This window comes from Quercus suber, unplaced genomic scaffold (assembly GCF_002906115.3).
Source record: "Quercus suber isolate HL8 unplaced genomic scaffold, Cork oak 2.0 scaffold_213, whole genome shotgun sequence".
Classification (NCBI taxonomy): domain Eukaryota; kingdom Viridiplantae; phylum Streptophyta; class Magnoliopsida; order Fagales; family Fagaceae; genus Quercus; species Quercus suber.
The window spans coordinates 392,182-464,270 of NW_027069671.1; the positions used below are offsets into that span (position 1 = coordinate 392,182).

General features: G+C 35.3%; 4 protein-coding genes, 2 long non-coding RNA genes and 2 pseudogenes across 7 annotated transcripts; 2 read left to right on the forward strand and 6 right to left on the reverse strand.

Moving 5' to 3' along the window:
• The first annotated feature begins 5,299 nt into the window (after nucleotides 1-5,299).
• On the forward strand, nucleotides 5,300-10,237 carry LOC112024994 (alpha-L-fucosidase 1). Of its 2 annotated transcripts, XR_010631380.1 has the most exons (4): nucleotides 5,300-5,928; nucleotides 6,030-6,269; nucleotides 7,103-7,839; nucleotides 10,009-10,237. XR_010631380.1 is itself a non-coding variant. In XM_024057643.2 (3 exons), exons 1-3 carry the CDS (start codon nucleotides 5,384-5,386, stop codon nucleotides 7,779-7,781), a joined length of 1,464 nt encoding a protein of 487 aa, XP_023913411.1. In that variant the 5' UTR covers nucleotides 5,300-5,383; the 3' UTR covers nucleotides 7,782-8,028. The 2 variants fall into 2 exon arrangements, 1 of the variants encoding a protein (XP_023913411.1); XM_024057643.2 differs by lacking the exon at nucleotides 10,009-10,237 and having other exon boundaries at nucleotides 7,103-8,028.
• An 8,057-nt stretch (nucleotides 10,238-18,294) lies between these two features.
• LOC112031916 (receptor-like protein 9DC3) lies at nucleotides 18,295-19,011 on the reverse strand. The gene has a single exon (XM_024064621.1). The coding sequence runs from the start codon at nucleotides 19,009-19,011 to the stop codon at nucleotides 18,295-18,297; it is 717 nt and encodes a 238-aa protein (XP_023920389.1).
• A 5,742-nt stretch (nucleotides 19,012-24,753) lies between these two features.
• On the reverse strand, nucleotides 24,754-25,970 carry LOC136070139 (uncharacterized). The gene is made up of 2 exons (XR_010631381.1): nucleotides 25,448-25,970; nucleotides 24,754-25,009 (listed from the first exon to the last, which is right to left on the reverse strand). It is a non-coding gene; the product is annotated as an uncharacterized LOC136070139 (long non-coding RNA).
• A 7-nt stretch (nucleotides 25,971-25,977) lies between these two features.
• On the reverse strand, nucleotides 25,978-28,702 carry LOC112031915 (receptor-like protein kinase 7; annotated as a pseudogene).
• Nucleotides 28,703-49,429: 20,727 nt separating this feature from the next.
• On the reverse strand, nucleotides 49,430-52,349 carry LOC112010529 (receptor-like protein kinase 7). The gene is made up of 4 exons (XM_065779557.1): nucleotides 52,295-52,349; nucleotides 50,687-52,121; nucleotides 50,541-50,620; nucleotides 49,430-49,970 (listed from the first exon to the last, which is right to left on the reverse strand). The coding sequence occupies exons 1-4, from the start codon at nucleotides 52,347-52,349 to the stop codon at nucleotides 49,708-49,710; spliced, it is 1,833 nt and encodes a 610-aa protein (XP_065635629.1). The 3' UTR covers nucleotides 49,430-49,707.
• A 403-nt stretch (nucleotides 52,350-52,752) lies between these two features.
• On the forward strand, nucleotides 52,753-53,823 carry LOC136070131 (uncharacterized). Its single transcript, XR_010631365.1, has 2 exons — nucleotides 52,753-53,233; nucleotides 53,557-53,823. It is a non-coding gene; the product is annotated as an uncharacterized LOC136070131 (long non-coding RNA).
• Nucleotides 53,824-57,425: 3,602 nt separating this feature from the next.
• Nucleotides 57,426-59,429, reverse strand: LOC112010532 (two-pore potassium channel 1). Its single transcript, XM_024042874.2, has 3 exons — nucleotides 59,352-59,429; nucleotides 58,023-58,898; nucleotides 57,426-57,888 (listed from the first exon to the last, which is right to left on the reverse strand). The coding sequence occupies exons 2-3, from the start codon at nucleotides 58,868-58,870 to the stop codon at nucleotides 57,732-57,734; spliced, it is 1,005 nt and encodes a 334-aa protein (XP_023898642.1). The 5' UTR covers nucleotides 58,871-58,898; nucleotides 59,352-59,429; the 3' UTR covers nucleotides 57,426-57,731.
• An 8,262-nt stretch (nucleotides 59,430-67,691) lies between these two features.
• Nucleotides 67,692-68,227, reverse strand: LOC136070125 (ATP-dependent Clp protease ATP-binding subunit CLPT1, chloroplastic-like; annotated as a pseudogene).
• Between the last annotated feature and the right edge of the window lie 3,862 nt (nucleotides 68,228-72,089).

A 72,089-nucleotide genomic window follows, 5' to 3' on the forward strand; every position in this document is an offset into this window, starting at 1 on the left:
TTGATACTTGAAATTTTAATATCCTTCTTTGATTACGAATTTTCAACTATTACTTAATTAGTTTTGTGCACTATATATATATATATATATATATTTATTTAATTAAAATTTAAAGTATCGTACTTGATTTATTTGATTACGAATTTTCAACTATTACTTAATTAGTTTTGTGCACTATATATATATATATATATATATTTATTTAATTAAAATTTAAAGTATCGTACTTGATTTAACTACTTATACTTAATGCATTGTCTAATATTGGAAAGACTCAAGAGATAAGAAGATGCTTTAGCACTAATTAAAACTACTAGATAAGAAAATTCCTTGACAATATAAGAATGTTTAACCGACTTTCTAGCAAAAAGAGTGGTGTCAAACTTTATTTTCAATATATTATACTAACAACTAACAACTTCCGATAAAGCGATGAATGCAATTGTTATTTTGGGTAAAATGTTGCTACTTGCTAAGACGTACATTGTTCAATTCATTAAAGCGAATAATCATTAAATTAAATCCATGCATGCCTCAAATCAACTGATTCGACTCAAAGCTTAAAACAGAACCTGATCCTCTCCCCTCAAAGCAAGTGACTATTGTACACACAATATCATTGATACAAAAATATAAAAATATCTTATCACGCATTTAGAGAGTTTAGATTTGCTTTAAATTCTAATTAATAGGTACCATTGCTATAATACTAAGATATTGTTACAATATCCATCTAGACAAGTATATAAAAAGGCAAAATGAAAAGATTTAATACCCAATTTCGAAGCAATATTATAAAAGCTAAGTTGTAATTTGAGCAATGGTTAATATAATAGGTGGGACTATAAGCATGACAAAGTTGTAATTTGTTTACTTGATTTTGGAGATTTAAGCATTTGATAATGAAATTTTGTTGGATCTCAAGTTCAAAAGCTTAACCTAAGCTCGAGTTTGTGCTAGGAGTGTGGTGTGTGTGGTGCTGCATGTGTATGGTGCTGATGATGAGTGCATGTGGTGCCGATGAGGCATTCGTGTGGTGTTGCATGTGTGTGTTGCTGATGGGGCGTGCATGAGTTGCTGATAAAAGCAACTAAAAGCTACAACTTGAGCTAAAAGCAACTAAGGCTGTGTTTGTTTCGTGTAAAATGTTTTCCGAAAAATACATATTTTCCGGAAATGCTATTTTCCGGAAAAGGAAAATATTTTTAAGTGTTTGGTTGAATTATGAAAATTATTGTGGAAAATATTTTCATGTGTTTGGTTCTATTAGGAAAATGCTATTTTCCGGCAGCAAATTCTGGCAACAACACAACAACAACAGCAAATTCCGGTAGCAACAACAACAACACCAATCGGTTCATCAAAAAAAAAAAAAAAACAACAACAATCAAATTTTTTTTTTTTTTTTTTTTCAACAACAATCAAATTAAAAAAAAAAAAAACTGGGAGATCGAGGAAGAGAGAGCTCGAGGTGCGATGGCGCGATCGAGGTGCGACGGCGATGGTACGATGGCGCGATCGAGGTGCGACGGCTATGGCGCGATCGAGGTGCGATGGCGATGGTGCAATGGCGCGATCGGCGCGGTGCGATGGTGAGGTGCTGCGATCGGCGCGAGACCGGTGCGATGGCGCGGTTCGTGAGTTCGTGGCGCCGGCGAAGTCGAAGGCTTGTGAACGCCGGCAAAGTCGAAGTCGAAGGCTCATTCTCTCTCTCGCTCTCGCTCTCTCTCTCGCTCGGTTTGGTTCGGCTCTGGCTCTCTCTTTTCCGGAAATCATTTGAAGGTAAAATAAGGGCTTCAAATGATTTCCGGGTCAAGGGTGAAAATTTGGTCAAACTTTAAGCATATTTTCCGGAAAATGAATTTTCCTTTGCCAGCCAAACACATGGGTCAGGTGGTAAATGATTTCCTGAAATCATTTACCACCGATTCAAACGCAGCCTAAAAGTCAAGAATTGATACCTGAAACAGAATCCAATGGTAATGAAGAGAGGTCCGAGTGAGATTGAGAGAGAGGCCCTTTTGTTCCCGAAAGAAAAAAACAAATTATAAAAACCCCATGAAGCAAATCCATAAAAAAAAAAATCCAATTAAACCCAAAATTGAAACCCTAAACCAAAAATCAAAACAAAAAAATTTAAAAAAACTTACTGTTAGGAGGCATGGGCTTCATCTGCAGCAGCATGGTCAGGAGGATCAAAAATATCTCTTCGAGATGGGGATCGGCCGGTAAGGGTTTGGGAGTCAAAAGGAGAGAGTGAGAGAGAAGGTGAACGGAGATGAAGAAGAGTGCTCATGTACCGGTGAGGAGTTCGGTGGTAGAGAAGGTTGGGTTGAAGGTGAGGGTTTAGGAGTCAAAGGGAGAGAGTGAGAGAGAAAGTGAGAGTGTCTTGAGTGAGATTGAGAGTTAGAGAGAGAGAGGGAGAGACCCAAGGCAGCACCGGCGATGGAGGACTGGACTTTGTCGGCGCTGGTGAGTAGGATCAGTGGTAGAAAGGGCATGAATAGCTTGGAGTCGCAGATTGGGTCTAACCACGGCTTAGGGAGTTCAATGGGCTTAGACAGAGAGTGGCTTAGGGTGTTCGAAGAACTTAGGGGTTTTTTTTTTTTTCATTTATACTTGGTCCTATAGCCGCGTTTGACTTTAAAACGCAGTTTTAGGACAGACATATAGCCGTGTTATGTAAACGTGGCTTTAGGACATATTTAAAAAAAAAAAATTATATATATATATATATATTCAGATGGGCCTATTGCCACGTCTTTAAAATGTAGCTTAAGCCCAACCCAACAAAGCGCAGTTGAAACATCAAGAAATGTGGCTACAGAGCTGATCTTTGGGCTGTGTTCGGTAAACGCGGCTGGTATAGCTGCGTTTTTACCAAATGCGACTCAAAGCCATTCTATAGGCCCGTTTTTGTAAACGCCGTTTAAAAAAACGTAACTAAAACTTGCATTTTTTGTAGTGAGATGGTAGAATAGACAAATTGGTGTAAGTGTGTAAAATATAAAAAGTATGTTTTTTTGCACAAAATAGATAAAAATTTTACACATATTGATGCGGATGCTCTAAGTCCACAGCCCATCATCTGGCTGAGGGGTTTTTCATTTGTGTGGATTCCAAAGTAGAAGAGAAGTGTGAGGCACAAGCCGCACAACACAACACATGATGGTGCTCTTTCAAATTTGTGTATTTTCTAAGTTGGTACTGTAGCGTCGTGTGGATGCTCTTACCCTTTTTTTTTTTTTTTTTTTTTGGGAGAAACGGATGCTCTTACTTAGATACCCATTTCTCATCCAAGATCAAGGAAGAAGACCCCTAAAATCTATTGACTTTTGTGGCATCGCCATTCACCAACATCAACGATATCCAAGATATTTCTTGGGAAATCTCTAACTTTCTTCGACATGACAACTGGCGGTCTTTCATAGCATCCTTAGACATACCTATGAAGCTAAACCTAGAAATGGTTCGGTTTGTTCTACACCAAAATTAGGTGTGTGACCCCAAACGCCTCTTAGATTTCTTCAACCGGTCCAAATCCCAAATGGGTATTCCTCCAAATTTAGATTTTTCTTTTTCTTTATTCTTGCTGTTTTCCCCAAATTTGATTCCACATGTGCAAATTTTAATTAATTATTTTTAATTTGACGTAGTGGTACAATTGGAAGTTGATGTGGTATGAAAAATAATTTTTTATTATTTCATTTGACATATCAACTTTTTTTCATCTAAAAAATAACAATATAGACTAACTTGACTTGACATTAAAAAAGTTAGAAACCAATTTGATACAATTGAAAAATTAGAAACTAAATTACAGTTTAATGTAAAGAATAAAGGTTAACTTTGTAATTTTCCCAATTATTAATTAATTGATATCACAAATAATATACAAACATTTCTTGCCCCATTTCTCCAACCAACCAACATACAACCAACATAGCGTTAGACTTCCATCTAACATAGCGTTAGACTTCCAACTTATCAAAACTTTACATTTATGTTAAGGTATTTATTACTTGACATGCGTTAGTCTTCCATCAAAAGAAATAAATATGATTATTTTATAAAATTAAAATAAGAAAGTTGATTTTGAGTTTAAAGCCTACCTGTTCCTAAAAAAAAAAAAGTTTAAAGCCTACCTAATTTTTTATAGATAGTTGCGCTTAATTAATTTTCAAAGAGATGTCCAATAAAAAATAAAAAAATTCAAAGAGATACAGCTTGAGTCATGATAGTTGCAATTTTGTCAATATTTAAGTCGTAATGCAAGTCTCATGTTTAATATCTTGCGGTCAATTTCACTAGAAACAAATCATTTAATATATGTTCAGAGTGAAATTCAATCGCCTACTTTCTGGTTCTTTACAAAGGATAAAGTTAATTACAGTACAAACTAAGGTAAGTCCTATTGTTTGTATTGTAAAACTCATATGAAGATAATTTTTAGTGCTTTCTTATGTTTGATAGTATTAGAGAAAATAGGTTAATAGTTAAAGGTTTTGTAACTGAATTGGCACTTTTCCATGCATAAATTGTTTGGAGGTCTATGGAGGAAAAGATCAAGTTGTAGGGTTAGCCGCTTGTTATAATTATTTCTCAAAAAAAAAAAGGTCAATAAAAAATTATATGTGGTCAACATGAAATACTATTAAAAGTATGAGTTATTTTTAAGAGGTTGTTTTTCGCTAAAATTTATTATAAAACAAGTCTATCTCATAACAAATTAAATAAGGAAAATTAAGAAATAGTATTCCAACTCACTTTTAATGTCACTATTAAATATAGAAAAAATAAGATAATTTTTTACTTTTTCAAATAATACTTTTTGAAAAAGTGGCTCATTTTTTAGAAAACAATAACATCAAAACAAATGAAACGTAAATCTTGAATTTACTTTATTGATAAACACATTTAAAGAGAGAGGTCATTTTTATGATGAGATTTATAAAATTTAAAAAGAGGTCAACTATCAATTTATCACGTAAATATTTGATTTTGAATCTCATATTAATATTATTAATTACACCAGTCATTTACTCTAAATAATTAATTTCTTGATTTTTGTCTTCAATTCAATTTTGGAAAACAAAACATAGGAGTGATTTCCAAAGGAGTCACGCGACAGCAAACAAACCCGTGAATGAACTGCTAACGTGAATAACAATCACAAGGGACTGTAACTTCATGACGGTAAAAAGAACCAAAAAAAGTTCCAAATAAAGGTTCCCATTATCATTATAAAGAATCTTGACCTGTTGCTTGGTCCCCCGGCTTTGTCCTTATTCTCCTCCCTTTAAGTCTCAACCTTTTCATTATTACCACCTTATATATTAGAGGGAAAAACAAAAGGTATAGAAGAAAAATAGTCACCAGAATTATGTTTAAGCTATGGTGCACTTTGTGCACAAGCACACTTTTTCTACTATTCAATTTTGCAATTTCTAGTCTTGCAATTGTGCCAACAACACCACCATTGCCAATTCTTCCCCTTCCAGCATTTTCTCAATTGAAATGGCAACAAAGGGAAATCATAATGTTCTTCCACTTTGGAGTTAACACATTCTCTGACTCTGAATGGGGCACAGGCAAAGAAAACCCAGCCATATTCAACCCAGTTGGGCTTGACGCAAATCAATGGGTGAACACAGCTGTGGAGGCAGGAGTTTCTCTTATGATCCTAACTGCAAAACACCATGATGGGTTTTGCTTGTGGCCTTCAAAGTACACTGATCATTCTGTGAGAAAGAGTCCTTGGAAAAATGGGAAAGGTGATGTCGTTCAAGAGTTTGTCAATGCGGCTAAGGCCCGTGGCGTTGATGTGGGGATATACTTATCACCATGGGATCGACATGATAAAAGATATGGGAATGATTTACAATACAATGAATACTACCTAGCCCAACTACAAGAGCTTCTCAATAAGTAAGTTACATTTTATATTTGATGACAAATTTTATCCACATTAAGGTGCAATTTGAGTTTTTTTAACAATGTCAAATTTTTTTTTTTTTTTTTTGGTTTAGCTATGGTAGTGTTAGAGAAATTTGGTTTGATGGAGCAAAGGGCACCAATGCACCAAACATCTCATATTACTTCTCAGATTGGTTCTATATGGTGAAGGAGTTGCAAAGTTCTATCAACATATTTTCCGACGCAGGCCCGGACGTTAGGTGGGTCGGAAATGAGAAAGGGTTCGCCGGGAGCACATGCTGGTCTACCGTCAATCGGACTTCACTATCAATTGGAAATGCAAGCATTGAAAAGTAAGTATACCATTCAAGCCAAGCGAACAATCACGTTTTGTTCATTTTCTTCTTTGCACTATACAATTGAGTCGTTGCGTGCAAGCCAAAGTAAACTTGCATCATGTGTTTTCTAGTTTACTACAAGTACAAACATTATATGAAAGTAAACTTAGGATTATGCTTAATAGGTTTTTCCACTTCTCTTCTTCTTTAAATTACTTATCATCAAAAAATTCATGTTCAATATGTACTTAAGAAAAAAAAATAGAGTAACTTTGTGTATGATTAGGCATTTAAGAATTTTACATATGAATTATAAACAGTTTGATTATTCCGCGTAGATTGAAGAAACTACTTATTTTTTAGAATAAACTCTTCTTCATGATATATTTATTATTTTTCATTCTAATTAATATTATCCATCTTCCCATCAAAATAAGTAAATAAACCACTACATTATTAAATAGTGAATAATTATTACGAAACTATTGGTCAGAGGTACGGTATAAACAATCTGAACAGATATAACTAATTCATGCCAATTTTAGAGGTGAAAACGATTTGTTAGGCCAAAAGATTTGATTAGGCACTGAATTTAATTTCACCAGACCAAAACTCGTGTTTTTCAACCGTTGTTGAAAAGCAAGGAATATGTTCGTGTCATAACTCATATAGTCATAAGTGTGTGGCTACCAAATTCCTGTTGAATTATATATTGGACTAAAGCTGTAGCCCACACAGCCCACGATTGCTTTTTCAACGAAACGTAGAAAATGACTTGTACTCTAGTGGTAACAGTATCTAAGTGTGACTTCTGAACAAGGACACTGAACTCTCTTTTAACAATGCAGCTTACTTAACACTGGCGATCCACGAGGGACCGATTGGGTGCCACCAGAATGTGACGTTTCTATCAGACCCGGATGGTTTTGGCATAAATCAGAATCACCAAAAAAATTAAGCCAGTTACTAGAGATTTACTATAATTCAGTGGGACGAAACTGTTTGCTACTTCTAAATGTGCCGCCTAATACAACTGGGCTTATATCTGATACTGATGTTCATAGATTGAAGGAGTTTAGGAGTGCTATTGACACAATTTTTTCAACCAATTTGGCTGAGAAGGGCATTGTCAAAGCTAGCAGCCAAAGAGGAGGCAAAGTGGGAGGTTTTGGACCTGAAAATGTGCTAGATAGTGACCATATATGGACCTATTGGGCACCAAGGGATGTCGATGTAAAGGACCCTTGGATTGAAATTAGAGGGACAAGTGAAAGGCTTAGATTTAATGTGGTAAGGATTCAAGAAGCTATAGGGCTTGGTCAGAGGATCAAACGGCATGAAATTTATGTGGATGGTAAGATGGTAGCAAATGGAACCACTGTGGGGTACAAGAGGCTTCACAGGCTTGATGAGGGGATAGTCCATGGCCAAGTTGTGAGGATAAGAATTAGAGAATCCAAGGGTTTGCCTTTGATTTCTTCAATTGGTCTACACCTTGACCCCTTTTGGCTCCCAAATGTGCAGTGATCTAAGTGAAAATTAAGTGCATGAAGTTTCAAAGTATCCATAAAGAAATAAATAAAAGGTACTTTTGCTGAATTTCTTACTTAAAGTTCACCTCTTTTTTTATGCTCACTTTGTGTTGTATGAGGCAATGAGCAATATTGTCATATGCTGAAAAGACACAAGGCATAAAGGTAACTGCAATTCCCAATAGTATGACACCATGTGTGGCTCATTATTATTATTTATATTTGTTCATGTTTATTCCAAAGTTGGATTTTATTTTATTTTGTTTGTTCTTAGGCACCAAGCACCTTATTCCAGGCTTTCCAACCCATTAATGACCATATTTTATTTTGAAAGCCATTGTGGCGTCGTACAGTGCAGATACTATTGTATAATTGATCTATGATTAGTGATTATTTTAAAATAATAAAGATTGTGAGATCTATAATTCCCTAAATAATTAATAATTAATAATTAATGTGAGTTTTAGTGGGGGCATTGCTTGTTCTTGACTATAGTTGGTCATTGCTTTTTAATTATTCTTTTGATACGTACAGTCTGAAATTATTTGCTTATTACTATATTAAAATTCTTTTGGTATGATTTGCTTGATATGAAGCCTTGACGTGCATTTGCAACTCCCACCTTTAATTGCTGCATATTTCAACTTCAAAATTGAACTGGTGATTGAATTTTTTTTCGTAAATGTTTATTCGCATAATTTTGAGATATCAACTGATCAAGTCGGACGCTCCATGATGGTTAAAGATAGTGTTCTTCTCTACCTTATTTGTAAGATATATGATTTGCAATTGAATGAAGTTGCTTATGAATTTCAAAATATTATACTGTGATGATTTATATATGCACAATAGCACCATTACATTACATAGTTATCATTTATCAGCAAAACAAACAAACAAAAAATTGAAAGATAATTACTGACCATCTCTTTATTTTTTGGTTCTTTTTCTTCTCCTTTCCTTTTGGGACAAGTTGTCAGTATGGAGGCTATCACATGCTTCATGCTTTATATCCTAACATGATTGCAAATCTCATCACGAGACTCCCTTATACTGGCATGCTGCCCCAATTCCACCCACCAACATAAGGCATTGTAAATATTCTCTTAAAAGTTTTAAAGAATTAGGGTACGTTTGGTACACTGAATGTAGATTATATTAGGAATAATAATCTTTATTACTGGAAATAAAAAACATTGTAATGGAATAATTATTACTATTCATAAGTTTAGTTGTTACATATGGAAAACTTGTAAAATAATATGTATAAGGAAACTTTACATTTTTAGAAATATATTAATTTTAAAACCTATTATATACACTAAGAAATAGCTATTACATCTATTTTAAAGAGGAATAGCTATTCTTCAATTTAAAGGAGTCCAAATCTTCTGTCTCATCAATTGTGCTCCACTTCATACGCCACCAATAAAATTTAGACAACTAGCCTCTCTCATTAAATAAAATATCTTATTAAATGAGACAACTAGCCTCTCTCATTAAAGTCAGAGTTATCTTATTTAATGAGAGAGGCTAGCTGTCCAAATTTTATTGGTGGAGCATAAAGTGGAGTACAATTGATGAGACAGAAGATTTGGACTCAATTTAAAGAATAGTTATTCCAATGTAATAATTAATCCATGTAATAAAGATGCAACCAAATGACCGAATTGATATTACACATGAATAACTATTCCATTACAGGAGCTATTACAGCGTACCAAACGTACCCTTAGTGTGATGGTTTTTAAGATGTCACGAAATGAGGGTTTGAGTTCGAAATCTCTAAATAATATCTCGAGGTCACCTTTGAAAATTTCTTACTGTAATATTTGGTGTATATAAAATTGGAGGAACTATGCACACACGAAAAATAGTTCGGTGTTCAAAGAGTTATGGACTCCATTATTATAAGCCAAAAGAGAAGAAGAGAGAGAGTCATGGCCAACCTTGGTCCCTAGTTGTCTTTGACTTGACACGTTGAGCTAAACTTTAATAGAAATGAGGGTGTGGTCAATGGTTTGGAGTTAAAAATTTTGATAGACTGTGGAATAAGAGTGTACCCGTCATGGATTGGTGTTATATGTGTAAAGGAAGTGGGAAGTCGGTAAACCATCTCTTTCTTCATTGTCTCATTGCTTTCGGGCTATGGTCTTTGAAGCCTTTTTGGTGTGATTTGGGTGATGCCTCAAAGTGTTACATATTTATTTGCATCTTGGCAGAGTCCATTTGGTAGACAGTGCAATATAGACCTATGGCGGGCTGTACCACATTGTGTGTTATGGTGTCTTTGGCGGAAAAGGAACAGTAGATGTTTTGAGGGGACAAAACAGTACTCTTTACTTGCTTGGTGTTCTGTTTTCACTTCTTTTTCTTGCTCTAATATTTTTGTTATGCTTGATCATTATAATTCATTATAATTTATGATCTTGATGTAATCCTTTCCATGTACACTCCCGGTGTACTTGGGGCTTTAATTTATGAAATATCGTTATTTATCAAAAAGAAAAAAAGAAAAAAGAAAAAAGGAAATAAGGGTGCCATAAGTAACGCAAGGACTTGAATTTTAAAAACACCATGAAGATTTTGTGTGTGAGGATGCTTAATAATATTTTGATCACCGAGTGACATGTGTCATGTTATTTTATTTAGAGAAATAATCCATTTTACTTAACCATTGCCTATAAAATAAGCCATTCATTGACTCACCAAGCAAGTGGAATCAAGTGGCACAACGTGGGATATGAGACTAACCACACAACTCCTTATGCGTCATCGTTTGATCATTATATTTTAATCACCAAGGCAGTGTCACACCTTCAATGCATTTGGACTGAGCCTCCTTTATATTAGATTAACTTATTTGCCTAAGTTCTTGACCCCGCATGAACAAACATTCAATTATTTAAAGACACTATATGTTTTTTCCAAGATCTATGATGGACAAATACGTGTTAGGTTTTTTCTCCTGCTACCATTTCTTCTTCTTCTTTTTTGGGTAATAATAGTGCAGATATTTTGTTGTGAAAACATCAAAATATCATAAGAATCCATTGTCAATAATATGAATTAGAAGTACTCACAGGTAATTACACTTTAGACACTAGATAAAGCTACACTCACAAGAATCCATTAAAATATCACAAGAATCCATTGTCAATAATATGAATTAAAAGTACTCTCACAAGTAATTACACTTTAGACACTAGATAAAGCTACACTCACAAGAATCCATTGTCAATAACATGAATTAAAAGCTACACTCTACCAATATAAAGGACTTTGACACCATTCTCATTATAGGGGACTCTATGCCAATAGCTATAATACAATTCAAATGATAGGGACTATGACACCTTCCTAATAACTCATATCAAAAGCTACACTCTACCAATACATAGGACTAAAATAAGAATTGTGCATCTTCAAGTAGTTCTTCTAGTCAATGGGCAATTCTAAATCCAAGAAATCTCTAAAATTTATCCTTTGGGGCTGGACTCAACCCATTTAAATTCCCCATTGTACTATCTTGTTTACTTGTGTGGTATTGCTTTTTCTTTCTGGATCTATTCGGTTGGCATTTTCTATTCAGCTTTAAGATTGGTGGGCCTATTTTTCTTTATTGATTTTGTGGGTTGCTCGTTTTTTCTTTTTTGCATGTGGCATGTTCTGATTTTTGTAGGAGCACGACCCCTAGGCAACAGGCTAAAAGAGGCTCCCATATGTAATTATGGTTTTATATGATACATTGTCACTTGAATTTTTCGGTGAGCTCATAGATGCTATTAACCCGCACAATGGAGTATGGCACTACTTGGTCTTATTACCATAATTTTTGCATTTTAAGAAATACGTCATTACTTATGTGTTATGTCACATAACTTATGTGTCTACTTTATGATAATTACTATTTATTATCAAATTAAAGTTTTTAATAATAATAATAATAATATTAAGCTCATTGCCTACCTTTTAAGTGCTAAAAAAAGGAACATATTCTAACGAAAAGGAAAATAAGAAAAAAAGAAAGAAATAAACCTAGGAAAGAGGTTCAAGACGAACCAGAGAATCACGAGATATATAATAACTTATTTTGGAATTGAAAAACTGAAATTTTATTTTATTTTATTGAATCTAACTACCGAAAGGTGAGACTACTCATTACTATCGTAGTACCTCTCATAGCTTGCAATATTGGTTTTAAGGTGTAAGGAATTAACCTGAAATTTTCAACCTGTGAGAAACAAAAAATAGAAAAAACACACATCAAAGAATGACAAAGTGCTTACGTTCACGGAGTTGCAAGGATTTCATTATTATTAGGAAAAAATACAAAGTGCGGTTATAATGTTTTTCAGTCTCTCAAGAACGACAACAACCACCAAAAAACCATAATCACCAAAACTGTGTTTTCTACATCATGCGCACAAGATACACAATAGGCTACAATACAGGCCAAAAAAATTTTCCGGAGTTGTTGCCCCCAAACCCCTAAGAGACTTAATCCATGGAGTAAAGGCTTGGGCCGCGCAACTTTATTTCGGGTTGGGTCGGGTCGTCAACCAAATCAAACACAACTAGGCTCCACAAAGCCCAACATAAGAATGTGTACAAGAGACACTTTTGAATAGGCTAACTTTGATTGCCAGGTCGGTCATGTAGTGGTGGTCGTGGTGCAGCCTATGCAAGCTGACCAGTTGGTGCAAAATGTTATATTTTTTATATTTCCAGGTGAAATAAAATTTAATCATTGTAAAGAATTGAGAGAATTCTAAATAAAACTGAGAGAATTTCATTGATTGAAGAAGAGGAGAGATTACAAGAAAAATGGAAGAAGTGAATAATAAAATACACTATGCTCTGTTTATATACACATTGATCATAACAAACTATTAGAATTTGGCGCCAAAAGCAGTTATTCAAATCACCAGACTTTCTCCACGTGTCTAACAAACTTCTCCACGTGTCTAACTGCTTCCTAAATTCTCGGAGCCTAAGTCTTCAACGATCTTGGATGAAGAATTCATGGTATGGCAATGCCTCAATAGCTTCCAAGACTTCTGAGCTAATCAGTTCTGGTGTTGATGCACGTGCACTCTGTGTGGCTTGACCACTGCGTTGCCCATCAGCAAATGCTGCACTCCCTACTTCCTGGTGGCTTTGCTAGTGCACTTTACCTTAGCAATAGTTGCATTACTTGCCATACTTGTTGTTTGACTTATGCCATTTTGCCCTGCAGCATACCCTGCAGTTTTAACACTCCCCCTCAAGAGCATAGCTCTTGCCTTTTGACATTGCTTAGGTGGAGAAGGATATTCTACTATATGAGCAAAAATATTAATGACTCCCAATCTAGTGATCAACCTTAAATGATTTTCAACCCCTAATGCTTTTGTAAATACGTCTGCCAATTGATTCTTGGTAGAGACATAGAAGGTTTTAAGTGTTCCATCAATGATTCTATTCCTCACAACATGACAATCAGCTTCTATGTGCTTGGACCTCTCATGAAACACTGGGTTTGCTGCAGATAACAGGGGTTTTACATGCAAAGTGGGGCTAGGCAATTGAATCAAGCCAATTTACATCCAGCCAGGCATGAATATTAATTTAAGTCCAATTGGAGTAAGGAATCAAAGGAAATTTGCACCAAATCCAAGTCCAATTCGGATTAGGATTTCAGCCTGCACATCAGTTAGTATTTTCAGTATAACTTTCGGCTCAAATGTCCAATCGATATGATTCAAGTTGGGCTGGAAAGTTAACTTAAAGGGCTACAACTTTGTAGTTTACCAGAAGCCCTAATTCTGACGTTAAGTGGGCCTAAATAGTCAGTTAAGTAAAGCCTAAAAGTCTGGGATTTTCTCCAAACGTGAATTCAACTTGTAATAGGATTCCTTGACCTATTTAAAGGCTTTTTAGGGCAAAATTCAGAGAGGCTACTGCTAGGGCTGAGATGCAAAACAGAAAATTGGAGCAAGAGGCAGTGCCGCATGTGGCTTCTCTGTAGCTTTTCTCCATGATAGCATTGTGACTATTTCTTTCTCTATTTTATTTGTCTAGTTTAATGTTTAGTATTTTATTCTTTTGTTTTATTTCAATTACCATGAGTAGCTAAATTTATAATTAGGGTTGAGGATGAAACCTTGTTAAGTATTATTAGTAATATTTATGTGATTTGATTTTTCCCACAATAGTTGTTCTTTAATGATTTAAATTGTTCTTGCTTCATATCAATTGACTAAGATGGGATTCTAGATATGAGTTTAATCATGTTTTTCTCATGATTTAGGATTTGTCTTAATTAATTGAATGCTTGATTTATTAATTCTTGATTATAAAATTGGATATTGTTTGTGATTTGTCTGTCAATGGATACAAAATATGATTTGATTTTTAGAATTGGATATATTTTGTGATTTGTTTGACTACGGATACAATTGATGATTTGGTTTTATACTTAAGAAGCGAAGAAGAACATGCTTTTGATTTTTAAAATAAGGATTTTAACAAGATATTTTTCCATGATAGCAAGATTGATTTCTAGATTATCATGTAGTGAGGTGGGAAAAATTAATGATCATAAATATATGCTAGTATGACTTACAAGGTGGATTCCAAAATCTTAATTCATTTCCCTTGATTGTTTACATCTTTTTATTGCTTTATATCTTTTGCTTAGTTTAACTATTTGCTTAATTTTATTATTTGCTTAGTTTATTTAATTTCAAAACAACCAATTTTTAATTAAACTAGATTAGGATTAATTTGGTTAAGATTTGATTTAATTTTCCTACGTTCATTCAAGTCCCTGTGGGTTCGACCTCGTTCTTGTCAAACTATACTTCGGTACGGTTCGTACACTTGCGAGTATTTTAAAATTTCACAACACTCATCACAAATAAGAGCCACAAAACTCACTTGCTTAGTTGTACATAGAGATGCTCATCTAAGCTACAAGAGATACAAAATTTAGAAACTTTGTTTCAATGGCCATCCAAGGTACATAAGTACCAAAGTACACAAAACACACACTGTTTTTGTATTTTTCAATTTTTCATTTTTTTTTTATCAAAAACAAAATAAACAAAACTGAAAATAAACACACAAAAACATGTTAAACAAACATGAAAACATGAAAGAAAGATGCTTATGCATGAAGACATGATAGAAAGATGCAGATGCATGAAAGCATGATTCCAAAAGTAAATAAGAAGTTAAGCAAAGAGAGTCCTACTTTAGATAGAAAGAATTAAAGCAGAGGACAAACAGAAAAGACAATTAAGTCTTAGGATCCTTTATCACCCACACAGCACAAATCTTTGGCCATGAAGATGAAAAGGCACGTGTCCTAGTATGATTACTAAAGGACATAGAGGAATTAGAATTCCCCTGAAATTGAGTCAAAAAGCTCAAAGTTTTTAATAACTCACCAAGAATAGGTACAGAGCCTTTAGACAAAGGATGAGACCTATTGGACACTCGCTTATGAGGAAACAACTTGAAACAATTAGGGCGAGTGTGACCAAAATCACCACAATGCTGACAAACATGAGTAGTTTTAGAGCTACTTGGCTTCCTAAAAGGATGTCTAACCTTAGAGGTTGACAACTTAGGACAATTTGGCCTAATATGACCAACAATATGACAATGATGACAAGTGGGGACAAATTCAGAATTTTTATTCAACCTAGGAGGAGTTTTAGACATAGGTTTAGAAACTTTAGCGTTAACATCAGAATTTTTATCTTTGTTTGTCCTAGCAATGTTAGCCTTCAACTCTTCATTATTCCTTTTAATTGGGGGAATATAAAGATCTTTTTCTTTTGAGTTAGGCTCAACAACAAGTTTGGCACTAGTTAATTTTTCAACTTCAGTTTTAAATTCAACTAGATGCTCTTCCAAACTTTTAATTTTGTCCACCTAAGATGAAATTTGATTTTTAAAATTCTCATTCAAATTATTGGTTTCATCCAATTTTGCGTTCAAATCATCTTTTTCAAGCTTGACCTTTTTAAAATTAGCTTTTAATTTTGTAGAATATTCAAGAGATTTCATACAAAAATTATAAAGCTTGCAATAGGCATCTTGAATATCATCATCATCATTCAACATAAGATCATGCAAATCAAAACAATCAAGAGTTTCCATGACAACAGGGGTCAATGGATCAACACAGCAAAGATTAAACCTAATTAGAGTGTGCCCGCTCTGATACCACTTGATAGGCCACAATCTGAATGACCCATTGTAATTAAACCTAATTAATTAATTAGCCAAGTTGTTAATTAATCAATTAATCATGCAATTGCGTGGAAGCACAAAAAAATCACCAAAAACTAAATATGCAGCGAAAATTAAATAACACGATGATTTGTTTACGAATGGGGAAAACCCTAACGGCAAAAACCCCACTGGGTGATTTTCAAGTCACCACTCCCGAAACTCCACTATTATCAAATCAAGCGGTTACAAGTAAAGGAATTCCAAATACCTTACCAACCTACAGTTGAAACCTTATCCCAATACCCAATTGGACTTGATCTGTAGCGACAGTTCCCACCTTTGATGCACGGCTCCCAAGTACGTAACTAACCAGTTTGATGCACGGATCCCAGTACGTGGCTTACTCCTTTACACGAATCCCAATATGTAACTAACTCCACAGCAACGCTTTGATTGTTGTAGTTGATCTGCAGCAGCTTCACAGAGAAACACCAATAAGATCTTCAATGTTAGTGCAAGAGACTTTACTTGGTCACAAAACCCAAAGGCGTACAAGAAACACAGCAAGAACTCTTTCTTCTATAGGAGGAGGCTAGGGTTTCAAAAAGAAAATCTTATGAAACTCTTTAGGGTTAGGTTTTTCTTTTTCCCACCTCCTTTAAATAGGAGCTTAATGGGCTCTCTTATTCCAAATAGGTTTACCTTAGACTTTTCTTTGTCCAATAAGGATTATACAAACTTATAAACAAATAGCCTTTTAGAATAAAACATTGCTGGCTATAATCTGAAAACCCGTAAGCTCGATCGATCGAGACATCTATCGAGCTTTAATGAATCTCGACAAATTGAGATTCTGTCGATGAGGTATCGAGACCTGCAAATTGCACTTTTCTTAAGCAGTTCTTGAGTAGTCTTCATGTCTTCAATTTAACCACTTGTAATAATCATCTTGAAGCTACTTAGATTTACCCAAATACAAGTAAAGTGTGTTTTGTCAAAGGATATGCCAATTACATAAAAATTCTGTCTCTCTCATCTCTCTCTCTCTCTCTCTCTCTCTCTCTCTCTCTCTCTCTCTCTCTCTAAAATTCTCTTTCTCTCTGATCGATTGATCATGCTTCAGAGATTGATCTGCAATGTCCAATATCTAACATGAATCTGAAGTGCGTGGACTGCAGCAAAAGCTCCGGCGATGAAACCACCACAGCAACAAAGCATGGAAATCTCTCCGACAAAGCCTCCATTTCCAACGAGAAAGCACTCATTGAAGAACTACACCACGACGAGAGCAAGTTTAGTGGGCTCAGACTCTTAGGTCTCTTTCTGCAGTGCGCCGAGTGTGTCTCCATGGAAAATCTCGACTACGCCACCGATCTCCTCCCCGAAATCGCTTAGCTCTCCTCTCCCTACGGTTCTTCGCCGCAAAGAGTAGGCGCATTCTTCGCTCACGCGCTCCAAGCGCGCATGATCACTTCATGCTTGGGCATTTGTAATTACTAGCCATCGTTGTCCTCTATTTGGTTGACAAGAAAGTGGAGGTAATAGAAGGAAAATGATGTTTGCTTAATTTTAATGTTGGTGTTTTGCTGGCATTTGAATAATGAGAGATCTGGATTTCTCATTTTTTTTAATTTCTCTTCCCATTTTCTCTATCATTTTATCGGCAACCAAACGCGGAATAGAGTTTTTGACTTCTTTTATTTTTGTTTTCTTTTTTTCTCAGCAACCAAGCGATGGACCACTTATAGTTTCTTATCTTATTCCTCCATTTTCCTATTGTTAAGCTGTTACTATGTTTATGGGCATTTTGGTAATTTTGATAATTGGGTAATTTGGTGAGTTGAGGTTTACCCATTATAATTGAGTTGGGTTAGATTTAGATTAGAAGTAATTAGTTAAATGTGTTTTAATAGGTGAATAGATTTTATATACCCAACCCAATTATGCCCACCTTAAACCCACCCATTTGACACCCCTAGTTAGGGGTGAGATTAGACATGGCAAAACGGGCGGGTCGGGTCGGGTTCGGGTCGGGTCAATCGGGTCGCGGGTCAAAACGGGTCACGGGTCAAAACGGGTCATTTTTAAACGGGTCAAATGGGTTGCGGGTCAAACGGGTCGCGGGTCAAACGGGTTGCGGGTCAAACGGGTCGCGGGTCAAACGGGTCGGGTCAAACGGGTCTGACCCGTTTTGCCATGTCTAAAGTTTACACAAAACCATAACACATGGTATTCTAAAAAGAAGTTTGTCAAACTCACCAATTAGAGCACCATTGAATGCATTAATTTCTTCTTTTCCTAGGTCTTGGATTATTATGCCTTCTCATCTTTCCATTGCGTTCTCCTTCAACAAACCTTAGAAGCCATTGAGGTGTTCCTCTTTTAAACACAATGCATCCCATAGCCAATCCAACCAAAAATCCACATCCATAGCCCAATAACACGACTTCCCAACCAAATCCACTTGCAAATATCGAATCATTGTCTTCTTCGAATATTAATGGTAGTGGCAATGGATCACCGATGCTACATTTGATTGACAAAGGAAATCCACACAATCCCATGTTTCCATCATATGAGCTGTTTTCAAATGTACCAAATTGCATGCCATGAGGTATGGGTCCAGTAAGCTTGTTCTGTGAAAGGTTTATCTTGGCCAAAAATTTTAGACTTGTTAATTGAATAGGAATTTGTCCAGTGAGCTTATTTGAAGAAAGGTCTAAAGGTTCAAGTTGTGACAAATTTGCCAATGATGATGGGAGATGGTTGGTTAGGTTATTATGGGAAAGGTTGAGCAATCGGAGAATTACAAGCCTTTCAAGTGCTTCTGGAATCTCTCCTTTGAATTTGTTACTTGAAAAATCAATTGTTGTGAAGATAGTTAGAATTCTTTGCAGTTTAATCTCCAACCCATTCACGGTCACCACCATAGAATCATGATAATAAGAACTTTTACCCAAATACATTGGTTCATGGTTACCTTCTTCATCAATCATCATGGCATTCAAGTTTTCAAAATAATTTCTTGGTAAAAGACCATTAAACTCATTTTGCGAGAGGTCAATAATTCGTAGCTTAGGGAAAAATATCTCACTAATGTTATGATTTCCTGTAGGACCAAAAAATCTATTGGATTTCAAGACAAGAACTCGTAGAGTGGTAAGTGCTTCCAACCAATGGGGAAAAAGATCATTAATGCTATTTTCGGGAAAGGAAATGTATTCCGGCTGTTTGGTTGCCTTAGAATTCGTTTTACGGAAAATCAATTCCGATGTTTGGTTCGTTCAAACATTTTACGGAACATAATACCATCACAATCAATATTTACACCAACAAATCACATTGCATTCTATTTCTGTATAATTGTACCATCAACAAAAGTTAAAATTCTTAAATCAATAATTAAATAAAAAATGGATAATTAAAAAAAGTAAATAAATAAATAAATAAATATATATATATATATATATATATTTATATATAGATCGGATCGGACTGAGGATGGGTTGTTTATGGGTTTGAGGGTGGATTTTGGGTAGATGGGTTTGAGGGGATGTAGAGGGTGGATCGGACTGAGGTGAGGTTGTCGGGTTAAAATGGAGGGTGGATTGGACATAAAGGGTGGATCAGACTGAATGAATGGTGGATCGGAGTGAAGGAAACTCACCGTGGGTGGATCGGAGCTCGGTCTGTGGAGGCTCGGTCTGTGGTTGTCGAATTGGAGCTCGGTCTGTGGCCGTCGAACTGGAACTCGGTCTGTTCTACATGGGTTGTTTATGGGTTTGAGGGTGTATTTTGGGTAGATGGGTTTGAGGGGATGTGGAGGGTGGATCGGACTGAGGTGAGGTTGTCGGGTTAAAATGGAGGGTGGATCGAACATAAAGGGTGGATCGGAGGGTGGATCAGACTGAATGAATGGTGGATCGGAGTGAAGGAAACTCACCGTGGGTGGATCGAAGCTCGGTCTGTGAAGGCTCGGTCTATGGTCGTCGAATTGGAGCTTGGTTTGTGGTCATTGAATTGGAACTCGGTCTGTTCTTGCTCACTGTTTCTCTCGTGCGCTCTCTCTCTCTCTCTCTCTCTCTCTCTCTCTCTCTCTTTGCTCGTCTGAAGCTCGGTCCGAAAATGATTTGAAGTGAAAATAGGAATATAAAATAATTTCCGGGTCAAAGGCTTCTTTTTTATGGTCAAATGAAATGTAAATCTGGAAAATTCTATTTTCAAAACCAACCAAACACACGATTTTACGAAAAATGATTTATTGAAATGGTTTGAAGCCAAAACAAACACAGCCTTACATTACGACAATTTGGTTAGTTTCCTTTTTTTGAAAAAAAAAAAAAAAACAACTTATGGTGGGTGGTATGATCACTACATTTTTTTTTTTTTTTAAAGGTTGATACCATAGAAAAAAGTACTAAAAACCAAACAAACTTAAGGCTTTTAGTGACTGAGGATAACAATATGTTGATAAAACTCAAAATTGTTAAAAGGGGCCTTGCGATTACAAAGGGTCAAAGACTTCACACTATAACTTGCTTTATTTTATTTTGTTTTTATTTTTTTTTTCTGTATAGTGTAACTTGCTTTAGGAAAAAGGAAGAAGAAAGCGTGAAAATGGGCCATGCATTTACCAATTTTGGACTCTATTATCTTGCATTTTAAGTCACCTTTAACAAAAAGAATCAAAGAGTCCTTGTGTTTTCAAAGACTTGGTCTGACCGTGTAACTTGCATCTATACCTAAATATTTTGTGGGAAGAAATTAACAACTTAAATTTTTAGGATAATCAATAGTTTATTATGGTAGTAAAGCAAAAAATTTTAAGTTCAATCACTGTTTATACTCTATCTCCCATGTAAAATGTTAAAATTTCATGTGTTCAACTTCAATTATTGTAGGAGAGTTGAGCACATACGTGAGTGAGTGTTAAAATTATGATTAAGTGATTAAATTCACAATTTTTTAATAGTTTAAACTTTTAGGACAATCAATAATTTCTCAAAAGTTACACAAAATATTTTGGCAATTAATAAATAATAACTAGTGATGCTTAGTTGTTTGAATAAAGTAGTCCCCATTCCCTCATGAAATTCAAGTTGATAGCAATAAAATCATAAGATATGCATCCCCTGTAATGAATTAGAGAAGGTTTGTTCTTCTGATTCATTAAAATCAGTAGTGGGTATTTAGCAGTTTTGTAGTTATGAAAACATATAGTTTTAATGAAACTGAAAACATGCCTTCTATAATTCACTGTGTCAGGAAGTTTTTTAAGTTTTTACAAAAAATAATAAGTCTCTAATGATTTTTTTATATATATTAATATCAAGGTGAATTTCATGAGTGAATTGGGGCTACTTGATTTAGGCAAGACTCAAGAGCTTCAAAAACCTTTCATGCAACTTTCTTCCCAAAACAGAGAAGTCAAGTCTCTGAATTCATATGACCGATTTTCTTTATTTTGGGACCCCTAATTCTTTTAATATAGGAATAGTAGAGAGTAAAATGCAAGTTACTCATGTCAAGTCTTGCTAACTACATTCTCCTTTTCCATTTTTATAAAGAAAAGAAATCTAACAACTTGTCCAAAAGCAAGTTATCACAAATTCAAGTCTTCGTAATCACATCATGGCTCTGTTTCACCATTTTCATTGGAAAACTTACATGTTTGGCTCTTTGGACTCATGTCCCTAATAGTTTCAGAGTCACGAGACTCACGACATAACAAAATGGGACCCCAAAAATAAAATTGTGAAAAGGGGCCTTGTGATTAAAGAGAGAGAGTCTAAGACTTCACACTGCAACTTGCTTTAATTTATTTAATTTATTTTTGAATAGTTTAACTTATTTTAGGAAAACTTTATTATGTCTTTTCATTAGAAAAATGCATAGTTTTTTTTTTTTTTTTTTTTTCTTTCTCTCTCCTTACTTTGGCAGTAAGTGGGCCATGAAATTACTAGGACTTCAGTCATTTCTAGTAACTTGCATTTTAAGTTGCCTTTAACACAAAAGAACAAGGGGCCCAAAATAAAGAAAATGGGCCTTGTGATTTCAAAGACTTGACTCCAAACAGTGTAATTTGCATCTTTACCTAATTTTTTTGGAAAGAAAATTGTGAAACTTATAGTTAAGTGAAACATTTCCAAACAACTTAAAGATTTTGGGTTAATCAAAAGTTTATCATTGTATTAGAACAAGATATTTTAAGTTCATTCTTTGTCTCCAGTCTCCTCTCTACCTTCAATGTACAATCTTAAAAATTCCACATGTTGAGCCTCACTTATTAAGGAGGGTTTCGGTCCATTCGTTAACAAGAGTATTAGAATTATAATTAAGTAATTAAATTTAATATTTCCTAATAACTTAAACTTTTAAGACAATTGGTAATTTATCAAAAGTTTCACAAACTTTTTTGGCAATTAATAAAAAGGTGCAAGGCTCCAAACATCAATAAATAATCACAAGTGTGCAAGGCTCCACTAAAGTTTAATAATTATTCTCTAAAAAAACACAATAACAAATTAAAATTCCTTTGAATATTCTCAAAAAAACAAAAATTAAAAGTTTAGCATTGGCTAATCTTCAATATCAGCAACTATTGTGAAAATAAACTCATTAACGCAAAATTAAAAAAGAGAGAAGAAAAATAGACAAAGAAAATTTACATCCACATCACAACAACAACAAAAGTAAATTTCTTAGAATATCAAAACGGTTAGAAAACTTCAAATTTTAAACAATCCAATAATCACTAAACACTAGTTTCTAACACTTATTAATGCAAGCTCAAAAAAAAAAAAAAACATTTATTAATGCAAATCGTAATACTCTTCTTACACAAACCACCTCAATGTCCTCAACGATAAACCTACTACTCCTCAAAATCTAAAATAGAGAAATAAGGGATGAGCTTCCCAACTAAGCAAGAAAACCAATTTTTTTTTTTTCTTTTTTTGAGATTAAGCAGGCAACCAATCTGAACTAGCATGATCAAGCATATATACAAGTAAAATAAATAAATTATTCATAAGATAAATATCATATACATAAAATTTGTATTTCAGATTAATAAGAAAAATAAAATATAATTTGCAATAAATTCCAAATATTAAAATTTTCAGCCAACTTATGTGACTGATCGAATTAATATCAAATAATCAATTAGATTTTGAGATTCTAATAAGCTTAGATTATTTTCTAGAAAATGAAAAGAGAGCGTGTATTACTGTAAATGAAAATTGAAAATGATCAAATTCATATGAAAATGCAGAAATTGGTCGAGAATGTGAGTTTTGGTGAAAAAAAAAATGCAGGGCCAAACATATAAGTTTTCCAATGAAAACCGTAAATAGGGCCATGCAATTACGAAGATACTTGATTCTAAGAAAAAAGTAAAGATTAGGGAGACTTAAATATGTAACTTGCTGCTTTTGGACAAGTTGGTAGATTTATTTTCTTTGAAAAAGTGGAAAAGGAAAATCGAGTTACCAAGACTTGACACAAGTTACTTGCATTTTACCCTTACTCCTTTAACAAAAGAATCAATTAAGGGTCCCAGAATAAGAAAATCCACCATGTGATTTCGGAGACTTGACTTAACTTGCATCTTTTCTGGGAAAGTAATGCACAAAAGACTTGACTCTAGCAGTGTAACATGCTAATGATGTTAAAAAATCCACTATGAATTATATTTTATGCAAATTTGCCAATACTTGTTTGTTTACATTTTAAACCAGTAATAAATAAAATGTAACCAAAAAAAAAAAACTGTCAATAAAATATCACCAAAAAAAAAATCATTATAGCCATAGGTCTAAAAAAACCCTCGACTCTGACTCTAGATCATGAGAAATTTTGGTAAATTTAACTGAATTTATATTTGTGTAATGGGAAAAAGGTGTTACTTAATGTTATTATTTTAACATATTTTATACATTCTACATAACCTTCTCATATAGTAGTTTACAATATTATCCGCACATCGCGCAGGTCCTTGACTAGTTGCTATATCTAATTGTTAATCTCTCCATCAAAAGTTTGAATACTTTGTTTAGTTCAATTATTTGGATTGCATTTGATTAGGCAACATGTTCTAAATGTGGGACTTGTTCCAAACCACACTGCCCTTGCTAAATCACATAAAAAGGAACTAGTGATCCAATGATTATGTAGCTTTGTTTTCAGATTGAACTATATTCACAATTTTCTAAACTTATACTAGATTGTCTATCATGGGTTATAAGTGCTAGATTTTCTACATAGTATTTTATAATTTTATTCTTTGAAAGGTTGAGATCAGTGTTCTAAGCTGGACACATTTAAAAAAACAATTGGCTGCTTTTTGAATCTTGGAGGCTTACCTGCTCACTTGGTGTTAAAGATTTCGGCTTAAACTCCCAGTTTCAGAGAGCGTGTAAAATTCTTTAACGCATTTCCTTAAAAAATAAAAAAATAAAAAAACCTTTAAAGCAACCAAATTAAATCAATGACATGGAGATGAAGTCAATTTTAAGCTGTCCTATATCTATGTTTTTATTTATTTATTTATTTTATTTCTTCCTTATCTTCAAGCAAAGAGAATTAGAAGTATGTTAGAAAGAATTTTCACAATCTAATCCTTTTAGAGTGCAAATTACAGAATAAATTGATGAGAATGTGAGGAATATGAACATGAAGGATTTGATTTTCTTGCCATTTTAAAGTTTAGTCATCTTATAAGGAAGGTAAAAAAAAGCATATATAATAAGTTATTATTGGTAGAATATAAAATAGATCACAAAATTTAAGACGAAAAATTATTCACTCCTGCAAGAGGAGTCCATAATATCCATTATAGTCCGAAGATAAAGCAGAAAGTAAGTTCACAAAAGGACTACTAAAATATATAAAATCCAAGGCAATGCTGGTCCCTTTCTTCACTAAGGCATCAGCACACCTATTGCATTCCCTGAAACAGTGGCTCACCTTCACTTGCCGAAATGAGAGATTAGATGCCTGAATCATCAACAAGAGAAAACAAGGGATCATTAGTTGGAGTGTCATTGGACAAGATATCCACAACTAACTTAGCATCCAACTAAGTATAAGATCAACCCAACTACCATACAATCTCAAAACAGAATATCCTCAAATATACACACATATATAAAAGTTGAATGTTACTCTAGAAAGAAGAAAACGACACCATAATTCATACAAGCTAGTATACTAAACTCTGCGACATACACCATTCTAACGCTTTGCTGTAAGATAAAGGCTAATAATCTTAGTAGAGAAAAAAAAAAAAAAAAGCTGTCACTTTCTACAATACCTTGTAGGAAACATAAAGAAAAATTTTAGAATACTATATATTACAAAATACTTTTATTTCTAAGGCAAGATTATATAAAACCATGACACATATTATTCTAAAGAGAAGTTTGTCAAACTCACCAATTAGAGCACCCTTAAATGCATTAATTTCTTCTTTTCCTCGATCTTGGATTATTATGCCTTCTCATCTTTCCATTTCGATCTCCTTCAACAAACCTTAGAAGCCATTGAGGTGTTCCTCTTTTAAACACAACACATCCCATAGTCAATCCAACCAAAAATCCACATCCATAGCCCATTAACACGACTTTCCAACTAAATCCACTTGCAAATATCGAATCATTGTCTTCTTCGAACATTAATGGTTGTGGTGGTGGCAACAGATCGTTAGTGCTACATTTGATTTGCAAAGGAAGTCCACACAATCCCAAATTGTCATAATATGAGTTGTTTTCAAATGTACCAAATTGCTTGCCTTGAGGAATGGGTCCCGTAAGCTTGTTTTGTGAAAGGTTTAACTTGGCCAAAAATGTTAGACTTGTTAATTGAATAGGAATTTGTCCAGTGAGCTTATTGGAAGAAAGGTCTAAGGACTCAAGTTGTGACAAATTTTCCAATGATGATGGGATATGGTTGGTTAGGCTATTATTAGTGCTACATTTGATTTGCAAAGGAAGTCCACACAATCCCAAATTGTCATAATATGAGTTGTTTTCAAATGTACCAAATTGCTTGCCTTGAGGAATGGGTCCCGTAAGCTTGTTTTGTGAAAGGTTTAACTTGGCCAAAAATGTTAGACTTGTTAATTGAATAGGAATTTGTCCAGTGAGCTTATTGGAAGAAAGGTCTAAGGACTCAAGTTGTGACAAATTTTCCAATGATGATGGGATATGGTTGGTTAGGCTATTATGGGAAAGGTTGAGCATGCGAAGAATTATAAGCCTACCAAGTTCTTTTGGAATCTCTCCTTCAAATTTGTTACTCGAAAAATCAATTGTTGTGAAGATAGTTAAAATTCTTTCCAGTTTAATCTCCAACCCTTTCACTGTTAACACCACAGAATCTTGATAATAAGAAAGTTCATCCAAATATTGTGGTTCATGTTTACTATCTTCATTAATCATCATGGCATTCAAGTTTTCAAAATAATATCTTGGTAAAAGACCACTAAACTCATTGTGAGAGAGGTCAAGAATTCGCAGCTTAGGGAAAAATATTCCACTAGTGTTGTGATTTCCTATAGGACCATAGAATCTATTGGATTTCAAGACAAGAACATGTAGATTGGGAAGAGCTTCCAACCAAAAGGGAAAACGATCATTTATCCTGTTATTTCCAAGGTCAAGAACTTCCAAATTTTTACAGTTGACCAAAGATTTTGGTAACAACCCTTCTAATTGATTGTCATTGAAGACAAGAGTTCTTAATCGATAACAATTTACAAATGTATCAGGGATGGTGTTGTGAAAGTCATTCATTTGCAAATCCATCACCCAAAGATTATCACTGAAATTTCCCAAACATTTTGGAATCTTACCACTCAAACTATTATTAGATATATCCAAGATTTGAAGGAAACTTGCATTGCAAATCGTATCAGGGATGGTGTCGTGAAAGTAATTCATTCGCAAATCCATCACCCCAAGATTAGTGAAATTTCCCAAACATTTTGGAATCTTACCACTCAAACTATTATTAGATATATCCAAGAGTCCAAGGAAACTTACATTGCAAATCGTATGTGGGATCTCACCGGTCAGTCTATTGTTTGAGATTTGAAATGATGATAGAGAAGTTGGAAGTTGTTGTATACTACCTGAAAGCTGATTGTCACTCAGATCAATTGAAATCAAAGACGTGGCTTCAGAAATCTCAGCGGGTAATTCACCGGATAAACGATTGTTTGCCGCAAATAACTGTCCAAGAAACTTGGCATTTTTTATATCTGATGTGATTGGGCCGTTGATACGATTCGATGTGATATCAATTATGTTCACGTTAGGTAATCCCCAGATTCCAGCAGGAACAGAACCCGAAAGCGAGTTATTGTTGACTCCAAAACGAAGTAGAGTAGAACAATTAGCGTAACTTGCTGGAATTTCACCGGTGAGATTGTTTTGAAGCAAGAGAAGAAGGCGCATAGTACCTTGCTTGCACATATTCGGTGGAATTGGACCGAAAAAGAAATTCTCAGACGCGTCGATGCCGTAGAATTTTACTAAAGAGCCAAGTTCCTGAGGCAGGGCACCTGTGAAGCTGTTCCTGTATAAAGAAAGGTTCACAAGCTTCTTGAACTTGCCAAACTCAGACGGTACTTGGCCAGAGAAATTGTTATCAAATAGAGACAGAGAAGCCAGATTGTTCAAGAACCTCAACTCAGATAGATCACCTTCAAGATAGTTTCTTGAAGCATCGAACACCTCAAGCTTTGTGAGGTTTCTCAAGCTTTGTGAGGTTTCTCAAGCCGACAGGAAGTTTTCCTGTGAATGAGTTGTCATAGAGCTCAAGCTCCCTGAGGTTGACGAGGTTTCCAATCTCAATTGGGATTTTCCCTGTAATGTTATTGTCGGAAAGCTCCAAGTAGATAAGTTCTTTGAGGTTTCCAATCTCTGCTGGAATTGTTCCTTGGATACTGCAGTTATATAGGTACAGCAGAGTCAGGTTGGTAAGCTTCAACACCTCTTTTGGAAATGGAAAAGGATTAAAAAGATTGTCTCCGAGGCTTAGGTGAGCAAGACCGATCATGTTTTGGAGAGATTTATAAGGGAAAGTCCCTGAAAGTTTGCTTCCATTGAGATACAGATACTGTAATTGACTTAGAGAGGATATGTCCGGAACCGAACACCCCATAATTGGACAGTTCAAGCTGTTGAACCCGAATGAGAGCTTTTCCAATGACTGGAGGTGGCATATGGAATCAAGGGGAAGAACCCCAGTTAAACTGTGGTTTGAAAGTTTGATTTCTGTAACGAGATTGTCTGAATTACAGGTGATTCCAGTGAAATTGCACATGGAATTGCTGGATTCCCAAGAACTGAAAGCACTGGTGTTTGATGTTTGTAGAAAGGTGGATTTTAGTTTCATGAGAATTTGAAGGTCGTCTGTTTGGATCCCTGAGAGAAGGGAGAAGAAGCAAAAAAGGAGATAGAGAGGATAGAGAGGTAGCCGTGACATGTTGTAGGGTGGACGAAATGGCGTAGAACTTTGTGGGTCTGCTGATCTTCCTTATAGACTAATGAGAAGTAGGACTGAAGATAGTGCCATTTTATAAATTAGCAGGAAGTCGCACTATTAAGAGTCAGTTTAGAAAATCTAATTTAACTGAAAATGAAATCAATTTGCTAAAAGATTGTGAATAAAATTAAAAATTAATTAAAATAGTACTATGTAAACAAAATATTAAGAACTATAAATAATAATGAAAATAAATTAAATAAAAATTAAATTAAATTAAATAGTAAAAATAACACATTTTTCAGCGGTTGCTGGGCGCAAAGAAAACTTACATAAAAATATTGTTGTTGGTAATATGTTGGTTGCTAAGCACCGTGTGCGTCCAGCCCACTTGCTTGCCACATTTGTTAAAGCTCATTTATGAGCTTGTCTCCATGACAGTTAGACTTCTCTTTATGAGAAGTGATGCCAAGCGTGCCTCACACGCTGAAGGAAAGTAGAAAGAAAATGGGGCCATTCGGCCTTGGCGAGAGCTGAAGCAAAAAAATGGAGACCCATTTTTAACTACTGTGTGAGTTCCAGAGAGTGCAAAAAACACAAATAGATAGAGCTTCAGGAGAGTTGAAGTGTTCAAAAAAAAGATTTATGCTACTAGCGCAGTCAAGAGTCATGACAGCTTCCGAAAAATTAGCAATATTCATAAAAATAATAACAAATACAATTTGGGAAGTCAAAATAGTCAAAATTCACCCAGATATACCACGTGATTGGTCCTGCATGATGGTCACACTAAACATATCAAATAATAGTACATGATCTGAAACATTATTCAGTAACCACATTGTTTCTAGGAATGGATAAAAGTAGGGAATGGAAGAAAATTATATGAGCAAGAATTTAGCATTCCAAAAAATATAAATTAATGAAATTTTATATTCAAGGCATTAAAGGGAAAAAAAAAAAAAATGAAGTCCATAATGGATTTCCATGAACCAAAAAAAACAAAAACCTTTGTACTTGTTGTGCTCTAATAATTGGAAATTTGGAACTTCAACACACAAGAAGGCTACCAGTGAAGAGAGAGAGAGAGAGCAAGTGAGATGGAGTTGAGAGATTGTTCTTTATAGCAACAGAAAAAATAGTTGTTTGGAGATTCTTTAATTAACATAGAAATTTTGAAATGTCATTTGGAATATAGAAAAAAATATTACTTGTTCCTCATGTGTTCCATAGATTAGCAGCTCACAAGAAATATTCCTAAGGTCATTTCCAAAATCCATATATTTCATTGGTAAAATTTGATTGATGTATTTTATTTAAATTGTTCCCAAAAAAAAAAAAAAAAAACTAAGAAATTGTATGACCATGGGAACCACATTCCCAGATAATTTGAGAATATGATGCCCAATTTCTTGTATCAATTTTTTGTTTTTGCTTTTTTGTGTGCATGTGAACTGTGAAGATTCCTAAAAATTGTATGACCATGGGAACCACCTTCCCAGATAATTTGAGAATATGATGCCCAATTTCTTGTATCTCTTTTTTGTTTTTGCTTTTTTGTGTGCATGTGAACTGTGAAGATTCTTAAGAGGAATCTAGTTTTTTTTTTTTTACGAACTCGGAGGAATCTAGTTAAAACCTAGCTACACAAAGACTTCCCAATCCCCAAAACTGTTACACATCCCTCACCTTCCCAATAAAGCATTGTTAGATTTGCAGTTGATTTGGGTTGGGTTTGAATAACTTTTGCTAGTGTTTTTTAATATAGAGAATCTCTAAGGTAATTATACTTTACCATTCTTAAAATTTTAGGGCTTGTTTGGTGGGTTAGTTTGAGTAATGTTATTTGAGAATTTTTGATATACGTATGGGTAAAAAAATGTATAATATTATTTAAAATGTGTAGTTTTGTGTTTGAGTAGGGCTGCCAAATAGACCCTTAATTTTTCAAACGTAAATGAGTGGTTTTGATTATTTTTTTAAATATCATATCATCAATTATTCAAATAGATGTCAAAATAATGAAATAATATTTTATGTACCACTTTTTATGTTCCATTTCATGTTCTATTAATCACAAAAAGTAATACTAAGGATTTATATTCAAAATGATGATATAAATGTTTTTTTTATAGGAATATAAATGTTTCATATTTGTTTGATGTCGATGACATAGTAAAATATAAACCACTAATTTACTAATAAAAGGTCAAAATTTTAAGAATTCCACTATAAAGTTATCATAAGAGACTGAGATGAATTCTAATCCCAAAAACAAGTGTCTATACAAATAACATCCTTGAACATTAAGAGCATTCACAGCAATGTAGGTATATTGCTATATAGCAATAATTTAGCTCCTCAAACCCCCAAAATCAACACACAGCAATGGAGCTAAATCTATTTTTTTTAGCTCCACTGCTATAGTGCACATCTATCTTTGGATGTGCACTGTTCATGAGAGCAAAAAAAAAATATATATATTATTTTATTAAATTTCTCACTCCTCTTCTATTAAAAAAACATTTTCTCTTTCTTTCTTTTTCTCTCTCTCTCTCTCCGGCTTCTCTTCTTTCTTCCTTTTTCCTTCTCATTTTTTTTTTAATCTCCCTCGTCTACTCTCTGTTTTGTCGATCTTCATTGAGCTTCTCTAGCTTCTCTCTCTCGTGCCTCTCTAAGTAAATCGTTGCCGTCTTGCCGTTGATGGGTCGCCGTCACACCTAGGATCGCCATCATGCCACCACTGGATGGATCGCCGTCACACCGAGGATCGCCATCGTGCTGCTGGACAGATCGCCGTCTTGCCGCTAATGGGTCACCGTCATGCCGCGATGGATTGCGTCGTGCCACTGGATGGATTGCTGCCGTGCCGCTGGGTAGATCGCCGCCGTGCCTCCCCTCTTTGGGTGGATTGTGGTCGTGGGTTGCTAGATTTTGTGGTAAGTTCAAGTGTAGATGAGTTTGCAGTTGGCTTGTGTTGGCTTTTGACAGTTTGGATTGGTAATTAGTGGCGGTGTGCTGATTGGTGAAGAACATGGGTTTTGTGGTGTGGATCGTGGCTGGTGGCAGATCGATGGTGGGTTTTGCCATGGATTGGTTATGAGTTGGTGGCTAGGTTGGCTTGACACAGCAGTGAGTGGTGGTGATGGTGGTGGTGCCGTGAGGGTTTGTGGGTTGAAGAGAGGGAAGAGAGGGAGAAGACAGAGATAAAGATGAATAGTGTGGCTTTGTGTGTTTTTGTTTTGTTCTTCTTCACTGGTTTGGCTGTGTTGATTTTTCCGGGTTTTTGTTTTTATCTTCTTCACTGGTTTTGATGGGCATGGTGGGGTTGTGGTTGTGTAGTGATTTTTATGGGTTTGGTGGTGGTTGTGGTGGTGTGTAGGTGGTTGAATGAAATATTATTTTATTGTAGTGTTTATATTATTTTATTGTGTTAAAATGTAAAATAGCTCCACTGCTGTAGGCTGTGAGAAGGTAAAATAGATAAAGTAACTTTTTCTGTAGCTAAAAAGCTAAAAATTTAGATGCACTGCTGTGAATACACTAACAAGAGTAACGACTTAGTCCTTGAATCAACCTCTAAAATTTAAAGTTGTGACAAATTAAACCATTTATTAGTATTTTCATTTTTTTGAAATCAATATTTTCAATTAAAGATTAACGGATATATTTACTTTATGTGTATGTGGTTCTTCCACATTTAAATTCACATTCCCGTCAAAATTCAAGGGTAATACCATAATATAGTAATAATATTTTTAAAATTCCATAAAAAATAAAAAATAAAACGTTTCTGTCCCCATAATTTTTCCAAATTTAAAGTTTGAATGGTTGGGTGCCGACACCCACATGTCCAACCCACACTTTTGCTTAGCTCATTAAATAAGCTTGTTGGACAAGTGCTGAGAAGTCAGCAAAGTGAAATGTGTTTACTGGAGTAGCTTGATCGAAAGAGAAGAATTGGGTTCATCTTTTTCTCTATAATTATGTACAAAAGTTCAACAACATTTATGAAGGGATGCACAAAAGTCAAGTCACATAAATGAAGATGTGATGTTAAACCTGTGAGACACGTTGTGAAGGAAGAAAAGAAGAAAAGGATGAAGAAATATAAAGTAAGGCCATTCAGCCATTTAGGAGAAGGGTGAAGAGTGAAGTCCCATAGAAAGTGAACACTCAGGGTGTGTTTGGTTGGGTGAAAATAGAGAGGATGAAAAATAAGGAGAGAAAAATAGGATGGCAAATACTGTTTTTCACTGTTTGGTTCAGGAAAGAAAATAGGAGAGACATAAAAAAAGGAAGAAAGTTTTCCCTCCCAGACCAATTTTTTTACGGTTTTACCCTCCTAAATTGGAAGGAAAATAGGGAGAGAAAAGTGCTATGAAATACATTTTACACAAATACTCTCTTACCTACCCTTCACTTTATTCCTAACATGATGACTTTTGCCTCTTCTCATGTTGAATGGTCAACAAAAACAAGTGTAAATTTCTTCACGTTGTAAGTTTCTGACCACGTTGAAAGTTTGCCCAGTGCAAAAACGTGGTCAACAAAATCTAAATTTTATATTATTTAATGTATGATGTGGTAAATTTTATAATAATAAAAATAATTTTTATATTATAATAATAAAAATATAAATATAAATTTATATGTATGAAGTGGTAAATTTTATATTATTTAATGAGTACAAATAAATCTATTTCTTACCTATTATGTAACAAGAGTATAATAGTCAATTTATATAAATTACATTTTTCATCCTCCTTGTTTAGTTGGGGTGAAAATAGAGAGGATAGAAAATAGAGAGGATAGAAAATAGAGAGGAAAATATGATGGAAAATAGCATTTTCCACAGTTAGGTTCAGGAGAGAAAACAAGAGAGACAGAAAATAGTGAGGAAAATTTTCCCTCCAGGCCCACTTCTTTTTATCCTTCCAATTTGGCAGGAAAATGGGGAGGAAAAAGTGCTGAATGATGTACTTTAGACAAATACCCCCACTTTATTCATCTCACCTACCCCTCACTTTATTCATCTCACCTGCTGGCCACGTTTTTGCTGCCCACGTTTTTGATGCCCAATTGCCCAGTTAAATTATTAGTGCAAGATTTGATTTATACAAGTTTTAGTGCAAGTTTTGATTTATAAGTTTTGCCCAGATGAATTGCTTAGCTTATTTGTTGCCCACGTTATAGGAGTACCTTAGTTACAAAATATTTTGCCCAATTCAATTTATATGCACACTATTGTAATTTTTACATTATAATAATAAAAATAATAATATAAATTTATATGTATGATATGGTAAATTTTATATTATTTAATGAGTACAAATAAATCTATTTCTTACATATTATGTAACAAGGGTATAATAGTCAATTTACATAAACTACATTTTTTATCCTCCCACTTTTCTTTTAAATCAAATAAAAGAATTTTCCACTCTCCCACTTTTCTACCCCTCCGACCAAACACACACATGAGGGAAAACTAAATCTTTTCTATCCTTCCACTAATTTTCTATCCTCCAATTTTTCCACTCTTCCAACCAAACGGACCCTAAGTGCTGTCTTGAAGAATTGCATGAGTAAGAGAAAAATAGAGAGAGTAAGAGAAAATTGTGAGAGATACATAGTGAGAAAGAGAGCAGTGAATAAAAAGAAAAAGAGAGTTTTTTCTTTTCTCAATTTGTATCTCTAAGTGTTGTAATTTTTATTTAATAGAGTGAAAGTATTCGGAGTTTGTCCCATAGTTTTTTCCCTTCAAGGAGAAAGGGTTTCCGCACAAATCTTTGTGTTCTTGTGTGGTTGTGCTTCTGCTGTACTTGCTGAAATTTATTCACAATTATATAGAATTTTTTTCTAACAAGTGGTATCAGAGCATAGGTTTGACTAGGAGCAATGGCGGGAGAAGAATGAAAGACTTCAGGAATCGAGAAGTTTGACGATACAGACTTTGGCTATTGGAAAATGCAGATCGAAGATTATCTGTATGGGACGAAATTACATCTTCCTCTTTTGGGGAAGAAACTAGATAGTATGGAAGAAGAAGAATGGAGTCTACTTGATAGACAGGTGCTAGGAGTTATATGATTAATTCTGACAAGATCAGTTGCACACAACGTTGTGAAGGAAAAGATCACAGTGGATCTAATGAAGGCTTTGTCTAGCATGTATGAAAAGCCTTCGGCTAACAATAAGATGCATTTGATGAAAAAGTTGTTTAATTTGAAGATGGTGGAAGGTACTTCTGTGGCTCAGCATTTGAATGAGTTTAACACCATCATAAATCAATTATCCTCTATGGAGATTGATTTTGATGATGAGATCTGTGCATTAATTGTTTTGGCTTCTTTGCCAAACAGTTGGGAGGCCATGAGAATGGTAGTGAGCAATTCTGTAGGGAAGAGCAAACTCAAATATGATGATATTCGAGATTTGATTCTAAGCAAGGAGGTTCGCAGAAGAAATGCTGGTATAAACAATGCACAAGATCAAGCTTTTGTCATGGAGAACAAGGGCAGAAATAGAAGCAAAGGGCCTGATGATCGGGCTAAATTTAATGACAGGTCACAGTCAAAAGGTAGATCTCAGTTTAAAGAGATGAGAGAATGCTTCCATTGTGGGAAAAAGGATCACATAAAAAGAAACTTATGGCATTGGAATAAAGAACAAACTGAAGAGAAAGATGAAAAGAATGATAATGAGAAGAATACTACAGCAGTTGTATTTCATGAGGATGTTCTGATGCTCTCTCTTGAAAAGCAAAAATGTGAGCATGTTGCTAAGAATGATATTGAGTGGGTTGTTGATTCAGCAGCTTCCCACCATGTTATCCCCACAAAAAGGTTGTTCACCACATACAAAGCAGGTGACTTTGGTGTTGTGAAGATGGGTAACTCTAGTTATTCAAAAATTGTGGGAATTGGTGATGTGTGCATCAAGACAAATGTTGGTTGCACATTGATGTTAAAGGATGTGTGACATGTTCCAGATTTAAGGATGAATGTGTTTTCTACACTGGCTATGGATCGAGCTGGTTATTATAACCATCTTGGTAATGGAAGATGGATACTTTCTAAAGGATCATTGGTTATTGCAAGAGGACGTGTTTGTTGTGGCATGTATAGGATTCATGTGAGGGCTTGTAAGAGAAATTCCAATGCAGTCAAAGTTTTTGAGAAAACTCCACAGTTGAGAGTTGATAGTAATGGTGTTGCAGCCAAGAGAGTAAAATTCTCTCTACCTGAATGTAATTTAAATGAGGAAGTGATATTTGATGAAAAATATCATGATGCTAAGAAGAATGATGAAGTGAAAGATCATGAAAGTCTTGAGCAGGGAGAGCAATATCCTCCACTAGAGATTGTTGAACCTCTTGAAAGGAGGTGTACTGAAGAACATCAAGCAGTTAGCTTCGAGAATATTTCTGATGAGGGGGAGCCAAGAAATTGGATTAAGGATATCCAAAGTGAAATAAATTTTTTGAGAACAAAAGGTATTAATTTTGATGAAATTTTCTCAGTGTTAATGAAGATAATGAAAAAGGTTGAGCTTGATGTTAGCTTGACCGGCATAAATTCTAACTGAAAAGTTAAGTTGAATCTTCTCCCTAAGTGGGTTGGAGGGGGAGATTGTTGGTTGTCGACACCCACATGTCTAGCCCACCCTTTTGCTTAGCTCATTAAATGAGCTTGTTGGACAAGTGCTAAGAAGTCAGCAAACTGAAATGGGTTTACTGGAGTAGCTTGATCGAAAGAGAAGAATTGGGTTCATCTTTTTCTCTATAATCTATATCTATATATATCTAAAAGCTGAAGCGTAGCATTTATTGTTGCTACACTCCAGTTAAGCCACATCAACACTATGTCATCATTTATTTTATTTCTTTCTTTTTTATTTTTTGTTTTACTAATTGACATTTATTGAGTCTCTTCTTAATTTCAGGTGTTACTTTATCTCCATATCTAGCGCATGTCTCTCTATTAACCCAGACTCTTGAGATGCCGCTATTATATAGAGACTCTTGAAATGCCGCTATTATATAGAGACTCTTGAGATGCCGCTATTATATAGAATTCTTATAGTCACCGATACTTTATCTCCAAATCTGTCGTGTGTCTTTTCATTAATCTAGACTCTTGAGATACCACTATTATATGAAATTCTTATAGTCATTGAGAGATTGCAACCTCCTCACCTACTCACCTCTCATTTTTTTTTCCTATAAATTTTCAATTGTTCTTTTTTTACAAATTGATTGGTATGGCCTTCAATGCAATAGTTTCTTGAGTTTTTTTTTTTTTTTCGTTCCTTTGATCATGGCCCAAGTTTGTCTACCAAAACCCAATCAAATGAGTGCAAGAGACAGACAATGACTTTAGAGCTTGCAGACATAATTGAAGCAGATGAGAGGTGAACATTGGTAGCCCAGGTCTAAAGAGTATAAACTCAAAATGAGTTATGCTATTTGTATTATTCTTATTCTTTTTATTTATTTATTCCCATCTCATTACTAGGAAGAAAAAACATGGTTCAATTTTGGGATTTCATTATGAACGAGATTGAGTTTCCATGGTCTCAAAACTATTAAAATATATATATTTTTTCTTTTTTAAAATTGATTTGAGTTGGGCATTTGATCATGTTTGTTATAAATTGTTTTATGGTTGCCATTCTCTAGACTGTAAAAATGTTACTCTCAACATGTTTGCTACAATGTATGATAATTAATTTCAATGTGATGTTTTTATTTTGGTCTTTGTTTTATAGTAAAATTGTTATTCATTTTCATCAAAGAGAAATTGCTATTGTTCTATTTTTCCATTCATCTTATATGCTGAACTAAATTTCATTTTCATCTTTGTTTAGTTTGTCAATTCCTCGATAGATGTCAATGATCAAGACTCACAATCACTGGAGGCTTTTTAATCTACTAAAGGTCATACTAATCAATTGGTAACCATTCTTTTCTTAGAACCTTTTGAAGGAAAGAGGAATAAATTTGTTGCTTTTCTTGGGTGGTGCTTGATAATTTGCCTTTTATGGTTCAATACACATCAACTATATTAGATTTTCATTTCCTTATACTAATAGTTTGTTTTTATTGTTTAATTTGACTATTTGGTGTCCTAGAAATTGTGGAAAAATGGAAGAGAAAAGAGAGCAGAGTTTGAACCTTAATTTTATTTTGTGTATGGAACTTGGGATGTAACAGTTTAAATTTTTTTATCTTAATTTTTTAAAGAAAACTCTAATTCTTCAAAGTACATTAGCTTAAGTAGATTGTTGTGTTGTGGCTAAATTTTTTGTGTTTGGGACCTTAGTTGGCCAGTTTGGTTGACGAATAACTTTGGGGATTGTTTAGCTTGTGAGAAATTTTTTGGTATTTTAGGAGTGACGAAATTCAAAAAACTGAATTATTTTTAAATTTCATTAGTACCTAGCTTTATGCTAATTGTTGTGTGGATAGAAAAACTAATTGGTTCTTAATTTTTGAAGACCTATCTATAATACTATGTACATGAACAATAATTGGGTTTTTAGTTTTAGATTTTGAATTATGCTATTTTTTCAACAACTTGATTTTCTTTTTAGAATTTTCTCTTCTTGAATATCTAGAATACTATGTACATGAGTTTTAGACTAAAGTTAACAATATTATTTCTTTTGGATTTTACTATTTCTATATTTATTAAATACAATATGATATAGCTGATGTGTTCCAATGAAGGCAGAAGCAATTGCTATTCTTGGGGCATAGCAACTGATACAAACTAATAACTTTCCGTAGCCATTTGAAATTCATAACCTGGAATGTTAATAGACATCTTCTATGAGGTAAGAACAATTGGCCGAGTTTAGCAAGTTTGCCACCAACTTTGACCATGTTATGGCAATACAAGTGACTCACTTACTTACAATTCATACATGCACTATTTTGATTTTCTCTAGGAATTAAAAACAATGACAATTGAGTGATTTACATATGGACACATCAATAAATGTCTGTAGTGGACATGGGTGAAATCAATGGCACATTACTATTTGACAATTTGGTCTTTGATGGAAATTGATATAAGTGATGGTCTATTAAATTTGATCATTTTGCTAAAGTAAGGTTTGTTTAGTATGTATTTTATTTATTTACCTTATTGTAAATACGTTTTTGTACATGGTGATTCTAACCTATAAAACTTCACTTTAATTTAAAAAAAAAAAAAAAAAAAGTGGGCTTATTCTTTTCTGTTGACAACTAACTAGACACTACTTTTAGAAATTAAGAATTTAGCAACTGGTACGAAGGTTGCACCTCAAAATTTAGTAGAATTAAAATATGATACAATCTCATCATGGGAAGAAAAATAGGAAATCTAATGTTGTGTTGGCTTGTCCTTCCATTATTGGGTTACAAATATCATATCCAAAAAAAAAAAAAAAAAAACCAAAATAATATAATGATATATTTGTAGAGATAGAGAGTTAGAAAATAATTTTAGAAATAGTTCAATTTTTTAGGAGAAAACTATCTTCAATAAATTTTAGAAAATAATTTATGAATTGTATCATATTACAAAATAATTATATATTCTCACGCATCGCGTGGGTTTGTGACTAGTAATGTACAGAAGTCCAGCAACATTTATGAAGGGATGTACAAAAGTCAAGCCATATAAATGAAGATGTGATGTTAAACTTGTGAGACACGTTGAAGGAAGAAAAGAAGAAAATGATGAAGAAATATAAAGTAAGGCCATTCAGCCATTTGGAGAAGGGTGAAGAGTGAAGTCCCAGAGAAAGTGAGGACAAGTGCAGTCTTGAAGAATTGCGTGAGTAAGAGAAAAATAGAGAGAGTAAGAGAAAATTGTGAGAGATACACGGTGAGAAAGAGAGCAGTGAGTAAAAAGAAAAAGATAGTTTTTTCTTTACTTAAGTTATATCTCTAAGTGTTGTAATCTCTATTTAATATAGTGAAATTATTCAGAGTTTGTCCCGTGGTTTTTTCCCTTCAAGGAGAAAGGTTTTCCACATAAATCTTTGTGTTCTTGTGTGATTGTGTTTTTACTGTGTTTGCTGAAATTTATTCACAGTTAGAGCATCTCCAAGAGCATCGGTATCTAGCTTTTATTAGCTAAAATTTGGAGATTTTGTATACTGTATATGCTCTAGCAACTTTTGTATAGCTGGATTTTTTTTTTGGCTAATGAACAGTGGCCCATCAAGTCTGATGGGCTACTGTTCATTCTTCAAATACATTTTTGCTATTATAATAATTATGTGTTGAATAAAAAAATGTTGGAAGATGTGTAGTTGTTATAAAAAGAATAAACAATGAATGAAAAAAATAATATTTAAATGAGATAAAGAATCTGTTGGAATGTGTATTTGAAAAAGTAAGTAGATAAAGGTAAAAGTCACTGTTCATTTTCTAAACATTACAAAAATTTGATGAATCTACTGGAGATGCTCTTATATAGAATTTTTTTTCCCAACATGAATCTCTTTGCGTAGAATCTGTGATGTTCTCCCATGAAAATGGAGATCTAATCTAACCACAAGAATATGATTTTCCCGGAAATTCCATCCAGCATTGAAATGCTAAAATATCATTACCCTAGTTTAGTACTAGCTAGTATCTCATTCCTCGAATCGCATTCTTCAATGTGCTATCAATCAATAAAATGATGGATTTTATACTCTAGTATCCTATTCTAAAGAAATCTAAATCTAAATGTGTGATTAAATGACCCGTAAGCAATTTGTTTGCCTCTTTAAGATTAGAGTATCAATGATTAAATTTGATATGTTTGCCCAGACTAATCTAGTACTATAGATGAAAATTAAACTTTTTTCATTGCCAACAATATTTATATTTGATTTACCAGATTGAATCATATGATTTTTTTTTTTTTTTTTTTTTGAGAATGGAATCATATGAATTGATTACTTATTTGGGTCATTGTGTGCATTACTCCAGATACTAGTGATGGCCAATTGTGTTACACAAATCAGTCAACACAATAGCAAGCAATCACTCTGAAATTTTTTGCATTGAAGTACCATGGCCTTCAATCTAAGTCCTTTAAGGAAGAGACACAAAAATTTTCTGAAGACCTAGTTTACAAAATTTATAAATTACATGGGGAGAAAGGGCTCGGAGGAAGTTGTAGGGAAAAACATGACTGCGATTAATGTTAACAATTACGAGTTGCCATGCATCATGCTTTGCTTTTTTAAAAGTACATGAATAAATAAATAAGAGTCAGATTTCACAGAAGTGAAATTTTTAGCAAATTTTATAAATTAATCTCTTTTTAATACTAATTATTCAAATTAGTACTGTTTTGAAGTTATTTAGGAACCTTTTTTTTTTTTTTTTTTTTGGGTCTAAAATACCCGATTTGGTTAAGTTTAAATTGAAAACATGTTTTCAAAATGTTAGTGTATAGATTAGCCCATTGGGCTTGGGCTTAGCCTAGTATATTACTTGTACTATACTTCTATTACTTGTACTGCACACATACCTAGCCTATATAAAGACTCTCTTTTGTACATTGTTTCACACATAATATTATACTGACTATTCAGTTATTCTCTCTCACCTTATATTGTTAACATGGTATCAGAGCCATTGCTCTGACCTAGTGGTATTTTCCGGCGTTCTTCCGCTACCCTCGCCTTCACCGGTAGCCACCGTCAGAAGCGAGTTACCGCCGTCACATCCAACCACTACCTCTCGGATCTAGTCTATTTATCAATCAAATCGTCAAATCACAGATACGACGTGATAGATCAGACTTCCCCGAGCAAAACCCAGCCAGAAACTGTCCCAAAGGAGCCTCCACGCGCTCTCACGCGCCACCAAAAGTTTCTGGCAGACGAAGACGCGCTACACGCGCCCCCACGCGCCGCCGCGAAGCCTCACGCGCTCCCACGCGCTCCCACGCGCTCTCACGCGCCTTCACTTGCTCCCACGCGCCGGTCACGCGCCTGCTCCGTTCCAGCCCCTGCCACGTCAGCCCTAGTGACATAATCCTGCCACGTCAGCCCTAGGTGACGTCATCCTGCCACGTCAGCATCCTGAGCTGTTGACCACGCCGTTGACTTTGACCCCGTTGACTTTAACCGTTGACTTTGACCAAGTCAAAAAAATTTCAACAGGACCTGTCTTGCTCAGTTTTTCGCGTAGATTCCGATTTTGGGCTCCGTTTCTGCATTTGAGGTCTCTAAATCTCATTTTTTGGTCATTTTCTTCATTATGGCTCAACAAAATGAACGAGACATCATATGTCCTATCACCATTATGTTGGATGGTTCTACTAGCTATCATGCATGGTCTCAGAATATGACTGTCTTTCTCAAGGGTCGGAAACTGTGGAGATATGTGACTGGTTCAATTCCTAAGCCAGTACCAAACCCTAAGTCCAAAGTCATAGCTGCTGAAGAGTCTTGGTCATCCATCCTTATCTCGTCTTCAGTTGTTAGCTTCTCAAGGTCATTTAGGTTCAGTTCAGTTTCAAAAATTTGATTGTACTTCCTGTCATTTTGGCAAACAAACAAAATTACCCTTTAATAATAGTGACTCATTTTCTTCTGTACCTTTTGATCTTATACATTCTGATATTTGGGGTCCTGCACCTGTTCCTACTGAGGGGGATCTAGATATTTTGTCAATTTGTAGATGATTTTTCTCGTTATACTTGGATTTATCTGCTTCACCATAGGTCTGAACTTGTGTCTATTTACCAAACATTTCATAAAATGATTAAAACACAGTTCAATCGCACCGTCAAAGTTTTTCGATCAAATAATGCTCAAGAATATAATGATAAATCTTTCCTATCCTTTTTAGACAATCATGGTACAATTACTCAGCGGTCTTGTCCTTATACCTCTCAACAAAATGGTCGTGCAGAACGAAAACATCGTCACATTCTTGATGTTGTTCGCACCCTTCTCATTTCTGCCTCTCTTCCTGAGCGCTTCTGGGGTGAGGCTGCACTCACTGCTGTATACACCATTAATCATATCCTTCACCAACTACACACAATAAATCACCATTTGAGCTTCTCTATGGTCAGACCCCCGACTACTCTTCTCTTCGGGTTTTTGGTTGTGCTTGCTTTGTCTCTCTTCCTCCTCATGAACGAACAAAGCTCCAACCTCGTGCTCGTCTCTGTTGTTTCCTTGGTTATGGTGTATCTCAAAAGGGTTTCGCTGCTATGATCCCATTTCTCACGTCTTCGTGTCTCCCGTCATGTTGAGTTTTGGGAACATCGTCCTTTCACGAGTCTTCAGCAGTTTTCTACATCCTCTTCCTTTGAGTCTCCCATTTTTACTGATCTTTTCCTCCCTCTTATCCTGAACTTGTGGAGGATTCTTCAAATCAGCTGCCTCTCCAGATGACTCATCTCGGTTTGTCCCCGGCATATGACCCGCCTGTCTTGGATCCTGTGGCACCACCTCTCCTGAGTCTCCTGATGGTCCTGAACTTCGTCGTTCCACTCGGGTAAGCATTCCTCCCCTTATCTCTCTGATTATCATTGCTCTTTTGCCCTTGCCACCCTCTATGAACTCATACCTATCGTGAGGCCCATACTGACCCTCTTTGGCACAAGCTATGAATGATGAACTAGATGCCCTTCATAAAAATCACACTTGGGATATGGTTGATTTGCCTCCTGGTCAGTCTGTAGTAGGTTGTAGGTGGGTTTACAAGATCAAGACCAAGGCTATGGATCTGTTGACGATACAAGGCTCGCCTAGTTGCAAGGGCTTTACTAAGAGTATGGCATTGATTATGAGGAAACATTTGCTCCTGTTGCTCGCCTTACATCTGTCAGATGTCTCATTGCTGTGGCTGTTGTTCGCCGTTGGCCTCTTTATCAAATGGATGTGAAGAATGCTTTCCTCAATGGAGACCTTCAAGAAGAAGTGTACATGCAACCACCCCTGGCTATCCACACTCAGGCAGTCAAGTTTGTCGCCTTCGCCGTGCTCTTTATGGCCTCAAGCAGGCTCCTCGAGCTTGGTTTGAGAAGTTCAGCTCAGTTGTTGCTCAGCAGGGTTTCACTTCAAGTCCTCATGACACTACTCTCTTCGTCCAAGATCCTCTGCTGGTATCACTCTTATTCTTCTCTATGTTGATGATATGATTATTACTGGAGATATTCTGCAGGTATCCGCTCTCTTCAGCACTTCCTTAGTCAGCATTTTGAGATGAAAGATTTGGGCACTCTAGCTATTTTCTTGGGCTTGAGGTTACCTCATCCTCTGATGGATACTATCTTTCCCAAGCTAAATATGCTTCTGATCTCCTCTCCAAAGCAGGTATCACTGACAACAAGACTTTTCCACTCCTTTGGAATACAATGCAAAGCTCACACCCTTGGATGGTGAACTATCTCTGATGCTACTGCTATCGTCAGTTGGTTGGTAGTCTGATCTATCTCACTGTTACTCGTCCAGATATTTCACATGCAGTGGGTATGGTTAGTAAATTCATGGATGCCCTCGTTCTGTCCACTATGCTGCTGTTTTTCGAATTCTCCGATATGTCAAGGGTACACTTTATCATGGTCTTCACTACTCCTCTCGATCTTCTCTTGAGCTTCATGCTTATTCAGATGCGGATGGGCAGGTGATCCGACTGATCGATGCTCTATCACAGGTTTCTGTTTCCTGTTGGGTACTTCTCTTGTCTCATGGCGTAGCAAAAAGAGGATGTTATTTCCCGTTCTAGTATTGAGGCTGAGTATCGTGCCCTTGCCGACACCACCTGCGAGCTTGTCTGGCTTCGCTGGCTCTTGGCTGACATGGATGCTCCACAGCCCACTGCTACTCCTCTTTATTGTGACAATCATAGTGCTATCTACATTGCTCATAATGATGTCTTCCACGAACGCACCAAGCAATTGAGATTGACTGCCACATCACTCGCCAGCATCTCAAGAAAGGCAATCTCAAGTTGTTCTCCATCTCATCTGCTGACCAGCCTGCTGATATCTTCACCAAGTCTCACCCACCTGGTCGTCTTCGAGATCTTATATCCAAACTCCAGTTGGCTTCCTCCTTGCCACCTCGAGTTTGAGGGGGATGTTAGTGTATAGATTAGCCCATTGGGCTTGGGCTTAGCCTAGTATATTACTTGTACTATACTTCTATTACTTGTACTGCACACATACCTAGCCTATATAAAGGCTCTCTTTTGTACATTGTTTCACACATAATATTATACTGACTATTCAGTCATTATCTCTCACCTTATATTGTTAACACAAAACATGATTTCAGCTAACTTGATTTTAGAAAAAAAAATCTTAAGGCTGTGTTTGTTTCGTGGAAAACGTTTTCTGGAAAATACATATTTTCCGGAAATGTTATTTTTCGGAAAAGGAAAATATGTTTAAGTGTTTGGGTGAATTATGAAAATTGTTGTGTAAAATATTTTATGTGTTTGGATGTATTCTAAAATGCTATTTTCCGGAAAATTTTTCATATCAACACAACAACAACAACAACAACAACAACAACAATAAATTCCGGCAACAAAAACAACAACAACAACAACAACAACACCACCAAATTCCGGCAACAACAAAGCAACAACCACAACACAACAACCACAGCAACAACAATCAGTTCCTCAAAAAAAAAAAAAAAAACAACAATCAAACTTAAAAAAAAAAAAAAAAAAAAAAACCGGAGAGATCGAGGAAGACGAAGATCGACAGCGCGGCGCGGCGCGACTCGCCGGTGCGAAGAGCGCCGGGTTGAAGGAGTTCGACGATCGACGATTGACGGCGCGGTGCGATCGATTTTCCGGAACTGGATCTGCTCGTGACTGGATCGGCGCGGTGCGATGGGGACTGGGTTCGAGGGTTCATGGTCGCCGACGATNCTTCCACGACTACTGTTACAACAGATGATTATGAAGATCGCCTAGAGGAATGGGAGAGTATTCAGAGTAAGATCTTGTATTGGTTTATTAATACCTCTATTCCCTCCATTCATAATCTTCTTCCTCGTCTTGAGACTGCTGAGGCTGCTTGGAAGTTTTTGGCCGATCGCTATAATTGTACTAATGATTCAAGCTTAGAGTTCCACATTGAATCAAAACTTTATCAAATGCGATAAGAGACAGGTCAGTCCATTTCTGATTTTTATTCCCAGACTTCTACTATGTGGGAACAACTCTCTGCTGCAGATCCTCCACTAGTGTGTTCTAAGGACATTGAGCTCTTTGCCAAATATCGGGATCGCCGTAAATTTATGCACTTCATGATGGGTTTGCGTGAGGATTTTGAGCCTACTAGGGCTTCTCTACTTAGCCGGTCTCCTACTCCTTCTCTTGATGCTGCAGTGAAGGAGCTCATCTTTGAGGAAAACCGTCGGCCTGCTTATCATATGTCATCATCTGATCATGTATTGGCTACACCATCTCCACAGCCTCCCATTGCTGCATTCACTGCTCCTCCACGGATAAACTCTGGGCGTTCCACCTCTCAGTCTTCCAAAGGTATTCGCTGCGAGTTTTGCCGTGCTAAAGGCCATGACATCTCAGTTTGTTACAAACTGCAGAAATTTATGCAAGAGCAGAATAAAGCTTCTCTTCCTCGAGCAGCTGCTGTATGTCCTTCCGATCCATTGGTTCCTACAGGTCCATCTTTGGCTTCCTCACTTACTACGGCTGATATTGAGGCAGTTGTTCAACAGGTTTTATCCCGCACTTCCACTGCCCCTTCTGTCACCTCAGGTAAACAACCTTGGTTTTTTGATACTGCATGTTGTAACCATATGACTCCTGATGAATCCCAATTTTCTAATAAGACACCGTTAAAACATCCAGTCACCATTTACACTGCTGATGGAACTCCTATGCCTGTTAGTCATAAAGGAACAATCTCTTCTCCTTGTTTATCCCTTAGTGACACTTTTCATATTCCGAAGTTATCCCTCAATTTGCTTTCTGTTGGTCAACTTTGTGAATTAGGCGTTGATCTTCTATTTACTAATCATGGTGTGGATGTGCAAGATCCCCGGACGGGTCAAGTGCTTGGGACAGGCCGTAAGGTTGGTCGCATGTTTGAGGTTTATGACTTGAAGATTCCTTCACAAGTTATTTCTGCAGCTACTACCACTGCCACCTCCTCACCTGATTTATGGCATGCTCGTCTTGGTCATCCATCCTTATCTCGTCTTCAGTTGTTAGCTTCTCAAGGTCATTTAGGTTCAGTTCAGTTTCAAAAATTTGATTGTACTTCCTGTCATTTTGGCAAACAAACAAAATTACCCTTTAATAATAGTGACTCATTTTCTTCTGTACCTTTTGATCTTATACATTCTGATATTTGGGGTCCTGCACCTGTTCCTACTGAGGGGGATCTAGATATTTTGTCACATTTGTAGATGATTTTTCTCGTTATACTTGGATTTATCTGCTTCACCATAGGTCTGAACTTGTGTCTATTTACCAAACATTTCATAAAATGATTAAAACACAGTTCAATCGCACCGTCAAAGTTTTTCGATCAAATAATGCTCAAGAATATAATGATAAATCTTTCCTATCCTTTTTAGACAATCATGGTACAATTACTCAGCGGTCTTGTCCAGTTCGAGGGTTCATGGTCGCCGACGATGGTCTCTCGGCTTGGATCGGCGGTTCGTGGGTTCAAGGCCGCCGGCGATGGGCGCTGGGCGCTGGGCTTGGATCGACTCCGGCGCTGGGCTCTCTCTTTCTTTCTCCCTCTCCCTCTTCGTGCTCTCTGTTTCTTTCTCCCTCTCCCTCTGCGTGCTCTCTGCTTTTGGGTTTTCCGGAAAATGAGATTTGAAGTGAAAATAGGAACGGAAATGCATTTCCGTTGTCTAAGGGAAAATAGGAAGTGAATTTCCGGAAAATGGAATTTTCCGTAACTGCCAAATGCGCGGAAAATGTGGAAAATGATTTCCGGAAATTGATTACCACCGATTCAAACGCAGCCTAAATTTCCAAATAGTTCCAAAACAATGTCAATTTAAATTATTATTTTTAACATAATATTATTTTGCAAATTTTTACCAAAAATCACCTATTTGTCTAATTTTTTTTTTAAATTTTAAATAATGGGTAATTACACTTTTTTCCTTTGAGGTTTGAGAAAATGAAAATGTCAATTTACATATTTTTTCCTTTTATTTTATATTTAATTTGTTCACCATAAGTAAAAGATTTTTTTATTTATTCAAGAAGTATAAGATATAAAAACTTATTTTTTTTGGCATATGTTATGTGTCATACTTTAAGGCAACATATATTTTGTGCACATGACCTTGCTATCTAATTGTTAGTCTCTCTCTCAAAAGTTTGAATACTTTGTTTTGTTCAATTATTTGGGTTGCATTTGATTAGGCAACGTGTTCTAAATGTAGGAGTTGTTTCAAACCACACAGCTCTTTCTTGCTAAATCATATGAAAAGCAACTAGAGGTCCAATGATTATGTAGCTTTGTTCTTAGATGGAACTGTATTCACAATTTTCTAAACTTATACTAAATTTTCTATCATGGGTTATAAGTGCTGGATTTTCTACACAGCATTTTGTTCTTCGAGGTCGAGATCATTGTTCTAATCTGGAGACATTTCAAAAAAAAAAAAAAAAGGCTACTTTGTGAATCGTGGAGGCTCACTTGGTGTTAGAGATTCCTGCTTAAACTCCCAGCTTCAAAGAGCGTGTTTAAAATTCTTTAAAGTAACCAATTAAATTAATGACATGGAGATGAAGTCAATTTTGACCTCTCCTATATCTATGTTTTTTTTAATTAATTTTTCTATTACTGTCTTTACTCTTATCTCCAAGCAAAGAGTATTAGAAGTCAATGTTAGAAATAATTTTCACAATCTAATCCGTTTAGAGTGCAAATTACAGAATAAATTTGATGAGAACATGAAGAATTTGATTTTATTGCCATTTTAAAATTTAATTATTTTATAAAGAAAGTAGAAAAAGAATACATGACAAATCGTGATTGATAGAGTATAAAGTAAAAAACAAAAGTCTAGACGAGAAATTCTTCACTCCTCATTTTCCTCTAGAAGAAGGTGTGGGCCCTATCATGGGTCCTATACTAGGGCCCATACTTTTTGTGAGAGAAGGGAGGACTCTTCCTGTAAAAATGAATGATTTCTCATTTAGGATAAAAAATTTGTATTCCTATCAAATCGGTTCAATTACCCATTTTATTAATTGTTTTTTCTTATTTACTTGCTCCTTCTTTATTTTTATTTTTCTAATTAATGATGATTAATTGATGCCTTTTTTTTTCTTTGTGTGTGTGTGTGTGTGTGACTAGCTTTTGCCAATTGTTGCATCATAGATTCAAAAATTACATTCACTTCTCGACTTACCAAAACGATTTCCTCTCTCTCCCACCCTCTTTCAATTTATGGATTTGATCAAAAGAAAATATTAGAACTCTAATTGAACCCTAGGCCACCCTTCTATTTTTCTTTTTGGTACAAACAAGAAACGGAAACTTCATAAAAGAGGCTACAGAGAGCCAGGAACAGGACAAGGCCTGTTTACATAACATCCATTACAGTCCGAACATAAAGCACAAAGCAGAAAGCAAGTCCACAGGAGGACTACTAAAATAAACAAAATGAGAGGCAAGGCTGGTCTTTTTCTTCGCTAAAGTCATCAGCACACTTATTGCATTCACTGAAACAGTGGCTCACACCGCTCACCTTCACTTGCTGAAATTGAGAGATTAGATGCCTGCAATCATTAACAAGATAGCGGAAGGGATTATATGTTACAAAATACTTATAATGATGTTATTTCTAAGGCAAGCTTATACAAAACCATAACACATAGTATTCTAAAAAGAAGTTTGTCAAACTCACCCATTAGAGCACCATTGAATGCATTAATTTCTTCTTTTCCTGGGTCTTGGATTATTATGTCTTCTCATCTTTCCATTGCGTTCTCCTTCAACAAACCTTAGAAGCCATTGAGGTGTTCCTCTTTTAAACACAATGCATCCCATGGCCAATCCAACCAAAAATCCACATCCATAGCCCAATAACACGACTTCCCAACCAAATCCACTTGCAAATATGGAATCATTGTCTTCTTTGAATAGTAATGGTAGTGGCGGTGGCAATGGATCACCGGTGCTACATTTGATTGACAAAGGAAATCCACACAATCCCAAGTTTCCATCATATTAGCTGTTTTCAAATGTACCAAATTGCATGCCACGAGGTATGGGTCCGGTAAGCTTGTTTTGTGAAAGGTTTAACTTGGCTAAAAATGTTAGACTTGTTAATTGAATAGGAATTTGTCCAGTGAGCTTATTTGAAGAAAGGTCTAAAGATTCAAGTTGGGACAAATTTGCCAATGATGATGGGAGATGGTTGGTTAGGTTATTATGGGAAAGGTTGAGCAATCGGAGAATTATAAGCCTTCCAAGTACTTCTGGAATCTCTCCTTCAAATTTGTTACTTGAAAAATCAATTGTTGTGAAGATAGTTAGAATTCTTTGCAGTTTAATCTCCAACCCTTTCACGGTCACCACCACAGAATCATGATAATAAGAACTTTTACCCAAATACATTGGTTCATGGTTACCTTCTTCGTCAATCATCATGGCATTCAAGTTTTCAAAATAATTTCTTGGTAAAAGACCATTAAACTCATTTTGCGAGAGGTCAAGAATTCGTAGCTTAGGGAAAAATATCCCACTAATGTTATGATTTCCTATAGGACCATAGAATCTATTGGATTTCAAGACAAGAACTCGCAGAGTGGTAAGTGCTTCCAACCAATGGGGAAAAAGATCATTTATGTTGTTATTTCCAAGGTCAAGAACTTCCAAATTTGTACAATTGACCAAAGATTTTGGTAACAACCCTTCTAAATGATTGTCATTAAAGACAAGAGTTCTCAACTGATTACCCTTTGCAAATGTATCAATGATGGTTCCGTAGAAGTTTTTCATTCTAAAATCCATCACCTGAAGATTATCACTGAAATTTCCCAAACATTTTGGAATCTTACCACTCAAACTATTATTAGAGATATCCAAGATTTGAAGTAAACTTAAGTTGCAAATCGTATATGGAATCTCCCCAGTCAGTCTATTGTTTGAGATAAGAAAGGATGTTAGAAAAGTAATTGGAAGTTGTTGTATACTACCTGAAAGCTCATTGTCATTCAATTGGATTGAATCCAAAGACGTGGCTTCTGAAATCTCTGCAGGTAATTCACCAGATAAGCGATTGTTTGCCGCAAATAATTGTGCAAGACTCTTGGCATTTTTTATATCGGACGCAATCGGGCCTTCGATATAATTCAACGCAATATCAATTGTGTATACATTTGGTAATCCCCAGATTCCAGCGGGAACGATACCCGAAAGGGAGTTATCGTTGACTTTGAAAAAACGTAGAGTTGAACAGTTGGCGTAACTAGCTGGAATTTCACCGGTGAGATTGTTCTGAAGCATGAGAAGATAGCGCATAGTACCTTGCTTGCACATATCTGGCGGAATCGGACCAGTAAAGAAATTCTTAGACACATCAATTGTATAGAATTCAGCCCAAGAGCCAAGTTTCTGAGGCAGGGGACCTGTGAAGCTGTTCCTTCTTACGGAAAGGGTCTCAAGCTTCTTGAACTCGCCTAACTCGGCCGGTACATGGCCAGAGAGCTTGTTATCAGATAGTTTCAGAGAAACGAGGTTGTTCAAGAACCTTAACTCGAATAGATCACCTTCAAGATAGTTTCTTGAAGCATCAAACATCTCTAGCTTCGTGAGGTTTCTCAAACCGGCTGGAAGTTTTCCTGTGAATGAGTTGTCGCTGAGGTCAAGCCATGAGAGGTTGAGTAGGTTCCCAATCTCAACTGGGATGTCCCCTATCAAGTTATTGAGGTAAAGTTCCAAGTTGATTAGCTCTTTAAGGTTTCCAATCTCTGCTGGAATTGTTCCTTGGATGCTGCAGTTGGATAGGTTTAGCCAAGTCAGGTTGGTAAGCTTCAACACCTCTTTTGGAAATGAAAAAGGATTAAAAAGATTATCGCCGAGGCTTAGGTGAACAAGACCAGTCATGTTTTGAAGAGATTTCCATGGGAAAGTCCCCGAAAATCCGCATTCGTTGAGATACAAATACTGTAATTGACTTAGAGAGGACATGTCTGCAGGAACTGAACACCCTGTGAAATTATTATTGCTCAAATCTAAGCACTGCAGGTTGACACAATTGCTCAAGTGATCCATAATTGGACAGTGCAAGTAGTTGGATTGGAATGAGAGCTTTTCCAATGATTGGAGGTGGCATATGGAATCAAGAGGAAGAACCCCAGTTAAATTTTGGTATGAAAGTTTGATTTCTGTAACGAAACCATCTGAGTTGCAGGTGATTCCAGTAAAGTTGCACATGGATTTGTTGGCTTCCCAAGAAATGAAGGCATTGGTGTTTGATGTTTCAAGAAGGGAGGATTTTAGTTGCATGAGAATTTGAAGGTCGTCTGTTTGGATCCCTGAGAGAAGGGAGAAGAAGCAAAAAATGAGATAGAAAGAATAGAGAGGTGACCACGAGTCCAGGGGCGGAGCCACGTTGTCCCCTGGGGGGGCCGTGGCCCCTGCAAAAAAAGAAAAATTTCCTAGAGAGTAGGTATAAAATTTTTTTGGGCCCCCCACTCTTGGACATCCGGCCCCCCATATTTCTCCCACTCCCAATTATAGTTTAGGCCTCTATTCTACTGGGCTTCCAACCTCTCATACTCCAAATAAAACACAAAATTGGCCCACAAACATTTAAATACTAAAATCCAAACACATAACTTCTCCATTTCAAAAACCCACCCCATGGTCCCCCACAAAATCCCTTATTCTTTTCTTTTTTGTCTTCTGTGATACACTTCCCAGTATTGTCTACCAGCCCCTAAAACTCAGCAGCATCAGTCCTCCAGTCCCAAAAAAAAAAAAAAATTCTGACCAATTTTTTCTTTCTTCTTGCTTTCTAAAACAAATCACTCAGTATATTTCATTGTCAAATTTTAGGATTTGGAACTTGGTAACTGCCTGGTGAAGTGGTGAGTTTTCTTCTCTTATTTAAGCACTAGACCTACATCTATTTTCAGTGTATTTTTTTGATTTTCTCAACTATCTACACCTAAATATTCACATGCTTTTTATATTTTCATAAATTTTTAGAGAAATATATGATTGAAGGAATTGGGATGGAGATAATTGATCTCTGAAGCTCCATGTTTTTTGACGACTAGAAACGAAAACGAGAAATGGGTTTTATTGATCAGTTGGTTTAGAACACAGAAGAAAGATTGTGCCTTTCTACGAGCATGAAAATGTTTTTTTTTTCCTGCTTTCTGAAAATAAAAATAAAAATAATGTTAGAGAAAGAGAGAGAGAGAAAGAGGGTGTTTTTGTTTTCGTTATTGCTATTTTTTTTTATTACCAAAATGAAATAGAAAAGGGTGCTTCCATTGCAGTTACGTGTTGCTGTTTTTGTTGGATTCTGTGAGCACTTTTTTCAAGTAAAGAACTTGGAAAGGCAAGAAAGAAATGTCTATCTATCAAGCCTTGGATGGTCACTAACCAATGATAAGGAGATTGTTTCAATTTGTTTGTGATGACTGATGAGTCTTGAAGGGAAGAATATCTACAGTTGTAGGCAAATAAGCATTGCCACACGGCCCACCCATTTTTGCACTTTGTGATTCTGTGAAGACAGGTAAAATTATTTTGATATATTACATATTTTTGATTAGTTAGATATCATGTGGCGGTAGAAGTTGTTAAATTGTTTGGTTTATGTTGTGTACAAATCCTTGTTTAATTTTTGTTTTTGTTTAAGCCTTTAAGGGTTATTATTAATTAAAGTTGTATTAAAAAAATTAAAATACAGGAAAATTTTAATAATAGGAATGATGATGATTGATGGGTTTGATTGTTTAAATTATAGTGAAAATTTTATTTTTTCTTGAGTATGAATAATATCCATATAATTAAGGAAAAATTTCTAATTAGAATTTTATTTTTTAAAATTCTTTTCAGGTTAATTTTTGAGTCATATTGTAGCTGCACATTGTAATTTTCTTTGATGATAGTGAAATTTCTGCAACTCCAGGGACGTAGGCATATTACCAAACCATGTAAATACTGTAATGTGCGTGTGATTGCTTTTCTTTTAGCATTTTGTTTTCTCTATTTTTTTGTTTCTCACAGGTTTGGAATTTCGGTTGAATTCCCAACATGTTCAAGTATATGATGATATATGAAAGTTGATAATTTTGTATTCAATAAAATTAAGAATTATATTTAGTATATATCTGTTACAACCCGGCCCTCCCAAGTATTTATTCCTGGCTACGCCCTTGACCACGACATGTCGTAGAGTGGATGGAATGGTGTGTAGAATTTTGTGGGTCTTCTGCTCTTCTTTGGAGAATATGGATAAGTTGGACTGGAGATAGTGCCATTTTTAATTGGCAGGAAGTCGCACTATAAAATATTGTCGGTGATATAGAAGACCGTTCAAAATTTTCTGTCATTTGAAATGAGTTGACGAAAAAAAAAAACTAAAAATCTCATAATATTTTAACAACAAATTGAGTTGTTAGTTCACCATTAATTATAAATAAAATGAAAAAAAAAAAATATATATATATATATATATTATACGTGATACTATTTTTCACAAAACCCACATTTGATTGTATATTCTTTACTGTATTTTATAAAATTGTCAAATTTTCTTCATATTTTTTTAAATGGTTCTTTCTCATATATATATATATATATATAACAATTACTATTCACTCTTTTCTTCCATCATTTGTGAAACACAAAAAAGTTACATAAAATCATTTTGTATAAGCTACAATTACTTATATATTTACATAAGCACTATAGCAAAATCTCATTTTGCACAACCGTTTCATAATCTGATCCAGTTGATTTTGAGCATTATTAATTATATTTTGGATTTTGGGCTATTTTATATTAACCGATGCGAATGTTCAAGGCAGTGTATTCTTTTAGACTTTTAGTTATATTGCTGGCCTAGGGTATTGGGCTAGACACAGACTTGCATTTTTAAATCAAACCACTTTGAGTACAATATTGACTACTTGAATATATATATATATATATATATATGATACGGATTTTATTTTCTTGCGCAATATTTTTTTGCATTGGTTATGCCATATTCACTTTTTTTTTTTAATTTATTTTTAGAATCAATTTACATTCACTTTTAAATTTTAAAGTGGGGATATTTTTCCATTAATTGTAAATATATTTGTAAAATATATGTGAAAAATTGTGGATATAAATAAGTATAAAATATTAATTTTTGGTTATGATACGGTGGAAAGCACAAAAAAGATCCGGTACATTTGTCAATATTTTTCTCGAAGAACCTTGGTTTTTTATTACTGCTTAAGCTTAACTGCTACTCTTTACTTTCTTGCACACAAACGCTACTTTTCACTACTAGCACCTTGACTTTTTTGACACTGGTCAGTGGTCACCAAAGATGTGCCATTAGAGCATCCGCATCCGGATTCTAAATCTTATTTTATTTTACCACTTCAAAAAATCACTTTATCAATTATACAATACAATTTTACAATTCTCCAACATCCCAACTTTTATATCTCAATCCTACTTATTAAAATAATATTTTTACATAATAAAATAATATATCTCACCATTACCATTATCCAATACAACACATTATTTATACATTATTTATTCTTTCTCTCTCTTTCCTTCTGGTCAGAACCACAATCACCACCACCGCTGCACACCACCACCGCTGCCACCACCACCGCTGGCAACCCAGAAACTACCGTCAACACCAAAATAAAAAAATAAAAAAAAAACCAGAGAAAATCACAACCACCGGACCCAGCAAACCCAGCAAACACCGAAACCCACCATCGGAACAAATCCCCCAACCCATCGGAAAAAATCACAACCACCAGACCTAAATCCAACCACCCAACGCCACCCAAATCCAACCCAAACGCCGGAAACCGGAACCAAAAACCCAAAATAAAACCCACCAAAATATGAAAGCAACCCAACCAACCAAACGCCAGCCACCAGACCCAAAAACCGGCCACCATGTCATCACCACCAAACTCACCAAACACCGGTCTCTATGCCGATCTACACATCGGTCTCCAAGCCGATCTCCACCGCGTTGACGTCCAGCCACCGCGCCCATTGCAGCCACGCCACCAGCCTCGCCACCACGCCGATCTAGAAATCCGATCCGGCGTGAGCTCCGATCTGGCTTAGTGATTCGGCGTGAGCTCTGAGAGAGAACCTTAAGAGCTGAGAGAGAAAAGAAAGAGAGAGGCGATGAGAAACAGAGAGAGGCAGAGAGAGAAAAGAAAGAGGAAAAATGGGAGGTGAGAGAAAATTGCCGGGTATAATAAAGTATTAAAATTTTTTTTTTTTTTTACAATCCAGCTACAGTACCATCTTACATTTGAGATGGTACTGTAGCTAAATCTCAAATTTTTTTTTGCATATGAGATATGGACTCCCGGTTGCTGATGGGTTTTGGGGCTGAAATGCTAAATGCTCCTAACATTTGGCATATAGAAGCCCAAATGTGGATGCTCTTACCATGGGGAAAAGAAGATAGGAGGTATGAAAGAGGTGCCATAACAAAGGTTTTCATTTAAATTCAACTATAGCATAATCATGTGGTTTATTAGCTTATACTTATAGGCCAATGAATTTCTCGTGTATAATTGAACTTCTAATAAACCAAATTTAATTAATAAATTTAAGAAGTGCTTCTCCCCATGTAAGTCTAGATAGCAGGTATGAAAGAAGTGCTTCTCTCCATGCAAGTCAAGAAAGCAATAAGATAGCAGACATGGACTAGAGAAAGTAGATAGAGAGAGAATAAACGCAAGTAACAACTTGCTACAATGAACTGGTATGTAGCAAGTTGTTAAATTTTTTTAGATATGATGCAATCGATGTGGCACAGTTTTTGTGATTTGTGGTGCTAAATTTAGTATTTTAGCAATTTAACCCTGTCATTGTGAGTACTCTAATAAGCTAAATAAATTTAAGAAGTGCTTCCCCCCACTTTAATACTTGAAGTTTATCTTAATCAAGTAATCAACAATGGATAATTTGCAATTTCCTTTAGAATAAAGAAAAGAATATGTAAAATATTCCTTTTTTTTATTAAGTTAGAAGTTGACTCATGTTCATATATCACTAGAAAAAGTTCTGAAAATGAAAAAGGTTTGCGTTTGGGATTGTAAACCCTCATTTTTTGTATATTGGAGTGCTTGGCTGTTCGCTCCTGCTTGTGATTAGGCATACTACTAAATCATATAATTCATTAATTCTCTAATTTTCTCTCTCTTTTTTTTTTTTCACTAAAATTGCAAAAAACAGAAATCTTCAACAATTACTGTTGTAAATCCTACATAACTCTTGCGAAAAATAATATAGAATAATGTTAAATGATTAAATTCAACCCTTCTGATCAAGTGATAATTTATCAAAGATTTGACCATTCAGATGTTTGAACTTGGACACTAGTTGGACTAGGTTCATTCAAGAATCTAAGGTAGTTTCAAACCTACTTATGTATTGAAATGAGAGGCAAACTGTTTCCTTGGAAAGTTTAATGACTGATCTCATTTAGCAACCTTATTGCTTCTTTAAGATTAGAGAGATAATGATTTAACATAATTTTATTAGTTCCCTTGTCAGCCAATTAATATACCTATTCTTATAGAAGAAACTACATGGAACTTCTTTCAGTAATGTCCATCTTCTAGTTTGATTTCCCAGATTGTGATTCTTGATTGAATTATGAAGTGTAAATTGAGATCAATACTCAGCAATTAGGAAACCACAAGTTCTGTGACACAAATCAATGGGCACACAGATAAGCAAGCTCTCTGTTTCATCTTTATTGGTACATAAAAATACGGTAATCCATTTTATCTACAAGTGACATCCACATGTTACTAAAAGGCCTAGTTATACAAAATACATGGGTAGAAAGCGCTTCTACTTTACTAAATTTTTTTACTATTTTTTTACTCATAGTAAAAACATGACGTTGACTATTACAAACTCACAAGCAGCTCTTAGAATGCTTCTCATTTATTATTATCAATATTATTTTGTTCACCAGCATATATAGATGTCAATACTCAAACCACTTTGCTAAAGTACTTTCAATTCTCTGTTTCGGATGGCTTAACAGGCTTGGTATCAGGTGCTGATAAGCTTCCTGATCGATCAAGGCCCTCAAACTCCTTCATTGCAAGTGAAATATCTTCTTGGGTAATCTTCCCCATCTCTTTGAGCTTATGTAAGATGTACTCACTGGACCTATGGAAATGAAGAGGTTAAAGAATAAATTAGACAACCTATAAGATGAGATAATAAATTGTACATGTAGATAGTAGAGGATAAGGGAGAACAATTAGCAGACAATATGTCCTAACTGAAAAAATTCAACTTACTCTACACCCTTATCACCATCATGATCTGCAGCCTCAAGATCTTTATTTTTTGTCATCTGAGCAAGAACCAACTTCACTAATGCCATTTGCCTGCATTCAAATTTCATCTCAATAATCTTCAGGAAAAACTGGGCCAAAGACATAGTACTTGACATCATCCAAAATGCTGCAAAAATACGCCCTTTTGTATGTTTGAAGCTCTCATCTGGATAGCCGAGGGTTGTGATAGTGACGCCAACCCAGTAAAATGCATCAATAAAGTCGAATCCCTCGACTACACAAAGATGGAATGTCCCAATAAGTGCAAGCGCTGAAGTGACAGTACTGATCGCTATAAGCTGCTTCATCACTAGGTTGGTCTCAAGCTCTTTTTCAACTTCATTTGGACCAAGTTTTTGATGCAAATGTATGGCTTTCACTAGCATTCTCTCTTGCTTTTCCGCCAAGAATTCTCCTGTTTTGCCCATGACTAGTCCAACAACGCCCATTCCGATGAAGGCAAAAACACTGGAGAGTACCTTCGTAAGGTTATTATCAGGTACAAGGTCCCCATTCCCAATTGTGGTCACTACGGAAACAACGTAGTAGATAGCATCAACAAGTCCATTTGTGTCCTTCCCCTTGAAGTGGTGCCTGAAGATGTAGAAGCAAAAAGTTCCCACACCCATGTAGATGCCAAAGCCGATGCCTACTTGCTTATAACTTGGGTTTAGTTTCACAGAATATGCAGAGAAAGCACTTTTGCACCAGCGGTATATTCTACTCTTAAGACCTTCTTTCTGATTTGTTTGCGGTGTAGGCTCTTCCAATCCTGACAGAGTCAGCTTCTCAGTACCATTCAAGGCCATTGTGATGATTCAGCAACTAGTACTTGACCTGCATACACAAATTAAAGTTTAAAGCTATCGTGTTAGTCTCAATATTGTTCATGTACATATATATACTACTTCCAATGCTAGTTCTGTCAAGAATATAGGTTCATCTCCCACTATTAATGTACCACTAACCATAAGTTTCTGTTATACTTCTATTACTATAGCATGAAGCATAATACGATTCAAACTCTTGTTGGACTTAATTTTAGTTCAATGATGCAAATTATAACAATGGCAAGCCAAAGAATTAAGTGGATTAACAATAATTGATGATATAATGATATGAGAAGTAGCTATGACCACATGTTACCTATATAAGTTTTGCTGCATTAAAAAAGAAAATAATGCCCAAATTAAATTTTGCAAGATGAACTGAATTGAAGTAAAAAATTTATACTGAATTAAGCACTAAATGAGATTCTTTACAAAAAGCTTGAACTGAACTTTGGCTTACCAGTACTGGAAGGGAGGTTTGGATTTCAGTTGGTGAAGTTTGAACCGCAAATGCTTTAAACTAGTTTGGCTGGTTGGCTGGACGTGCATGCATGGCAACTTCCCATAAGACGTCAAATAGATATAACTTTGTCTATTCCTAGAGGAAGCTTCCCACATGTTACGTACGTACTTAGTTAAAGTAGGAAAAATATATAGCGAGGAAGCTTCACTTTGGAGTGGACACAATTAAAGGCTCCAAACAATTACCCAGAATCACAAGCAAATCTATCCAGGAGCTTTCATGGATTGGCTTACTGCCAATTGCTGCTAGCAGGATTGGTTACAATTAGCAAGAAATCTTGATGGATTCTCTCCCTTTTTGTCTAATAAAAAAAAGGTAAGGGAAGCAGCTAGACATGACCATAATTGTCTAGTCGAGGAATCAATTACAAAATGTTAGAATAATAGATAAATGATTAAATTTATCATCTAACTTAAAATCTTGGGACAAATAGTAGTTTATTATAATATCAGAGTGGGTGGTCTTAATCTCATTATTTGCCTCCACTCTGTGTTTCATTTAAAAAGTTAAAAATTTTACATGTTGAGCCTCATTTAGTAAGGGGAATTTGAGTCCACAAGTGACCACATGTGATTGTAACTTTACCCCTTTTCTTATATTTTAGTAAATATTATTGGCAAATTTACCTAACCATGATCATAGTAAGTCCTTTTATTTGAAAAGTTAAAAATTTACGTCACTTACCCCACTTATTATAGGAAGTATAGGTCAAAATATGAAGAGCGAATGTTAAAATAATGATTAAATAATTAAATTAATCACTTATAAAAATGATTAAATTCATCATTTTCTTAACTATTTAGATTTTTAAAATAAATGGTAGTTTATTAGGTATCACAGAGTTGACAACTTTACCCAATATGATCAATGAACTTATTATTGTTGAGGAACCAATATCTAAGGAGTTTAGATAATTAAGCCCACAATAATTTCAGGTAATGGAAGATATAATCGTCTTTAAGTCGAATTAGTGACACATTGTCACTCACAGAAGTTTCAACTATCAAAACCTACCCCTGCCAAGCAAGGCACTAACCATTGTCCCACGAATCTTGCTACATTCTCTTACTTGCCTATTTGGACCCTATTAAGTCAGATGGGAAAATTCCACCATATATTTAGTTTTTGTATTCTAGTCTTGCAGCTGACCCAACATAATTTAATTTCTCACATTGTTATCTTTTTGGTTGAATCATATATGTTTACATCTTACCTGCAATAAGATTGTGACTGGCAATTATATAACCAATTATGTGATACAATTCGTTCATTGTCATGACAAGCATGTACCCATAATCATTTTTGTTACTCAAAACTTGAAGTAGCTCTTTAAACTGACTAATTTTGGAGCTGTTTTTAGGACATGTATACCTCTTTCTTGTAAGAATTTATTTATTTATTTATTTTATTTTAAACGTGAAAGGGAAGTAAATTAGGGTGTCTTTAGGAGAAAGTCTCTTGTTAATGCCGCTGAGCTTTCAAGGTAAAATGGTCTCACTGCACCCTGTGTTCCATTATTGAACACTGAAAGATTGAGAACTGGGAATACAATGATCATTTGTCGATTCTTTAAACCCTATGTTCCGTCTCCTCTAAACGGTTTATCATTTGTAGATTCTTTAAAAATCCGGTTTGCCAAGAATACACTCAGATTTTGGCTTTGGCTCATTAAGATATCTATTCGAATTATCTTGAACTCAAGTTTGAAGCTCGATTAACTAATGAACTAAGCTTGAACAAAGCCAAGCTTGATATATTAGCTCGATTTGATGTATTTGTGAACAGTGTCATTGAGTCACAAGATGCTTGACTATTTCAGTTCATTAGATTGGTTAAGTGAATTTGCTTGATTCAATTTATATGACTTCACTGTTTGTACTTCTTATTAGTGCATTTTAGTTACCAAACTAAACTTTTACATTCAGCAAAAAAAAAAAAAAAATCTAATTAGTATTTATAGTCTACTTACACTTATGTAGAAATAATTTTTAGGTTAAGTTTAGATTATGAGTCTGTTTGGGATCTGCTTATTTTGTTGAAACTGAAAACTTTTTACTGAAAGTACTGTAAATAAAGGTAAATGTTAGTTGAAATAGTATGGTGGATAAATAATATCAAAAAGTGCAATGAGACTCATGAATAGTAGCAAAAATAAATTGAATAATAAAATAAGTTAGCCAAACACACACTATATCCTCTAAATTTGGGGCAACATATTGTTATTTTAGTTTCTAAAGTTTAAATTTTGTTTCCCCCTCATTCTTAAACTTATAAATGTTATTGTAGGGTTAGGATTTGTGGTCCAAGCACAAAAACAGTAAATTTGTAGAGTGTGGATGATAGAGTTAGGTTAACTGTGGAGCTTATAACGGTTGATCACAACGTCCCAGTATAAATCAGCATGAAAATACACATAAAGATCACGTAAGTTCAAGTCAGAAGAGACTTATGATAAATTGAATACTGGTTATAATTCTTAGGGTTACAGTCAGACCTCTCTTTTCTCCCCTTTTTCTTTTTTTCCTTTTTTTTTTTTTATTAGGAGCCCTTCTTCTTTATATAGTATCCTCCCCCATCATCCCCATCGTCCACTTGTTCTCCATCTAGCTCCGTACTTGAGTGCATGTCATGTCATGTATCTCCCTTAGCCTTTTGTGAGTGGCGGCAGCTGAAGTTATATTGTTCAAGGGTCTTCTCCACATAAATGCGACCAGAAAAGTTGTTGCAGTGCATTTAATACAGTGGTGGCAGCTTTTCCTTTTAGATATTTCTCCATTCCTCTTATCTCCAGGTGTGTCCAAAGTTTATCTAGACTACTGAAGTCACTAGTAAGCTCATTCGAACCCTCCAGATATTTATATGACCCAGAATCTTTACATCCGAGGATAATGATCTCTTCGGAATACAGGTGCTCTCTTTGGACGGAGTTTCTTCGTCCCCATGTATCCTTCTTTCACGTGAAGTATCCCTTAACAACTTTAGCCTCTTTGGACATACAATAACCTTTACATTGGGCTTTAGGCCCACTGCGTATGGTTGGGCTTTTCCCCCCCATAATAGCCCCTCAAAATTTTAATTTTTCCTTCGCTTCCGAAGAGAAAAAAAATAAGATTTTGATTTGCTACAAAATAAAAATCAGAAATACAAAAATACAAAAATATCTTAATTCACACGTGTAGTAGCATGGATTTGCGTGCTTCATAATTGCTGCTGCCGTTTCAAGATTTCCAAAACACCATTAATTACTCCAGGCGGCGTTTTGTCTTTACCATCTAACGGTGGACTACTGATCCAACGGGCGTGATTCTTCCTCGGAATTTGGGCGAGATAACTCCTTCCCCTTCGCTTGTCTCTATATAAAGTCCTAGAGGAGGTTTTTCCTCCTTTACTTTACATATTTTCAAACTTTCTAGCGAACAGAGGCATTCAAATTGACCAAACTCTACGATCATCAAATCCAAAATCCACAAGCATCTCCACAAGCTCAGATATCATTTTCCGATCCGGTTCGTGTAAGTCTTCATATATTCGTCTTTAATCTTCTCCTCGGACACCCTTTTTGTCCTTCGAGTAGTCGCTCCCTAGTCACTATGTTTTGAGTTCCTCCTATCTCGTTTGTTTAAGATACCAGTATCAGTATCTGGTGGACAGTCCCACTCAGATGGAGAAGTTTAGGGCCACATACCGCATACTTGAAGATGTGGGTCTGAGATATAGCCCCCCAAAAAAAGTCCTAACAGATCGAAAAGAGGGTGAAGTGATAATCCCCATCATTGCCTTCCTGGAAGGAGGAATAACAATTCCTATGGGCCCTATCACCACCAACTATCTTCGAAATCATAGGCTTAGCCCCGAGCAATGTGCGCCTAACGTTTTTAGGGTTTTAGGGGCCATCGATGATCTGAACCGCCATCTGGGCTTGGGACTCACCTGGCTAGACGTGGTGCATATGTACGAGTGCCACAGTCAGAAAGGAGCGGGATATTATTTGAAATCCCGATCCGACGCTGTTAGGCTCGTCTCCTACCTTCCCAAGTCCAACAAGGGGATGAAAGACGATTATCTAATCGTCTCAGGTGCCTGGCATGACGGTTTTCACTGCCCAACCACACCAGGAGAGCCAGGTGGGGGCATCTTAGATTTAGGCTTGCTAACATTAGATTAAGGGTCATCAAATAGCCCATGACCCATGGGCTGGCCCAATAGCCCGCTAGCCCACCAGGCTAATGGGCAGCCCAGCCCGGTAATATTGAAGCCCGTGGGCAGCCCAGTAGCCCAATGGGACAGGCTATGGGTTGGTTTCTTTACCCATGGGCACCTGGTGGGCCGGCCCATTAGCCCAGCCCATTAGCCCAACCCGTTAGCCTGACTCATTGCCCAAAATTCATGACAAAATAATTTTGGTGTTGGGTGGGTGAGGGATTGAACTTTAGACATTATAAAAAACTTTAAGACCACACTAACCACTAAATATTTGGAGTGATTGTGATACAATATGCATAATAAATATATATATATATATATATATATTTTGGTGTTAGTTTAGTAGTATGAAATATTTGAAGAATATGAAATAAATATACAATTGCATAATAAATATATATATTTCCTTTAATGCTTAACGGAAATATATGAAGAATCAAATATTTGATTCTTCAAATATTTCTTGCTAACGGAAATATATGAAGAATCAAATATTTGATTCTTCATATATTTCCTTGCTTACCTTTGAACAATACAAAGTTAGTTTTTTTTTTTTTTTTTTTTTTTTTTTTTTGTGTGGTGTTCAAGTATCCAATCTATAAATACCTATACCATTTCTCTCATTTTACTCACAAAAAATCTCTCAAATCAAATTCAAACTCTCCCTAGACTATTCTCAATTTTTCATCTCTTATTATTTTTGCCCTCTTATAGTTATATACTCTATAGAATAATAGTATTATATTTTTATAGTTATATTTATACAATTACAAGTATCAAATAATCAAATTCTTCAAGTTGGAGGCTTGGAACTTGGAGGCTTGAGCATCCAATTGCATTTGAAAATCAACTTCTCCAAATTGGAGTGGAACTGTGGAAGCTATTTGTCTCAAAATTCGATTGATTGGGTAACTTCTTTTCATAACTTTTATTATATACTTGCTGTCTCATTATTTTTATACACTATTTTTGTTAGTTTTCAAAATTTTAAAATGACTCATAGAAATGATCACATCATACTAGATGATTTAGATGAGCAAGGGCAACATTTTGAGTCAATTGGCTCCCCCACATCCCCAATTTCCCCTACATCTAATGTACCAACTAATAATAATACTACACTTGGCTCAAATCCAAGTTTTACTAATAAAAAATTAAAAAGTGAAGTTTGGAAAATTTTTGATAGGGTAGAGAGGATAAAACAAAATGGAACAAAAGAAATTAAAGCTATATGTAGCAAATGTGGTGACGAGCTGGCTGGTGGCCCAAGTGCGGGGACTAACCATTTAAAACGTCATATGTTAAATAGTTGTAAACGAAAAAATCATATGGATATTAGAGATTTTCAACAATTAGGAAAAGATAAGGAGGGAAATTTAACTACATTTATTTACACTGATGCAAATGCACGTAATGAAGTGGTAGAATATCTTGTTAGAGCTGAACACCCATTTACATTTGTTGAAAAACATGATTTTACAGGAATGGTACAACGTGGTTTTACTCCACATTATAAAGGATTTTCTGCATCCACCGCAAAAAGAGATATTATGAAGAGTTTTAAATTTTATAAAGAAAAATTAAAAAGTATTTTGCATGCACATAGTGGTAGATTTTGTTTAACTTCTGACTTGTGGACATCAAGAAATAAATTAGGTTTTCTCTCTTTAACTATTCATTATATTGATTCTAATTGGAATTTAAATAAAAGAATAATATCATTTAAAATGTTGGAATCTCCACACACGGGATATAACATTGCAAATCTTATTAGTGAGGAACTTCAATATTGGGGGATTACTGATAAAATATTTTCAATAACACTTGATAATGCAACAAATAATGATACAGCAGAGATGTTTTTAAAAGAAAAATTAAGCTTACCTTTACATGGTACATTATTTCGAATACGTTGTTGTGCACATATTTTAAATATAATTGTTCAAGATGGTTTATCAAATTTATCCTCATCTGTTGAAAAAATAAAAGATATTGTTCGTAATATTAATAGTTCTCAAGCAAGATATGAATTGTATATAAAATGTTGTATGGAATTGAAAAGAAACAAAAAAAATATAAATATTGATGTGCCTCATAGGTGGAATGCTACTTATCTTCTTTTAGATTCAGCAATAAAATATAAAGATGTTTTAAATTTATATTATTCTCATCTTTCTCAAAATTCACGTTGTCCTCTAGAAAAAATTGAAGAACATGATTGGCTGTTAGCAGAACTTGTAAGAGACTTTTTAAAGGTTTTTGATGATTCAACAAAAATTTTTTGTGGTGTATATTATCCAACATCTTGTAGAGTTATAATTCAATTGACTAACATTTGTGCAAAATTTTCAAAATTTTATGGGCAAACTTTTGGAATATTTGATGAAACGTTAGATTTAATGAGACAAAAATTTGACAAATATTGGGGAGATATTCCTTTGATTTTTGGAATGGCTATTATTCTTGATCCTAGATTTAAGATTGAAGAGTTGAATGTTTTTTTAGAAATAATTTATAATGATGAAGTTGAAAAAATTCAAAAGACCATACAATCATTTCAAAATTCAATGACACAATTATTTGATTATTATGGAAATGCTTATAAAAATTCCGAAATTGGTGCCCAAACACAAAACACAAGAAGCGCTTTATCCTCTACTAGTTTTCTAGGTGACCAAGAAGAACAAAATGCTTATCACATGGTTAAAAGAAGAAGAGAACAAGCATCTTCAGTAACATCAGGTGGGTTATCGGAATTTCAACGTTATTTAAATCAACCTTTACTTGAAATTGATGAGGAAGGATCATTTGATTTATTGGGCTGGTGGAAAACAAATCAAAGTAAGTATCCCATACTTTCCATTATGGCTCGTGAAATATTATCAGTTCCTGTTTCCACGGTAGCATCGGAAGCATCTTTTTCTGCAGGTGGTAGAGTTGTATCTGACAAGAGATGTGGTCTTAGTCCCGAGACTGTTGAGGCACTTGTGTGCTTCAAGGATTGGAACTTAGCAGACACAAGACAACAAGAAGCAGAACAAGAAGCAGAACAAGAAGCAGAATTAGCAGAGGCATTTGAGCGATTGAAGTTAGAAAGGCCTGAGTGGATGCCAAGAAGTCCACCACATGACCAACAATCCACCACTTCAAGATAATGCTTGGCAAATAGTTATAAAATTTATGTAACAAGTTTTTCAATTTTTTTCTTAAATAAAATTATTTGATGTTTCAACACAAATAGATTGGGAATTGCAAATGATAGACAAGTGTGTGGGTGCCGACCTAGTTGGGATGTACACATTTGTAGTGATGCAACTATTTTCAGTCTAATATATTCATGAAAATTTCAATGTACTTATTTATTCTTATCAATACAAGTTAATTAATCTTATTTTAGTACCTTTTTAAGAGGTATGTCTTAGTATTTTTTTTTAATAGAATCTTTTTAGTAGATTTAATTTTTCAATTTGATAGTTTGTAATAATATATAATTATAATTTTTTTAGTTAAATTTTTATAACCCCATTGAAGACCCATTAAAAATGCCCATGGTTAGCCCATTAAATCCACCTCACTGGCCCAGCCCGCTAAGGCCCAAATGGGCATTGCCCATGGGTGGGGCCATGGGCTAGGGATTTTCCATCTAGCCCGGCCCGACCCAGCCCATTGACTAGTCAACGACCCGTTAAGCCCAGCCCATTAGACCCATGGGCCAAGTAAAAACGGGCCGGGTCGGCCTGGCCTGGCCCATTGAAGAGGCCTAGTCCAGGTGAAATGTTCTTGTTTAGGATATTTTTGTGGTCTTCTTGGTTTTTGTATTAGGTGTTAATGTATTATTTTTAATATAATTGGATTTTCTTTCAGTTTCACCTATTATTATTATTATCTTTTTTTTTTTTTTTATGGGCTTCACCTATTATTATATATATAGATTTCTCCTACAAAAGACTTAAACTTTTCATATTCCATTATGTCTCAGCTTCTAAATTTAAGCCAAAAGTTATATTAAAAAAAATAAAAATATGTTCTTAAACAATGCAAGCTAAGAGCTACCTTTAGAGTTGTCAAAAATCACTAACCCTCAACCACAATCCCTATGAGAAGCGATTTCGTCCCGATATTTAGACACTTGAGCTTCCTGGCCTCCAATTATGCCATCCCAAACGACTTTATTGCCCTTGCCGACCAGCTATTCACATTGCCCCAATCCCAAACAATCACTCACCTAACAAACAAAACAAAAACTCCAACCACATAAACTAAAGCACACATAAATAAAAATTGAAATTTCTTATTCACTTTGGGGTTTTCTCAAAAGAAGCCCCTTCTGGTTTCCTGGAAAAAATAAATAAAATAAATAAACAGAACCAAACAAGTCATTTTCACGAAACCAACACATTCATAGAAATTGAGAGAATCTGAAATTACCGAGTTGGGAGGCTAGAGAGGACGGTGGAGATGGGTAGGTGATGCTTGGAAACAAGAGGTTTGGAAGTGGAGGGTTGAATGGAGAGCTTCTTTTCGATTAGAGAATTGACCAAATTGTTATGAGGGTTGAGATGCCATGGAAGAGTGAGAGAAGATGATGAAGAAGAAGAATCGAAAGTGAGTCACCGTGCGCTGGCGTTGTTGATCGGATTTTAGTGGTGAATTTGGATCTGTTGGTGTTCTTTGACATAGTCTCATTAGGGTGAGGCATTTTGGTGAAATAAGGGTTTGATATTCTTTTAGTGGTTGTATTTATACTTTGCCTAAAGCCGCGTGTTTAAACCACGGCTATAGGCAAAGCTAAATCCAGTTTTTTAAAACGTAGCTTCAGCTTTGCCTATAGCCGCGGCTTATAGAAGTGGCTATAGACTAAATTTATAGCTGCGTTTAGAAAACGTGGCTATAGGTAAGCTAAAGCCGCATTTTCCAAACGCAACCATAGGTAGTTTAAGAAAAAAAAAATTGATTTGGCTGGTCCTATAGCCTTGTTTTCCAACACACGGCAATAGGTCCTAACCAAAAAATGCGACTATAAACACCTATAAATGCAGCTATAGACGTATCCTATAGCCACGTCTTAAACACACAACTATTGGTGAATACTTTAAGCTGCGTTTACTAAAAAAGTGGCTAGAGCCTGCCTGTAGCCGCGTTTTTGCAAATGCGGCTAAAAAAAAACATGGCCATAGCTCGCGTGTTTTGTAGTGTAATTCAAACTTGCACATCCCTAGAACCAAATGTTGAACTCCTATTAGTATAGGAATAAATCTCAACACTAAAGTGGGTTAAGCACTGCTCCAATAAAGAATACAAATTTTGAAGTTTCTTCCCTTATCATGAACATAAAAGGATGATCAGCCACAAATCTTGGAGTGGGATGCCTAGCACACTTAAGTAGAAAACGTGCTACTGTGCTAGCTGCGGCTTCTGTGTCTTCCTTATTAACTTCAATATATGCCTTATGGAATATTTTTGAGAGAAAAAGTCTGTGCCTAATGGGAGAATCTACCATTTCTGTCAGCTCTCTAGGTTGGAAAGGTAGGTTAAGGCCCATTTCTATCATGATATCCGAAACTTCAAACTCAAAAGAGAATTTAAATCTGGGGATCCAAAGTTCTGGAGTTTCCTCTAGTCCTAGCTCGAAGTGCTGATTTAAGAATCCAGGGTTTGAAATAAACATTTGAATTAGATTTGGCAAGCCATCTTTCGCATTTGGAAGGAAAAAGTACATTGAAAATTTCTGAGGTTCTTGACCACATTGGTAGGGGATTTGAAGTATCTTAAAATCATCAAAGGATTTATAAAAATGTTTTTCATATGGATTACTGGTCATGAAGGGAACTATGGTAGTCTGTCCATTGAGAAGATGGAAGTCTTTTGGTGTGGTCATGGATGCATCAAAAATTTTAGTCTAGGCTCCCTTAAAGTACAGTGTATTTGCAAGGACAAGTGCTGTCTCATTGGTTAGGGATCCCAATGGCAAAATTTCTTTGATTAGTCCATTGGTTGCATTTTTAGCCAAGAATTGACTTCTCGAGTTACTTCATCAACCTTCAAAAAAGCATGAGTCAGACTTGTCGTCAACAAAAATAAACTAAAAATGCTAGTACAACACAATAAATTTCATAACTTATTGAAATGCACTGTTATGATTAACGCAACATCAATCATATTCAGACCACCATTTACGTGGTTGATAGATGAAAGCTCAAATAATGCAAAACACTATAGCTTGTTTAGATCTCCAAATTAAAATTTATAGCTAGATTGCCTTTACCCTAAAGCATATGCATATGCATATACCATAAGCAATAAATGTAAAGCTTAAAGAGTAAGAGAAGAGAGATGTAAACAACGAGATAACATCGAGACGTATTTTCGAAGAGGAAACTAAAGTACTTGGAAAAAAATATTTCCGCGGCACTCTAAGCCAAAATGATTTACTAGTGAATAAAGTTGGAGTACAAGGATATCAAAAAGACCCTCCAAGCCTAATCTACCCACTATATTTGAACCCTTTGTGTTCCAGCTCCCAACGGACTTTACCGAGTCATTTCTTCACTAGTATCTGGATCCCGCAATTAGCTCCCAATTGCATTCACCAATCGATGGCTTCTTCCAATATTTCTCACACGCACTAAAACTTCTCTTTACACTTAGATTGGGTGAGGTAAATGTTTGGGTTAGAACCTCTCAAGGATTTGTAGTTGGAGCAGGTAGGAGTAGAGGAAAACTAAGAGAAATTGTGTAGCTGATTGTGGGTTTACAATCTTTAACTCTCAAGTGTATTGTTAGGGTTTTCTCTTTGAAAGTCTCCTAATAATTTCGTAGGTAATGTGGGCTTATATAGTGTGGGTAAAGAAATGGGGAAAACACTCTAAAAAATTTATCTAAGTAGAGAGTTTCGCTGGTCACTTGCAAGTTAGCTAAGTTGCGAAGTGACTTGCGAAATACAACCTGGTAAAAGACTATTCAGATTCCTTTAAATGCTTTTCATGTAACCTTTCGTAGGTTGTCCATGCACAAGTCACTTGCGGCAAGTCACAAACTTCATTGTCTTCACAATTCTTTACCAAACTCTCACACTCAATCCTTACATTAAATCCCACAAACATACAGAGAAATGATTGAGAAAAATACAATGAAATTTGACATGAAATTAAAGCCAACAAAAACATAATTGTGAATCACAACTTTACAATGGAGAATGCCCAAAACTCTATTACTTACCTTTACCTTTTAAGGTTCTGCTTTTCGTTTGGAAGATAGGGGTAAATGCATGTATCGGTGAAGTCTGAGTTGGTTAGAAGAAAAATCTTTTATTATATCTTTGGATCATCTGTTTATAACTTATAGTGAAAAGGAAAACCGTTGTAAATTATGTTGGGATAGTAATGAACGACTTGTAGTCCTTATAGTGAGTCATATCATGAAAACAAAGCGCAAAAGTGGATCTTTAGTATATTGGATATAATATTAAATGCAATTTGGTACTTCAAAAAAAAAAAAAAAAAAAAAAAAAAAAGAAGTCCACCACATGACCAACAATCCACCACTTCAAGATAATGCTTGGCAAATAGTTATAAAATTTATGTAACAAGTTTTTCAATTTTTTTCTTAGATAAAATTATTTGATGTTTCAACACAAATAGATTGGGAATTGCAAATGATAGACAAGTGTGTGGGTGCCAACCTAGTTGGGATGTACACATTTGTAGTGATGCAACTATTTTCAGTCTAATATATTCATGAAAATTTCAATGTACTTATTTATTCTTATCAATACAAGTTAATTAATCTTATTTTAGTACCTTTTTAAGAGGTATGTCTTAGTTTTTTTTTTTTTAATAGAATCTTTTTAGTAGATTTAATTGTTCAATTTGATAGTTTGTAATAACATATAATTATAATTTTTTTAGTTAAATTTTTATAACCCCATTGAAGACCCATTAAAAATGCCCATGGGTAGCCCATTAAACCCACCTCACTAGCCCAGCCTGCTAAGGCCCAAATGGGCATTGCCCATGGGTAGGGCCATGGGCTAGGGATTTTCCATCCAACCCGGCCCGACCCAGCCCATTGATTAGTCAACGACCCATTAAGCCCAGCCCATTAGACCCATGGGCCAAGTAAAAACGGGCCGGGTCGACCCGGCCCGGCCTATTGACGAGGCCTACATTAGATTTAGGATTGACCTTTCTTTGCAACTTAGTCTTCTCGGTCTTACTGTTTTCAAGTTTCTAATTAAATTTTGTTGTGATGTTGACAGATAAAAGAAACGTTTCTCCTTGGCTGAGCCTTACCAACACCGCCGCACTCAACTATTTGTTATGATCGGAGATTTTTGTAAGTGAAGACGGGAAACTCCGATCGGTTCCCCTCATTCTCGGTTATACATCCAAACCATCCGATTTGCAGCCAGTCGGGAATGCGATAAGACAAGGAAACTATCGCCTCAACCAAATTGACGTTGGTCGGAAGGAT

Coding starts and splice junctions, on each gene's coding strand:
- LOC112010532 (XM_024042874.2), bottom strand. CDS start 58,870: ATGGCCTTGAATGGTACTGAGAAGCTGACTCTGTCAGGATTGGAAGAG. Junction 57,889..58,022: donor GATGGTGATAAGGGTGTAGA/GTAAGTTGAATT, acceptor TCATTTCCATAG/GTCCAGTGAGTACATCTTAC.
- LOC112024994 (XM_024057643.2), top strand. CDS start 5,384: ATGTTTAAGCTATGGTGCACTTTGTGCACAAGCACACTTTTTCTACTA. Junction 5,929..6,029: donor CTACAAGAGCTTCTCAATAA/GTAAGTTACATT, acceptor TTTTTGGTTTAG/CTATGGTAGTGTTAGAGAAA. Junction 6,270..7,102: donor GGAAATGCAAGCATTGAAAA/GTAAGTATACCA, acceptor TTAACAATGCAG/CTTACTTAACACTGGCGATC.
- LOC112031916 (XM_024064621.1), bottom strand. CDS start 19,011: ATGATGATTGATGAAGAAGGTAACCATGAACCAATGTATTTGGGTAAA.
- LOC112010529 (XM_065779557.1), bottom strand. CDS start 52,349: ATGGGGTGGGTTTTTGAAATGGAGAAGTTATGTGTTTGGATTTTAGTA. Junction 50,621..50,686: donor ATCCAATTGAATGACAATGA/GCTTTCAGGTAG, acceptor CTCAAACAATAG/ACTGACTGGGGAGATTCCAT. Junction 49,971..50,540: donor CTCTAATAATAGTTTGAGTG/GTAAGATTCCAA, acceptor ACAAATTTGAAG/GAGAGATTCCAGAAGTACTT.